The 72,089-nt window shown below is 37.8% G+C and overlaps 2 protein-coding genes across 2 annotated transcripts in view; both read right to left on the bottom strand.

The window, feature by feature from the left end:
* Positions 1 to 3,922, bottom strand: part of fzd5 (frizzled class receptor 5) — a 4,328-nt gene extending 406 nt beyond the window's left edge. Inside the window, exons 1-2 of the mRNA XM_073845282.1 lie at positions 3,135 to 3,922; positions 1 to 3,042 (exon numbers count right to left, since the gene is read on the bottom strand). The exon at positions 1 to 3,042 is cut by the window's left edge and continues 406 nt beyond it. Coding sequence (XP_073701383.1) covers positions 1,005 to 2,789 — 1,785 coding nt within the window. The 5' untranslated portion in view covers positions 2,790 to 3,042; positions 3,135 to 3,922 and the 3' untranslated portion in view covers positions 1 to 1,004. The remainder of the gene's footprint in view (positions 3,043 to 3,134) is intronic.
* Positions 3,923 to 16,327: 12,405 nt separating this feature from the next.
* plekhm3 (pleckstrin homology domain containing, family M, member 3) lies at positions 16,328 to 67,382 on the bottom strand. Its single transcript, XM_073845595.1, has 7 exons — positions 66,519 to 67,382; positions 56,170 to 57,117; positions 46,106 to 46,251; positions 45,755 to 45,948; positions 36,450 to 36,513; positions 25,816 to 25,973; positions 16,328 to 20,095 (listed from the first exon to the last, which is right to left on the bottom strand). The coding sequence occupies exons 1-7, from the start codon at positions 66,970 to 66,972 to the stop codon at positions 19,924 to 19,926; spliced, it is 2,136 nt and encodes a 711-aa protein (XP_073701696.1). The 5' UTR covers positions 66,973 to 67,382; the 3' UTR covers positions 16,328 to 19,923.
* Between the last annotated feature and the right edge of the window lie 4,707 nt (positions 67,383 to 72,089).

Below are 72,089 nucleotides of genomic sequence, written 5' to 3'. Positions count from 1 at the left end.
ACCCAACACTGGTTTTCTGATTCAAAACAAGGTGAAATGACATAAAATAACCAAAGGCTGGATGAAATAAACAGACCTAAAGACCAGTTAAAGTTGAAAACCAGTTAATATTCGGCCTAGTTCTACTCAACAAGCCTAGGCTGCTGGTTAACACCTGAACCTCATGAGAGTTGAACCATTGACCACAAGAGGGAAGTCAAGCTCACACTACAGACACTTCAAACAACTCTATAGATGGTACATACACATTCTATCTGCCCGATAGATGCTAACCAACAATCTATTATCAGTGGAGAGATAGCTCTGATAAGTCGTGGTTGAAGGACACTAAAGATTTGGTAAGCATTAACTTGTGCAGAACTGCCTGCAACAACTTCAAGTAAATCTGAACTGCTTCTTCACTAGACCTCAACTTGCTCAACTTAAGCTGAAAAAGTGATCTTGGTTACAGAGAATGCATGAAACCACCTATTTACAGTACGTCCGTTTGTAAATTAGTAGCCTGAAGATGGAATTAAAAATAATCCTACGGAGATCCTGTAAAATGCTGATAAAGTCACAAACACAGTAGAGTGACTGTTATCTGAGATATCACATAAGTTCATGAATAGCATATTTACAAGAATACACAAATAAATAGAATATCTCAACAAACCCCTCTATTTTTCTTGACTCATATCAAGTATTAACCTTCTCAGATTTTTTTTTAATCATTCATGATCTAAAAAAACACCAGATGGCTACGACGTTGCAACACTTGTAAAGTAGACATCATCTTTTCCTTACAAAGTATCAACATGTTCATTGCTTTGTAAATCAGACCAGTGAATGAGAAGGGCTCATCGACTACAATGAAACAACCAATAGTCTGTAAAAATCCTTCATAATCTATCAAATCCGGTCAAATAGACACCTGCTCATTCAGAGTCATGACCTGCACACTTCATGCGTCACTTGTTTGACAGCTGCAGGGTTTATAAGGACCAGGGCTTTCTGGCCAATGTTCAGACATGTGATGAGGGTGCTGATTTGTGATAGGTCCCAGTGGGTGCCGTTCCGGCTCGGGCTGTGAGAGCGGTACTGGCCTCGCTGTACATGGACGAGCCTGATACAGGTGGCTTCCGGGTCCTACAGGGGAGGTACCGTGCCACAAAGCGTCTCCAGGACTCTAGAGTCTTCCCAGACCAGATCCAAACACCTGAGGTAATGCCTACTACAAGACACATGAAGTACTTCAGCATGAAGACGGCATAGTCCGGGCCCATCCCGAGCCGCTGGCGCTCGGACGGGCAAGAACAGGCCAGGGCCCGCTCCCAACCGGGCCTGTAATGTTGCTCGTACACCAGGCACGCCACCACAATAGTTGCGGGCACGGTGTACAGGACAGTGAAGAGCCCAATCCGGATCATTAACTTCTCTAGCTTGTCCGTCTTAGTGCCGCCCTGTTTAATCACGCTACGGATCCGAAAGAGCGAAATGAATCCGGCCAGAAGGAAGAGCGAGCCAGTGAAGAGGTAGACGACAAGCGGTGCCAATACGAAGCCACGTAGGCTCTCCAAACTCTGGTTGCCGACATAGCAGATCCCAGCCACGGGGTCTCCATCCACCGAACTCAAAGCCAGGACAGCGATGGACTTGACGCTAGGGACGAGCCAAGCTGCAAGGTGGAAGTACTGGGAGTAACCCGCGATGGCCTCATTCCCCCATTTCATTCCTGCCGCCAGGAACCACGTGAAGGAGAGCACCACCCACCAGATGGAGCTGGCCATTCCAAAAAAATATATGAGCAGGAAAACCAGCGTGCAAAGGGCAGGACCCGTGGTGTCGTAGAGGATGTGCTGTTGGTTCCCAGAGCCCTCGCAAGCTACCCGCTCATGGCCTGCAAGCAGTCGCACGATGTACCCCAGCGACACAAACAAATAGCAAGCAGCCAGAAAGATAATCGGGCGCTCTGGATATTTGAAACGCTCCATGTCGATGAGGAATGTAGCCACGGTGGTGAACGTTGACACGAAGCACAGTACCGACCACAGGCCGACCCAAAAGGTTGTGAAGGCACGCTCATCCAGGGAAAAGTAGGGTTGGTGGCAAGGCATGGCACAGTTGGGTAGAGAGCCAGTCTGTACCCGGTTATGAAGAGGATGTGCGTCTTGTTTAATTGTCACTAGGGGGTTTCGACAATGGCACTCGCGGTCACACTTTTGCGGCGGAGCGGATTTTGCAGTGGCTCTGTGTCGTGGCGTTCCCTTGGGAGTGGGTTTGGGGAAAGGAGGTGATAGAGTCGTGGTTTCACTGCTGTTCCTGTCCATGCAAAGCCGATCGGTGTCGCCTAGCATTGGCAGCTGTTCACAGCTCATCCGCTCCGGCCACTCGAACCCATACTGGATCATTAGGGGGGAGCAACCTCGTTTAGCCCTCTCACACACGGACCTGCAAGGCGGCAGAGGTTTTTTGTAGTCCTGGAGACAGATGGGGGTGTACATACTGCACAAGAAGAAAAGCAAGTCTGGGGAGCAACGGATCCGGACAAGTGGCCAAAACTGATGCACTTCTAAGCCGACTTCATCCTGGGTGTCGTGATTGAACTGGTTGGGCATGTAGGTGTGATTGTATCCGATTCCTTTGCACATAGGTACGGTGATTGGCTCGCACACTATATCCTTAGAGGCGGCTTCGCCGAGCCGAGACAGTTGCAGCAGCAGCAACAGCAGAACGTGGAGCCAAAATCCGACCGGGTGCATCCCTGAGGTCTCCATGGTGAAATGATGCTTATCCGCAGGTTTCCTCATACTGGAAAACTATGAATTTCAATTCTTGAGTATTTTCTCAGCTCAGGTTTTTTCCCCCCTTCCTTCCTTTCTTTTTTAATTTATTGCTGCGTTTCGGAAAGAAGAAATCCCAAAAGGAAACCTTAATTGCTCCAGCAGCATGTCCACAGTCCACAAGGTTGTAAATCACAGTGAAGTTTCATTCCAGATCCCGAGCACACTTTCTTCCAACTGTGTGAGTGCATTTCATACAGACCATGATCCTAAACACGGGCTGAAAGAGTGAGAGAACAACTACTGTTAAATCAAACAATAGCTTAATAATTCTACATAAAATCATAAACTGAATTGAGCGACAGAACGTACCATGGAAAAGCACGCGTATCCGTGGACTAAATGGTCAATCATTCACCGAGTAAACCGTGGTAAGGTCGAAAGTTCATTTCCCGCAGATACTTTGTAACAAAGTAACATTTTAAGCGTCGGTTTCCTTTCTGGTCTGCTTTAAATTCCACATGGCAGGTGAATGCATCCGATGAATGCAATCCGCCGGATTCACAACAAACAAAAAAAGACGCCGAAAAATCGAGGAGGAAAATATGACAAATAAATGTGCCGTCCAAAAATAATAAATCCTTTTAAAAGTATGATAAGGGTGAATATTAAAAAAATAAAATCACCTCTCACATTAGTGCTCAGAGCAACAGGTTTCAGGTGCTCTCTCCCATTTCCTTCAGTGTGTTTCCCAGCAGTCCGTTGGAGTCCTCTCACGCACTTTAACATGTATAAACTCAAAAATTCCGAGCCAAACTCTTCCACTAATTTGTTGAGAACGTATTTTTCTGTGTGGCAGAGCGTGTGTTCCCTCTGTTGGCTGCGGAGCCAGTAATTACTCACTCCGTAGAGGTTCAGTGGAGTGAAAATACTCCACCCGAAATGACACGCCCACAACTTTCAGGCCCCAACCCCTTTTTCACCAGGGGCCACTGACAGTCATCTGTGTGGAAAAATGCCCCATCTATCTATCTATCTATCTATCTATCTATCTATCTATCTATCTATCTATCTATCTATCTATCTATCTATCTAGCCTAATAAATATTATTTCTATGGATTTGGTGTAACAGGTGTCATTCATATTATTAATCATTTAATAAGTGCTAACATGGTTCCACCCTAAATTAAATACACTGGTTAGGCATACTAGAACAATGGATTAACAGATCAACACAAGGAAATTTATGTAGTTAAAAAAAGTACTGGGAAGATGCCACATGTTACTCATCTAACTGTAATGTTTAAAATTAGTCAGAGGAGATTTAGGGGGGGAAGTGAATGGTACTGGCGAGTGTGTTGATGTGTGTGTTTGACTATGAAAAGGCCTTGAGTCTCTTGTGCAAGTGTATCCTGTATTGCGTTTGTGTTTACCCACTGGGCCCATTCAGGACAGACGGAGCTGTGCAAACACTCAGATAATGACTCCTAACGCAAGCTTAATCACTCACGCCTCGCCGAGACAAAGAAAGCAACCGAGAGGAGCACCTTGCCACACTGATAGTCTGTTTGTGAACAGCTAGTGTGCACTAGGATGCCATCTCTGGGTCAGAGTTCAGAGGTTGTTTACATATTTGTGAGGTTTGGAATCATCAACCAAATAAAACAAGTCCAAATAAGGTGATGTTTGTTTTTGTCCTGTTTTGCGGTGAAGCACTGAACCTACAGCTGTACATCTGAATGAGGGATTTCTGGTTCCTGATTCTGTGAATGATTTAAATATTTTTGGCATATAGTGTTGTTATTAACTATAACTAAATAATAAAAAAAATGGAAGGATATATATATATATATACAGAGAGAGAGAGTGAGAGAGAAAGAAATGATAAAAAAGTAATACTTTTATTTAGCAAGGATGCTTTAAATTGATCAAAAGTGATGATAAAGACATTTCTAATGTTCCAAAAGATTTCTGTTTCTGATAAATGCTGTTCTTCACAACTTTCTATTCATCACAGAAATAATAAATGTTTCTGAGCAGCAAATCAGAATATTAGAATGATTTCTAAAGGATCATGTGACTGGAGTAATGATGCTAAAAATTCATTTTTGAAATCACAGGAAAATATTACATTTTAAAATATATTCAAATAGAAAACAGTTATTTGAAATAGTACAAATATTTCAAAATGTTACCGTTTTTGCTGTACTTTAGATCAAATAAATGTATGTATGTATATATATATATATATATATATATATATATATACATATACACACACACACACACACACACACACACACACACATATATATATATATATATATATATATATATATACACACACACACACACACACACACACATATATGTATATATATATATATATATATATATATATATATATATATATATATATAACCATATATAGATAACCATTTATTCATTTTCATAAATCATGTTTTTATTTTTATAATTTTTTTATTGTTTTATTGTGTTATTAGCTGTATTCTTTATTTATTATTATAAACAACTTAACTGCAGTTTGATTGATATTACTGATTGATATCATCTGTTTTGGCAAATGAACTCTTCATATATATATATAACATTACATTTTGTTATATATTTTGTATTATATTTGTTTATTGTATTTTATATTTTAATATTATATTATATCATATTATAGAAGATATAAAAGCCATTAATTAATACTATAATATTATATAAATAATACTAAAATAACATTGTCAGTTTAACAAAAAAATGTATAAATAGCATTAAACTAGATTAAAAAAAAAAACAATTGACATTTATTTCAAAGAAAGACAGCAGTAACACTTTTCAAGCTAAATATTTTTTTAAAAAGATGTTTATTAGTTTTTAAAATGATTTAGACACCCAGGTTGTCAAAAAAGTGAATTATGTTAATGTCATGAACTAGACCTGTGTAAACTTGAGGAAAAATGTCATCACACATCCTCTAGATGTCACTTTTAGAAACAGCTGGTTGCAAAAAAAGTCATTGCAAAAAACGCTTAGAAAGCAAAGTTATTACTTCTGGGAACCAGTGTATGTACATTATAGTATATAATACTGATAAAGTACAGTCAAATTATTGTTCCAATGAGAGAAAAGTGTGACAAATTATCGCCAATTCCCTACACGTCTGCACTGGCACTATACAAACTCCTCCGTTCACTTAGTCAGACAGAAAACATGTTTAGGAATTCTTCACAGAAGGGTGGCTCTCTCTCTCCCTCTCTTTCTCTCTCTCTCTCTCTCTCTCTCTCTCTCATTGTTGATTCAGTATCCTGTAATCTCACAGCTTTCTATAAGTCCAAAGGTCTGACAGGGTGTGTGCCAGTATATGTGTGCGTTTAAAAAGTGCAAGTGACCAATCCGGCTGCTCCGTCAGGTATTTCTAATGCTCGATTAACACTTAGATGACATCAGCTCACAGAAAGACTGAGAAGACGAGAGTAAACAGAACTCTACATGCCACAGACTTGCTTAGGAATCAATCATTGAGACAGACGCGGCCACAAATGGCCGCTTACATTGTTTTCCTTGTAACGCTCGAGATGTTTGATTGTGTCTTAAATGCTATGGTAACCAAATCAATCTTTCCAGCCATTTGTGCACCTGTTTCATAGGTTACCTACGCATATTGTCACACATTAACTCCAAAACCCCACCTTAAGGAGTCACACACACTCTAACTGACTTCCTTTCTGTGTGGTGTATTAGGGCTTGTGAAATTGCTAGTATGCCTACTTGTATCTATAGTACTTAGCTAGTCTTTTGAAATAGTGATACGGAGAGGAAATATAACCTGATTAAAATCAGTCTCAGTCATGCTCTAGATAAGTCAAGTTTGGATTTACTTTAGTTGAGCAGTAGAGCGTTGTCAACGTCAAATGACGTTGAAGCGTGATGAGGTGTGGTGCACACTAGCCGTCTGTTTTATTTTGTGATGTCTCCTGGGCATGAAAACATCCCATGGTGGTTGGTTTTTCCTCTTTTTTTTCTCTTTTCCACTCCCTCCGCTTTTTCTTTACATGCCTGAACCCGTGTTTGGGCAAATGCTTTTATCTGATAATCGACTCTCCATGTCTGTGTGTGGATGGACAATTCATACACAATGACGATGTGATGCAATCTCACCAAATTGACCTTTTCTCATCTGCATTTGCTTTCCTGTCTCTGTCACGAGAAGATGATATGATATGGGATGCTTTTGTTGTATTTTGGTGAAGTACAGCAATAGCATATGGAATTGGAAACACTTTGATGATGTACCGCTGTACTAGTGTAAAACTGTTGCAGTTCAAATAAAAAACTCATATCCGCATGTAAAAATACTGTTTTCAAGATGAAAATGGATTTTACATTGATTAGTAGTTAAACAATAATTTAATATTAAGTGACTTTCCATGCAATATTGACTGCATTTTTTGCGCAGTTTCGCTAACAGAAGTAGCTCCAATCAAAGCCACAGCGGAACTGTTGTATTTCTGAGCAACACAGCAGGGTTTTGTTACTGAATGAATCCACGTGTTTTAACAAATCGAGTGAGTCAGTGATTCAGTGACCCATTCATAGAGACTTGCATCATTTCTAAATGATGATTCAGCTGGTTGAATGAATTGGTTAAATGAATGACTCACTCATTAAAATGGTTATTTGCCGCCACCTATTGGTGGTTTGGTTTCGTATTTAAAAGAATCATTGATATCAGGTTTGTTGAATACAGCAACCCATTTACAGATAGTGCAGTTTGGGGTGGATTGTATTTGTTCAATTTCTTTTATTATGAAAATAAAAATTTGCATTTAAAAAAAGCAGATTTTGGTTTGTATATGCTGTTTGTATATATTCTTTTAAATCAGAATCTGCAAAAATCTGTATCAGTAGGTTCACACTTACCAAAAAATCAGTAATTGGGATCAGCCAAGAAAATTGCAACCGGTGCATCTCTAAATGATTTTAGATGTTATAAAATAAATATGAAAAGTGTTATATATAATATAATATATGTTATATACATATATATATATATATATATATATATATATATATATATATATATATATATATATATATATTAATCAAAGAAATTATGGTTTAACAGACTTTTATACTCTTACAATACATAAATAAATAAATGCTGTTGAACATTTTATTCACCAAAGAATACTGAAAACAATTATCATGTTTTATTACAATAGGGAGTTATTTTAAAGTGCAATAATATTTTATTATACACAGTTTTTTTCTGTATTTTTCATTAAGTAAATTCAGCCTTGATGAGCATAAGACTTTTGAAAAGTAGTATTTTTATATATTTAGATGAAACCTAAAAACTTTTTTATACATTTTAAACTAATGGGACTGGGTTCAGGGTTGCCAGGTTTTCAAAACAAAACCCTCTCAATTCCTACTCAAAACTAGCCCAAAAGTAGGGGCGTTTCGAGCGGGTTTACCGCTGGTAAAAAAAAAAAAAAAAAACGCCTTCCAGGGGGTAAAATACATGTTTTGTGGTGGGGTTCCTTTGGTAAAATATGCATTCCACGGGCTAAATATTACGTTATCGGGGTCGCTTCAACCTGCGGACATGAAACCTGCAGCAACAGTATGAAAGTATCCCAATTTTGTTGGAAAACTGTGGACTTGGCAACACTGACTAGGTTTGATATTTTATTTAATACAAAGACATACTTTTTTTGTTATGCTGGTTGAAAGTCTTGTCACGTCCTGATATTGAGCATTAAGTTAAGTGGTCTAAATGTATTTATATGTATTTTTTATCATCTGTGGAAGGTGTAGGACCATAAAATCAGATTATTCGGTCAGAAAATTACGATAGGCTGTCCTGCCTGTCAGCGTATGTATTTGCATACATCCGTGCACCTTGTTTGCGCAGACATGATACATTATCAGCACGTTGCATTACGTTATTGCAGGCCAACAAAAAATGGAAGGCGTTATTATTTTCTCACCAGAGGTAATCTGATAGAGTTGCGTATAGTCCTTCACCAATGCCATCTCTCATCATGTCGCAGGTTAGTTTCTGGTCTTCCCGAGCACGTTCATGTGTTTTGGAGGAGACGTGGCTTTGCAGGGTGATAATGCAGAGAAGGTGAAACTTTGTTTTTAAAGCTAGCTTGCTATTGTTAGCCTTTCCAAAATCGCCTACTCTACCTTTAAGTGTCCATATAAAATATATATATAAAATATATGTACTCACAATGTACAGTTTTGCACATTTATCATAAAATAAAAGCATATATAAACTATAGCTTGATTGCAAAACATAAATATTTAAAGGTCCACTGAAGTGCTTTAAAACACACAGCATTATTCTATATAATTTCAACTGAAACGGGGACATATAAAGCAGCCCCACCCCTCTTTTTTTTCAAATAGCCAATAGCGTTTTGTTTATATCACAGCTTGTGCCAGAGCCGTTTAGTTTGGTAAAGCTGCATTTGACACTGTATGACAGCCACAATCTCATCTAAATCACTATAAAATATTTTGTGTAGAATTCAAATGGGTCCAATATGTTTTGTTAGACTTCATTCACCCTAACGGAAAGCATATTAAGAGTCTGAATCACTCCCTATCCCCTATATAGTGCACTATGTGCCATTCACAGGACAGAAAATACTAATTCTGTAAACAAGTGACGATTTTAGCTGTAGCCAGGGTTGCCAGGTTTTCACAACAAAACCTGCCCAACTATTACTCAAAACTAGCCCCCATTAAAAATCACATTCTGCGGGCTAAAATACACATTTTTTGGCAGGGTTCTTTGGCAGGGTTAAACTTTGCCTTCCAGGGGATAAATATCACATTATTGGGGTTGCTTCAACCCATGGACATAAAAAAAAAACAACCTGCAGCAACAGTATTAAAGTCCAATTCCACAGGAAAACCGCAGACTTGGTGAGTCTCACACAAACCAATGTTTGTTTACAGGTGCAAAGGAAGCAAAGTTTCCTTACTTTAGAAAAGGAAAACCAGTTTCCTCTTGGCTTATATTAAAATTCCTCCAACATTTTTGTTTACAAATCCTTGTTTTGTACATCTAATTTGTGACCGTTGTTTTGATCTCCATGGCGCATTCACGTTCATCACTTCTGAGTGGCGCTGCTGTAGGCGCAAGCTAGATTAAAGTGATTATTACATTTTAAATATGGATATTTTTCTTACAAAAATGCATCGATTCACTACAGGAGGCCTTTATTCATTTCCCGGAGCCATGTGAGGCACTTGCTACTATGGATGGATGCACTTTATTGGACTTGTTTTGGACTGATGAAGAGAAACACCTGCCCATGCAATTTTAAAACTTGGAAATGGCAGGATAATTTTTAATATACACTATATTGCCAAAAGTATTCGCTCACCTGCTTTGACTCGCATATGACATCCCATTCCTAATCCATAGGGTTCAATATGACGTCGGTCCACCCTTTGCAGCTATAACAGCTTCAACTCTTCTGGGAAGGCTGTCCACAAGGTTTAGGAGTGTGTTTATGGACATTTTTGACCATTCTTCCAGAAGGGCATTTGTGAGGTCACACACTGATGTTGGATGAGAAGGCCTGGCTCTCAGTCTCCACTCTAATTCATCCCAAAGGTGTTCTATCAGGTTGAGGTCAGGACTCTGTGCAGGTCAGTCAAGTTCATCCACACCAGACTCTGTCATCCAGGTCTTTATGGTCCTTGCTTTGTGCACTGGTGCACAGTCATGTTAGAAGAGGAAGGGGCCAGCTCCAAACTGTTCCCACAAAGTTTGGAGCATGGAATTGTCCAAAATGTCTTAGTATGCTGAAGCATTCAGAGTTCCTTTCACTGGAACTAAGGGGCCAAGCCCAGCTCCTGAAAAACAACCCCACACCATAATCCCCCCTCCACCAAACTTTAAACTTGGCATAATGCAGTCAGACAAGTACCGTTCTCTTGGCAACCGCCAAACCCAGACTCGTCCATCAGATTGCCAGATGGACTCTAGAGTCCAGTGGCGGCATGCTTTACACCACTGTATCCAACGCTTTGCATTGCACTTGGTGATGTAGGGGAGAGCGGGGCACAACCTAACACTTTTTGAATTTCGCGGTTTATGTAAATCCACGTGGGGTTTAGAGTACAATTTTTATCCACATTATTTTCACACTTGTCTAGTACAAATATATCGCTTTGTTTCATATTCACAGTGTATACGTTTTTCGTTATTTACCCCAAAAGAAAGGAAGTGAAACGTGACAACATGCCCCGTAGGTGGGGTGCATTGTAACATCTGAGGGGCACGTTGTAACACGACCATATGACAGCTTAAAATGTTATCTGATCGAATGAAAAAAATATACACAACAAACTAAAATATTTTGTCAATAAAATACATGTGTTAACTTTTTCAAATAAAGTAATGACGTTTTTTTTTTTTAAATAAAAATTATCTAATTTTGGAGTTTGACAATGAACATATCGCAACAATGCTTTGAACGGCCCTGATCGCAACACACAGCTGTACAGTAGTTCAAAACAATGTGGACAAATAGATGAAACACATTTAGACATTCAGAAAAACACTCTCCTCCCTCCACACACAGCTCTCATAGAACACGACACACATAAACGAGCCAAAATGCTTTACATTTCTTGAAATAATAACTTTTGAACATTAAACATTGATTGTCAGCCTTTATTCACCTGTTTCTTGTGGTTTCTTATTAAAATCCTTAGAAGTAAATAGTGTAAATTGCATAATGTCATAGAATAGCATAGTTTAATAACAGCGGGGCATATTGTTACACAGTGTTACAACGTTCCCCATCTGCGCCACTGGAATATAATACAGGTTAGTGTCTGCTGGTTTGCGAAGCATTAATAAACTATCTAAACTGATAAATAACAAATTGGAGATTAAAATAATACCGGATTTGTCTAATTTTAGATGAATACTAAAAACTGAAATGAAATTTTACTTCAGCCAGAAATGTACTTTTACTATGGTAAAATAAATATTCAGCGATATCTTCAAAAGGCTTTTGAATTTTGGCGCTCTTTTTTTCTCTGCATAGCGTTGCTATGGAAACTAGTAAATACCGTAAATTTGGTTACGCTAGCATGTGTGGAAATATTTAAACCACGTGTGTTACAATTAACCACGCGTTAGTTTGTGCCCCGCTCTACCCTATGGCTTGGATGCAGCTGCTCGGCCATGGAAACCCATTCCATGAAGCTCACTATTCTTGAGCTAATCTGAAGGCCACATGAAGTTTGGAGGTCTGTAGCGATTGTTGGCGACCTCTTCGCACTATGCCCCTCAGCATCCGCTGTCATTCCCAAACGCTTCCAAGTTCTTATAAACAGCTGACAGTTGACTGTGGAATATTTAGGAGCGAGGAAATTTCACGACTGGACTTGTTGCACAGGTGGCATCCTATCACAGTTCCACGCTGGAATTCACTGAGCTCCTGAGAGCGACCCATTCTTTCACAAATGTTTGTAAAAACAGTCTGCATGCCTAGGTGCTTGATTTTATACACCTGTGGCCATGGAAGTGATTGGAACACCTGATTCTGATTATTTGGATAGGTGAGCGAATACTTTTGGCAATATAGTGTAACTCCGATTGGATTCGTCTGAAAGAGGGAAGTCATATACACCAAGGATGCCTGGAGGGTGAGTAAATAATGGGCTAATTTTCATTTTTAGGTAAACTAACCCTTAAAGCAGAGATCTCAAACTCAATTCCTGGAGGGCCACAGCTCTGCAGAGTTTAGCTCCAACCAACTCAAACTCACACCTGCTTGGAAGTTTCTAGTAATCCTGAAGACCTTGATTAGCTGGATCAGGTGTGTTTGATTAGGGTTGGAGCTAAACTGTGCAGAGCTGTGGCCCTCCAGGAATTGAGTTTGAGACCAGTGCCTTAAAGGCTAACATATTCATACTAAACACCAAAACACTTCTTTGATTTCATAAGAACTTTAAGGACAAAATGTGCATGTAGCATAACTATGTATGAGAAGATCCCAAAAATACAAGCATAAAGAAGCAGAACTTGCGAAAAGAGCTGAAGTTGAGACTTGTTTTTCCATGGTGCTGATCGCAGGTTTCGTGTTTTTTCTGCGGCAGGTGGACGTTAGTGAACTATGGGGTTGAATCAGGCTTTCTAACCCCTTTTTTTTTGAAAACTGGACCCTAGTGCTCCATCCCATGTCACTATTGTCTCCACCCCTCCTGCCTCCATTCTGCCGTCGTCTTTTTCTCCTTAAACCGCCCTTTTGTTGTCTTTTTCTGATGGCATTTCTGGCCCCTTGTTGTCAGAGTCCTAAATGAGTCTTGACTGGCCTGTGGGCCACTGGAGAAGCACAAAGGAGAACGTTCCCCTCGCTACAGTGGAGCCATTGTGGCTTTCAACAATGCACTAATTGGCGACGACAATTAAGCACGACCAACACTCAGGTTCAATTTGCCCGCTGCTCAATACAAATCACAGGCAAATGAGTCAGACCGTGCACACGCAGCTCACACACACATTCACACGGTCCTGCTAAAACAACAGCTATGCTCATAAGCAGAGCACAACTACCAAATATACGCTCTCCCCCCCCTTCAGCCAGTTCATGTAAGGTGTGAAGGGACATAGTGCAGGAGACTCATACAAGAACGCACGAAGCTTGTCTGGGCTGATTGGAAATTTTTGCAAAAGTTAAAAAAATTCTGCTTTGATAGCCAATAAACAAGACATCTAAAGTGTTGTTTCTCTTTCTTCTAGTTACTTCACTATAATTCATCTATTGTTCATTGTGTGCAGAAAAAAATCACAGAATATCTCTAAAAACATCCTCTTGACATGAAAAAATCTCCGCCGTTCCAAAAAAAGGACGCAACAAGTCCAGATATGTGTGAAAACACCCATCTTAAAGCAATCCTCAGCATTGAGCTGTCACCCATTAAGAACGTAATGGAGTCTGGGATCAGCAGGACGCCTCGATTTTAAGCCCGGTCTCGAAAACCAGCTTTAAGAGTTAGCGAACAAGCACATTCACACAAAAACACACACAAAGGAGGGAAGACTTGGCATGTTCTGGCCCATCGGCAGTGGCTGGATCCTGGTGGATTATTCTCTGTCAGAGAAAGGCTTTAGAGCTCTCTAAGGCCAGGACAAATTACTGTTCTCTTTCAAGAGAAGAAAAAAAAGCAGGGGAGGAGGAAAAAACATGAGGGAAGTGTTGAAAAAAGTAAACCAGGGAGGAAGCGTCTGGGGTGGCCAGCCATTAGCTTAAGCGAGACATCAGTCAGACAAGAATCAGGAAAGGTTTGAGGAAAAATATTAAACAAGTCTGGTCCTTTTTTCACGGTGATGGAATGGAATATATGGAACAGGCGTAAAATATGTTACACAAAAAATAAATGAAAAATTTAAAAAATCACACAGGTGTCTACTGAGACTATATTTTGCCTTAAAAAGGTGAACATTGAACAATCTGATTCATTTGAAAAATGTTTATATGTACACTACCAGTCAAAAAGTTTTTGAACAGTAAGATTTTTTTTTTTTTTTAAAGTGTCTTCTGCTCAACAAGCTTGCATTTATTTGACCCCAAAGTACAGCAAAACAGTAAAATGTAAAAATATTTTTACTATTTCAAATAACTGTTTTCTATTTAAATATATTTGAAAATGTAATTTATTCCTGTGATTTCAAAGCTGAATTTTTAGCATCGTTACTCCAATCACATGATCCTTCAGAAATCATTGTAATATTCTGATTTGCTGCTCAAAAACATTTATTATTATTATCATGTTGATAACAGCTCAATAGAATTTTTCAGTTTTTTTTTTTTTTTGATGAATAGAAAGTTCAGAAGAACAGCATTTATTTGAAATAGCAATCTTTTGCAACATTATTAATGTCTTTATCATCACTTTGATCAATCAAAAAAAGCTTGGAGTCAGATCAAGGTCAGATCAGTCAAATTTAGCTTTGATCACAGGAATAAATGTATAAATTAAATGAATTGTATAATAAATAAACTAGAAAACAACTGTACTGTTTTTTCTGTACTTTGGATCAAATAAATGCAGGCTTGGTGAGCAGAAAAGACTTCTTTAAAAAACATTAAACATCTTACTGTTCAAAAACTTTTTCATTTTAATCAGAATAAATAAAATAAAAGATATAGCAGGGCTCAACAATAAGGCTATATTGAGGATATATGGATTTTTAACCACTAAACTATTCCTTTGTATTTGATCAATGTATTTTTTTTTAGTTATAGTTGTCATTAAAAGATATATAGTTAATTTGGTCAAATGTTTTGCTTAAAAAACATTGAAAAACGTATTAATTCTTTTAATGTTTCTGTAAACACAATTAAAAAGAACATGTATATATAAAAAATATAGAGACTTTTAACCACAAAATTATTTATTTTTATTTTATCAATGTATTTTTTTTGTTAGTTACCTTTATGTCATTAAAGGTTTACATTTTCTTTATGTTTTCTTCACTAAAATTTCTTTACTTAAAAGAAAATCAACACAACACATTCTTATCAATGCTTTTAAGACAGTCACATGCATTTTTTGCAATTTTAACAAACCCCATTAATGTTATCCAGGTAAATAACATTGACAAATCATTGAGAATGCATCTCAGAAAACCAAACATCTACAAAGCATTAAAAAATGGGTGTGTACACCTTATTTTTCTCATTAGAGCGGACACAGCCATTTGTAAATTTTATGGGTCTGGCTTTCGGGCTATTTTTAGCTGTACAAACAACTTTTGCTGTGTGATATTGCAAACTGGTGTGTCTTATATTATTTTAATGTATTATCTTAATTATGAACATACCGGTTTGTAGTAGAAACTGTTTTACCGTTTACGTCACGTTCTCATTATTTCCCAATATTTTCCCTAATGAACCGGAAGTCTCACCCATAGGCTTACTTCTGTGTGGAAGAATACAGTGGATAAGATCAATAAATGTGACATTTTCAGTGTAAACGCAGCACTTTTTAGTCAACTGGTCTGAAACTCACTCGCACTGGCCCTGGGCCAGCAGACCATCTTTACTGTAGAGCTCTGGATAGATTGAACAAATATTTAGAATGCCTTGAAGATGAAGAAAATACCTCCATGGTAACAGTTCTCAATAGAATCATGATATCACTAAACTGAATTTCAAATGTTTATACGTCGGCACCACAGTGCAAAAAATTAGAAGCTTCATGCTGTGGTCTCTAACAGGTCCAGTGGTTGTTGGGACAACTCCAGACAGAACCAGATACAAGCGTGTGGCTTTTAATTTGGGATTAGCTCATGAGTCAGTGCTTGGACCCACTCCGGTGCACCGGGACCCAAAAGAGAACACCACAACCACAGCCACGGCCATGATGCGTTTGTTCCACTGCTTCCACTTCGGATTTGGACCAAAAAAAAAAAATCTGTGACAAAAATTGAAATTACTTTGCAAAATCCTAAAACCAATTCAGATGACGACATCAGTGTTGAAGCACAAAAAGAGCAGAATGTGTTAAGCAATTTACTTTATTGGCAACAGTGGTAAAAAAAGGAAAAGAAAAGGAAAAACTGGAAGGAACCCGCACCAGTACTGAAACACAAATATTTGTAGTTGCATAAGAGGTTGTCTGTAATGAAGAGTTTGCAGAATACAAGAAAGCACAGGGAAAATCCAGAAACTGATACAGAAATTACAGTGAGGAATATAAATACAATAAATACTTCTGAAACAAAACTGATACGTAAATATACAACCGGCAAACAAAAGAAACTTCCATTACACCCTCAACAAATATGAAAATTAAAGACCGATTTGGTGTACAGAAAGAAAAGATATTCACCAAACACATCCACTGAGTTCCCTTTTTGTTCGTCCCTCCATGACCATTATTCAGTGTTAAGAATCCCTGATTTTAAAGAACAGTGCGAATAATGCAATGTAACAGAATACATCAAACTTTTAAAGCAAACTGATTGCAAACACACCATTACATTTTATAGCATCAAGTAAAACATGGTGCATTTACCTCAGCTCAAGCTTAAAATAGTAAAATGACGAGTTCTCATTGGAAAACCAATGCTAACTCAACCAATTTGTCTATATTTTACGAGGTGGCAAATCCGTATGAATTTGTACGACCTTACTTGTACGATGTTTTAGGAACTTGCAAAATACCTACAAAATTGTACGAGTGACGTCTTACGAATTCATATGAATTAGCCACCATGTAAAACATATACGAATTGCCATGAGATTGGGTTGGGGAAAACAAGAAATCGCCAGATTCCGGGGAGATTCCTCTTTTTTTAAATATTAATAAGGTAAGTAAAGGTCTTCGCTTCATAAAACGAAAACACTGAGTGATTATATTACGATATATTCTAAAGTCTGATATTCTGATTAGTTTAATAAATACTGAAACATTTTCTGAGTGACTATAGCTTGCTAATCGAAGAACATCAACAGGCCGATGCATTGGCTTTCAATTTAAGGCAGGCAAAAAGACACAGATTCAATAAATACAACCAAATGTTCTGAAAAGCCAACACCATCCATCCATCCATCTCTTTACATTGTCCTATCACATGGCAACCATACGTAAACTAAGATTCAATCTCATTTCGAAGTAAACTTCTTGGTGCAAAACATAAGCTCAATGAAATGAACACATTTTCTCAAAAAACTAAATGTAACATGGGAGCAAATGATATGTAAGTTGACCTAGTCCCAAGTCAAAGAGTTCAATAAGTAACACTGTCGGCCAGCAATGAACTAAATCGCAGCAGACTGTTCCTTGTGGTGTCAAACATTAAGCGTACAGCTCCAGCCAGAACGTCCAGTATAACCAGTAACTGTTTTTTGAATGTGCAGGTAGGTAGTCCTGATGTGTTTTATAATGTGATGTACAGTTGAGGTCAAAAGTTTACATACACCTCGCAGAATCTGTAAAATGTTCTTTATTTTACCAGAATAAGAGGGATCATACAAAATGCATGTTATTATTTAAGATATTTCACGTAAAAGACGTTTACATATAGTCCACGGGAAAAATAGTAGTTGAATTTCTAAAAATGACCCTGTTCAAAAGTTTACACACACTTGATTCTTAATACTGTGTTGATACCTGAATGACCCACAGCTGTTTTTTGTTTTGTTTAGTGAGAGTTGTTCATGAGTCCCTTGTTTGTCCTGAACAGTTAAATTGCCCGCTGTTCTTCAGAAAAAGAAGATCAAAAATGGGATAAAAAAAAAAAAAATGCTATTTAGGCAAAATAAGAAAAATGTACACGTCTTCATTCTGTTCAAAAGTTTTCACCCCCGACACTTAATGCATCGCGTTTCCTACTGGAGCATCTATGAGTGTTTAAACCTTCTGTAATGGTTCAATATGAGTTGTTCTCAGTGTGAAAAGATGGATCTCAAAATCATACAGTCATTGCTGGAAAGAGTTCAAATACACAAAAATGTTGAAAAACTAAGAATTTGTGGGACCTGAAGGATTTTTCTGAAGAACAGGGGGCAGTTTAACACAGTATTAAGAATCAAGTTTATGTAAACTTTTGAACGAGGTCATTTTTATAAATTCAACTATTATTTTTTTCTTGTGGACTACATGTAAACATCTTTTATGTGAAATATAGTATTCAGGTCAGTAAATAAAAAACAATAGCATTTTCTATGATCTCTCTTATTTTGCTAAAATAATGAACATTTTGCAGATTCTGCGAGGTGTATGTAAACTTTTGACTTCAACTGTATATCTAAAGCTTCTGTTTGCTGGTGAGGTGTCCAGGAAGAGATGCCCACTACTATTTTCTGTACGCTTATAGAAGGAAAAACTGAAGAACAAAAGAAAATGGGAAAATTAGATATTCAACAGTGATACTCAGGCTTCATCGATCATCTTAAAATGTCAGTCAGCTTGCTACGTTTACAACAGGGGTTTTCTAGTATAAAAAAAGTCATTTTTTGTGCACATATCGTCCAACTGGAGATAGACAGGTCTGGCCGAATAATGGGAAGTCAAATAAGGCAGCGAAAGCAAAAGAAGTGACGTTATTGCCAATGCTAAGTTCAAGTAGCAAGAAAACGTAGTATGAACGTAGAGGATCCAAAGCAGAGGTTGGACGGACATGAATTATGAGCTTGTCCACGGCGGGTTCGCTTTACGTTTCTTGTTAAAAAGACGTATGAATGCTAAACAAAGCCCTGGAACTCTAGACTGTAATTTCAGGGCTTGGTGGCCCAGGGTAGTTTGTAATCATAGACCAGGCGGTTAGCAAGAACAACGTGGTTCAGCTGCTTATAGGCAGTGCCACTGAGTGTTGATAAACAGTCAAACTTTTTAAACTCCATCTGGACGGGACGAGACACCAATCCTTCTTCACAGTAGGCCCCCAACTCAAACCGGTGCAGTTTGAAAGCTGAAAGCGTTGAGGAGTGAGACAACAAAGAAAAACGGATATGGCAACATGCAACTAAAAGTGCAATGAACTTAGAAATGTAGGGACAAATCATAAATGTAAAGTGCAAAATGCAAACATGTAACGGAAAAGCTATTTTTGTTCTAAAGATGTTTATCTTCATGTTCAGCCAAGATCAAGGGTCTTCGGCATTGTAGGTTAACTACAGCGTGGAGGGAAACCGAACGGAGAGGCTAGACTAGCCTCTTGCAGCGCTCATTTTCACCGAACCATTAATGGATTAGAAGCTCTATTTGTGTCCAGAAATTGGTTTGAATCATCGCTCTTGGATTGTGAGTCTGCCAGAAAGTGCATTATTTTACATCTGTCAGTGAGAGTGTGTTTATGTGCAAGTGTGTGAGCGTACTTTGCCTGTATTTGTCGGTTGGCCCTGGCTGTTATTTGGTAGATGAAAGGGAAGGGTAAATTGGTATCATTATGAAGCCTCTGCTCTTCGGGAGCTGGATTATTGTCTCTGTGCCCATCTCTCTCAGGTGAGGGAGAAGGCAAAAAAAACAAAAACGCCTCTGTTTCTCGGTTTTCACGGAGCACTTCCAACCGAGGGAGCACGGAATCTTGTTCTTGTTGGATACGGCAGCTCTTGGACTTCATTAGTGCACTGTGCTCGGCATTGCTCTCCACAAACCGTCTCAGGTGTCCAGCTCGAAGCAGTCCAGCACCTCGTCGTCAGGGCTGTCGTGAGGGCCGTGCCTCTTCCAGAATGACGCTGGCTTCTTGTGCAGTTCTCTGCGCACACATCGAGGGCACGGCTGAGCTCGCATCCGGCACTCGGCATGGAAGACGGCACCGCAGCCCTCGCACCTGCATTTAAAACAAAGAAGAGCACTGATGTTTGATCCAAACATTCATTGACACTCAAAAGAGTGCTGTGGAAAAGTCTTTGCCCCCTTCTGATTTTTCCCATCTGGTGGATTAAGTTACTCGTAATCGGTGGTTAAGTAAAACATTTCCTTACTAAATAAAGTTGAAAATGTAAAAAAAGGTTACTTTTCTTAATATAATTTTCATCAAGGATCACTTTTATGCAATCATAAGTTTTAGCAGAAGATCCTTGTACAAATAAGAAACAAATAAGTGACCCCAGACCACAAAACTAGTCTTAAGTAGCACATGTATCAATAGTATCAAGGTATCAACAGGCACAAATACATTGTGAGTTAAAATGATAGATTTTTCTTTTATGCCAAAAATCATAAGGATATTATGCAAAGATCATGTTCCATGAAGATATTTTGTAAATTTGCTACCGTAAATATATCAAAACGTAATTTTTTTGTAGTAATATGCATTGCTAAGAACTTCATTTGGATAACTTTAAAGGTGATTTTCTCAATATTTTGATTTTTTTGCACCCTCAGATTCCAGATATTCAAATAGATGTATCTCATATATTGTCCTATCCTAACAAACCATACATCAATGGAAAGCTTATTTATTCAGCTTTCAGATGTATACATTTTAATTTAAAAAGTAGATCCTTATGACTGGTTTTGTGGTCCAGGGTATGTATGTATAACCATTTAAAAGTTTAAGGGTCAACTAAATTTTTTTAATGTTTGAAAGAATTCTCTCATTCACTCATTCACCAGTTTAAAATTTGAATATATTTTAAAAAGTTATTTTTTCCTGTGAAAGATGTGATAGTTGTATGTATAAAGTTTGGGATCAGTAAGATTTTTTAACCTTTTATGCTCATCAAGGCTATATTTATTTAATCACAAATACAGAAAAAACAGTAATAATGTGTGAAATATTATTGCAATTTCTAATATTGTTTTTTTCCTATTTCAATATACTTTAACATTTTATTTCTGTGACGCAGTGCTGAATTTTCCTCAGCAATTACTCCAGTCTTCAGTGTCACATGATCCTTCAGAAATCATTCGAATATGTGACCCAGGACCACAAAACCAGTCATAAGGTTAATTTTTACAAAACTGGGATTTATACATCATATGAAAGCTCCTTAAATAAGCTTTCTATTGATGTAGGTTTGTTAGGATAGGACAATATTTGAATGAGATACATCTATTTGAAAATCTGGAATCTGAGGGTGCAAAAAAATCAAAATACTGAGAAAATCACCTTTAAAGTTGTCCAAATTAGGTTCTTAACAATGCATTTTACAAATCGAAAATTACATTTTGATATATTTATAGTAGGAATTTTACAAAAAATCTTCATGAAACATGATCTTTAATTAATTTCCCAATGATTTTTGGCATAAAAGAAAAATCAAAATTTTTGACCCATGCAATGTATTTTTGGCTATTGCTACAAATATACCCCAGCGACTTAAGACTGGTTTTGTGGTCCAGGGTCACATATGCTGATTTATTATCAATGTTAAAACTTGTGCCTGTGCTGCTTAACATTTTTTTGGAACCTGTGACACTTTTTTCTTTTTTTTATTCAGAATTCTCTTTTTTAAGTCTTTACTATCACTTTTTATCCATTTAACATATCCTTGCTAAATAAAAGTATTAATGAAAAAAAAAAATAGAAAGAAAAAGCATACTGACCCCAAACTTTTGAATAGTAGTGCATCATAACACAAAATTTCTATTTTGAACAAACACTTTTTAACTTTTTATAAAGCAGCATATTAGAATGATTTCTGAAGGATCACATGACACTAAAGACTGGAGTAATGATGCTGACAATTCAGCTTTTCCTCACAAGAATAAATTATATTTTAAAAGTATATTAAAATAGAAAACTGTTCTTTTAAATTGCAATAATAGTCACAATTACATTTCTTCAGTATTTTCGATCAAATAAACGCAACTTTGATGAGCATAAGAAACTTCTTCTTCTTCAAAAAAAAAAAAACTTACTGACATTTATATAATATGCAGGCTAAAAATGATCCCAGTCTATATAAAACTCCTTCTTTACTAGAACAATTAGGAGCTCAAGGGATCCACAGTACTCTAAAGAGCAACGACTTCTTTCGGTGCACCATCATGGGCGGTAGTAGCCCAGTGGTTAAAGTTTTTGGGCTGCCAAGCCAAGACTGAAACCCAAGATCACTGTTGGCCAAGAAGTTGTGCCATCCTAACCAGAAGTACTACTGGTGGTCTATTCCTGAAAACGCTCTACGTTTTGCACAAAGATAAACATTTTAACAACTCTTTATATGACTTCCTTTTTACACGGAACTATTAGTTTAACAGCGGACCAGAACTGAAAACGTCTTACAATTTGAAGCACGCCCAACATGAATAAAACCTAAAACATGCTAACAAGATAATACTAGCTGACAGGATGTCTATTTTAAATCGGTCTCTAAAAATAAATAATTCTTTCCAACAGTAAGGATCCAAAGCCATACAGGCTATGGGGTACTTGCTCATCAGAGAGGTGTGGTGGTGGTTAGTGGAATTTATGGATTTACGGTGGGGTGTGGAGACACCTTCTGCTCTTATGACTACATGCTTGTGCCCTATCGAGCATGTACTGTTACAGATACAACGAAGTGCACACAAACACACCCATAAAATTCTGGATAAGCTAAACAATGAAGCAGTTAGTACAACACCTGGATCCAGCTGTACTAACAAACACGCTCAAACCGCCTAGATAGACCTAAATGGATCTATCAAAGAATCAATATCTACTAACAGCAATGCAGCAATTTGATTTATATAGTTATATGTAAATAACCTCTTCATGCTTCAGTCCTTTATTTGTAACTTTATATGCATTATTTAAAAAAAAGAATACACAATATACAGTATCTCACAAAAGTGAGTACACCCCTCACATTTCAGCAACAATTTTAGTATATCTTCTCAAGGGACAATACTGTAGAAATGAAACTTGGATATATTTTAGAGTAGTCAATGTGCAGCTTGTATAGATTTACTGTCCTCTGAAAATTACTCAACATACAGCCATTATCGTCAAAATAGCTGGCAACAAAAGTGAGTACACCCTAAGTGAACTTGTCCAAAGTGTCAATATTTTGTGTTAGCACCATTGTTATCTGACACTGCCTTAATCATCCTGGGCATGGAATTGATCAGAGAAGCAAAGGCTGTTGCTGGGATCCTCTTCCACTCCTCACGGAGCTGCTGGACGTTTGACACAGATTTCTCAGTACTCCTCACCAGGGCATCGCCACACATGCTGGACACCATCTGAGCCAAACAAGTTTATCTTAGTCTCATCAGACCATAGGGCATGCTTCCAGTAATTCATGCTCTTGGACAGGTTATCTTCAGCAAACTGTTTGCAGTCTTTCTTTTGAGCCAGCTTCAGATGAGGCTTCCTTTTGGGACAACGCCTATGCAAACCGACTTGTTGCAGTGTGTGGAGTATGGTCTTAACACTGCCAAGCTGACCTTATACTTATGCAACCTTTAGAGCAATGCTGGCAGCATTCATGCATCTGTTTTTTGAAGCCAGGTTCTGCACCTGATACATAGAACCAGTGCTCAACTTCGTTGATCGACCCTTGCAAGGCCTGTTTCGAATGGAACCCATCTTAGAAAACTTCTGTATGACCCTGACCACTGTAATGTAACTCGGTTTCAGGGTGTTACTGAACCTCTAATAGCCTTGGCCATCTTTGTGGAGAGCAACAATTCTAATTCTCAAATCCTCAGAGAGTTCTTTGCCACGAGGTGCCATGTTGAACATCCAGTGGTCAGTATGAGAGAGTTGTACTTAAAGCACCTAATTTTAACTGCTCTAATACAAGACACACAACTTTCTATGGTCCTGTCAAGCAGAAAAAACAAACATGATGAATAGGACTTATGGCTTTGCATGGTTAAACAACATACTGCTATCACTTAGCGTGTACTCACTTTTGTTGCCAGCTATTTTGACAATAACGGCTGTATGTTTTCAGACAGTAAATCTATACTACTATACAAGCTGCACACTGACTACTCTAAAAATATTCAAGTTTCATTTCTATAGTATTATCCCTTGAGGAGATATACTAAAATGGTTGGTGAAATGTGAGGGGTGTACTCACTTTTGTGAGATAGTGTATATAGATTTTTTTACAAATTGTCTTCAAAAGATCTCTTTCCATGATTTACAAATGTGGCGAGGTTCTTATTTAGACCAGAAAATCACACAAAATCAAATATAAAATGTCTTCATATGAAATAAGGTAAAATTTAACTGTAGCAGCCCTAACCAATCATCATTGAGGCTTTATCAGTGTTGCCGTGTGAGAAGCTATGTTTAAACAGCAGCATTTGTTCTGGGAACTGCACTCCACTTCGCTGGAGAGTCCGAGAGATTCTAGTCACACTGATGGTATGAAGACCAGATAGCGGTTTATCAGCTGCAGGCCATAAGCGGACAACACAGCATGCTGAAAAAAGCTGAGACGCTCAAGGGATTAACTGTCCCCTTACACGGGGTGGCCTATCACTGCACCATCACACCTCAATCCACCGCCCGCTGGGTGTGACTAACATGAGACAGGGGCTGGACAATCATCAGCAATGAGCTGGGGACCATTTGACAGACAGCTGGTTCTTACAGTGTACAGAGCTGTGGGATTACCAATATAATCATCATCATCAGTGATGAAGAAAATCCTTGATGAATAAACTACACCGGTGGTTTCTCTGCTAGGACACTTGTCCTTGTGTGAAATTAATTTATGTCCACTAAAAATCACGTTGCAGAATAAAAATTTCCTGATAATTTACTACAAAATGTTCATGTCTTTCTTCAGGTGAAGAGAAATTAAGGTTTTTGAGGAAAACATTCCAGGATTTTTCTCCATATAGTGGACTTCAATGGGAGCCAATGGGTTGAAGGTCCAAACTACAGTTTCAGTGCAGCTTCAAAGGGCTCTACATGATCGCATCCTAGAAATAAGGGTCTTACCTAGTGAAACAATTGGTAATTTTCTAAAGCATAAAAATGTATATACACTTTTAACCACAAATGCTCTGCGATGCACGTCTATGACTTTACACATTATGTAATCACATTGGAAAGGTTAAGCGCAGTTAGTACTTCATCTGTGTACTTCAGTTCAAAAAGGTACGGTAGGGTGAAAAACTCCATCACTTTTTCTCTAACTTCAAAATCATCCAACATCGTTTTTTTTTACCTTGTTTTGTAAAGGCATTTGACTTTCTTTGCACGTTTGCTTTGTCAACACTGGGTTGGTACTTCCGCCTATGTCACACATGACCTTTGTGATGTGACTACGTAATTGCGTTTATTGTTTTAAGAAAATGACTGAACATTTTGCTAGATAAGACCATTATTCCTCAGCTGGGATCGTGTTAAAGGCCCTTTGAAGCTGCACTGAAACTGCTATTTGGAGCTTCAACCTGTTGATCCCCATTGAAGTCCACTATGTGGAAAAAAAAATCCTTGAATGTTTTCCTCAAAAACCTTTCTTTTTGACTGGAGAAAGAGAGACATGAACATCTTAGATGACACGGGGGTGAGTAAATTATCAGTACATTTTTATTCTGGAAGTTAACTAATCCTTTAAAGACCATGATACATTGTTAAACATTGGCTACTGGGCTCACCTTTTAGTGGCATTCTCCTGGAAGGGATAGATGACTTGGCCAGTGTGGCAAAGCTCACAGATTAAGCCCTTCTCCCGGCACAGGCTACAGCTATATACATGAGAGCTGGCAAACTTGATCACCTTAGAGAGGAAGGGAGCAAGCTTTCCATCTATGACCTACAAGAAAGAGAAAGACATTAAAAAAAGTCAGGTTAAAGGGGTCACTAAATGCAAAATTCACTTGTTTTTTTTTAATCCCTATAAATAATAACCCCTTTCTCAGATCAAGCCATTCTCAGATTCTTGGCTGTGTGACGTCACACAGGCCCAGGTCCCTCCTACGATTGATTGATTGATTGACATGGCCGTTTTAGCACAGACCCACCCAGAGTGAGCTGTAAACCATTATTTTGATGTAGGAGTAGACTCCAAAGCGACTGAGATGTTTTGTTATTGGATGTAATAATAAAAATAGCATTCATTATTTACTCCCGACATCGGAGCCACTGTTTTTGAAGGGAATGTACCCCCTGTTCTACCTAAATACATGTATGTTCGCACGAACATTTGTGATCCAGCTTCACCTAGAGAAGTATAAGGGTTTTTTACGAATGTTTTGAAATCGTCCTTCTTAATAATGTGCCAGTTAGTAAGTTGCATTTCTAAATGAGGCTAAAGTTTACAATCTCTCAAAGAACCACTCGTCACCCCACAGAAAAGATGAATGGGTGAGCAGAGCTCATTAACATTTAAAGGTATATGCACCAAAACAGCTTGCTGTGAACAGAGCTGTTTTTGAAAGAAAGAAAAAAATATATATATAGCAGAAAGCTAATGCAAAAACAACAAAACATTAATAAACAAAAATGCAAAGGAAGAGAGGATGTGTAGAACTTTGTGAATGATGATCAGTTGAAGTCTGTGGAACTTTCTGGGAACATTTTGCAGGTGCAGATTCTTTGCAGGCCAACCTATAAGCTTTAAACATGCTGAGAAATGGGACGGAAAAACATGGAGGAGGAACCTAGGGAGGTGTAAAACGTGACCTAAGCGATTCAGCTATCAAATGTGGCTTCACCAAATGTATTCAACAGCTATGAGAAAGGAACGGGTTCAAAATATCCATGCAAAAATAAAAAATAAATTCCATTATCAAATGGACAGTAATCCTCCTGTTAACAGTTAGTGGTTTATCTCTGAATTTCAGCGACTGGACAAACACTTAAGAACATGCTACAATAGGAGCCAAGTACAAAAAAGACATCACATCAGGAATCCACATGAAAACTAATGAATGCTTAGAGAGTGGGGGGTTGGCTACGGCTCGAGGGTGGGGTAATTCCTTTTGGGAGACTGTTTGCAAAAAATAATATGTGAATGCCATTTATCGGCCAGAGTAGTTAAAAATCGGCCTGGTCTTTGAAAGCGGGGCGCTGAAGAAGCCGTATTGTGGGCAGCTGAATGAGACAGGGGAAGGGGCCTAGACCTCCAGCGCATATTCACCAAGGGGGCAGAGACAAGTGGCTACACCTGGCAGCACTGCAGCACACCAATTAAAGGGCCTGCCAGCATTCTTCAGCCCTTCCACAAGGAGCCAGCCAAAGAATGGAGGAGGAGAAGAGGGGACAGTGGAGCAGAGACGAGAGCTTGGGAGGGTGGGACGCGAGGGCTCGGGGGAAAAGAAAGAATAAAGGAAGGACCACCGCGGTCTCCCACGAACGACGCGCACGCGCACACACATACGCAGCGTGAACGGGGAGAATGGGTTGAAAAGGGGAAGGTTTGTGTGGGAACAGGAAACCTACACTCTACAGAATTCGACAAAGTTTCATGTTTAGTTACTTAAACTTGATTTGTAGGGTTATATCGGAGGAGGGCTGTACATCAAAAAGTGGACATTTTTTGCATTTGTGCATTAATACCTAATTTTAGTATATGGGAATTAACTGGGTACCATGTACTGTACTGGGCGGTATATAAAATTGACTAAAAATACAATAAAATAAAAATAAATAAATAAAAAAATTCGGAATCTACTAATTTTGTTAAAGCAGAAGTTTCCTCTAACTGAAAATAACTAACAAACTAATTAATAAATAAAAAATAGTAATATAAAAAATTCCCATAGCAAACATTTAACAGATGTATATTTATAATATATAGTATATAAATATTTTAAATTAATTAATTATATACACATATATACATAATGCCCTACCATGATAACAAATATTTATAATATAGTATATAAATATTTTTAGATGATATTAAAATAAGACTTTTAAATTATATTAACGGTCAAAAGTTTGAAAAATAGAGATTTTTTTATGCAATAACACCCAGTCCTGCCATGCTCACAAATAATATTTATAATATAGTATATAAATATTTTTAGATTATATTAAATATGATTTTTTTAAATTATATTAAATAGTCAAAAGGTTGAAAAATAGAGATTTTTATGTCATAAAATCCAGCTCTGCCATGCTCACAAATAATATTTTTAATACAGTATGTGAATATTTTTAGATATTAAACATGATTTTTTGAATTATATTAAATAGTCAAAAGGTTGAACAATATAGATTTTTGTCATAACATCCAGCTCTACCATGTTCATAAATAATATTTTTAATACAGTATGTACATATTTTTAGATTATATTAAATATGATTTTTTAATTTTATTAAATAGTCAAAAGGTTGAAAAATATAAATTTTTGTCATAACATCCAGCTCTACCATGTTCACAAATAATGTTTTTAATATAGAATATAAATATTTTTAGATTTTAAATTTTAATAAACTTAGATTTTTAAATTATAATAAATAGACAAAAGGTTGAAAAATAAAGAGATTGTTTATGCAATTTATTTGCTCACAAATAATAATAATAACAACAGTGCCTTTAAAAGGAAGCTTCTCTAGATGATTTAAATATAAAATATAAAAACAAAAAAATAACTAATTAAGTAAATTAATATAGAAAAAGCATTATATCCCTTTTCAACATTTCATTATTCATTATTTGAAAAAAAATCTTCACATTCCACCAAAGCACTACGCAGGGCAGAAAGACCCACACTGCTATAAAGCAGTCACTGTCATTGCCCACTAAACATAGAGGTGATGCTGTTGGCAGGCTTTCTCAGTAGAGGCACCAGGAGAGCCCTTAACCATCTATCCATCAAGTAGCTTTCAGTTCAGATACCCCTGTTTTTCTCTGACCGGGCTGACAGAAGCCTAAAGGCAATACCCTGCCTTTTTCCCATGTGGAGGAGTAATATAGCAAGCCATTAAGGAAACGCTGCAAGCCACCAATCAAAGCGATGGGGTGAGCACTCTTGCCGTCCTTTGGTAAAGATGATATATACTCCCCTTGATCAATGTTGGCAGAGGGAGTAATTAAACATTTCAATAATTTAGCAGGCACGCTGAGCAAAACAGCGAGTACGCTTGCACCAGGCTTGATGGGGAGTGACTGTGAAGCACTAGAGGGCTGTTAAAGAGAGTTACTGACAAAGTAGAGAAAGTGTGAATTTATGCATGAACAGCTAGACAGGTTCAACTGATTTAAAACGAGTTACAGTAATTAAACTCCAGGGAGGTCAGTTAAATAGCAGGATACATAACACCTACAATACGACTATACATTAATAGTATTACTAAATATTATATATATCAGACAATAGAGTAAAGACATTTGTCGTGACAAATTTCAAATTTTTCAAATTCATCAGTGAATTCTGAAAAAAGTACCATGGTTTTAATTAATATATTAAGCAGCACAAATGTTTTTTAACATTAATAATGATATATGTTTCTTGAACAATGATTTTTGAAAGATTATGTGACACTGAAGACTGGAGTAACAGCTGCTGAAAATCCAGCTTTGCCATTGCGGGAGGTTGTGATCAGTAAGACTTTAATGTTTTTATGCTCATCAACGCTGTATTTATTTGATCAAAAATAAAATAAAAGAGTAAAAAAACATAATATTGTGAAATATTATTGTAAATGTCTTTTTTTGAAAGAAACTGATATTTTATTTCAGCAAGGATGTGTTAAAATAAATGCTATTCTTTTTATTTTTTATTCATCAAAAAAATCCTGAAAAAGGTAACACAGGATCAAAAAAATGTTTCCAACACTGATAATAATCAGCATATTAGAATGATTTCTGAAGGATCATGTGACACTGGAGTAATGATGCTGAAAATTCAGCTTTGCATCACACGAATAAATTATATTTTAAAGTATATATAAAGTATATAAAAAAGAAAAGCGTTATTTTATTTTGTAATAATATTTTACAATATTACAGTTATTTCTGTATTTTTTATCAAATAAACAGCCAATATAAATGATTCCAAACTTTTGAATGACAGTGTATATTAAAATATAAAACTGTAATGATATTTCTACATATACATTTTGATCAAATAAATGCAGCTTTGTTGAGCATAAGATGCTTAATTAAAAAACTTCTGAACAATAATGTACATTAAATATTTCTATTTAAATTATCTAAAAATACTTAACAATAATAACATTTAAACCTGGAAATACATGTAACAACATTATAATAATGTAAAACAAATATTAGTCATTAAACAAGTAAATCTGAAACAATCATGTGAAAACTTTATATGTGACCCTGGACCACAAAATCAGTCATAAGGGTCCATTTTCAAAAAAATTATAAAAAAATACTGAGAAAATCGCCTTTAAATTTGTTCAAATGAAGATCTTAGAAATGCACATTACTAATCAAAAAAGTTTTGATATATTTATGGTAGGAAATTTACAAAATATCTCCATGGAACATGATATTTACTTAATATCCTAATGATTTTTGGCATAAAAGAAAAATCTATAATTTTGACCCATGCAATGTATTTTTGCCTACTGCTACAAATACACCTGTGCTACTTAAGACTGGTTTTGTGGTCCGGGGTCACATATAGGTAATCAGTTCATCTACGGAAGCATTAAAGATGCACTTTAAGTCATCTCAAAACTGGAGAACATGTTCATTTCTTCTTTTTGTGCAGCTAAAATGCTTATTAAAACAAAAAGGTGACACCTCAAATACTACAACTTTCTGAAACTCATTTTCATTTTATACAGTGTATTATAAAAGTGATAAACACATGCATCAAAGTCAAGTAGCTCACTAAAACCAGCATCTTTGTGGCTATTGCGGGGGGCATGGGTGACGTCTGCCAAATCAACTCCCTCCCCAAATCCCCCACCTTTTGCTCCTGTCTTGCATGTGCTTTGTCGTTAGCAGCTTAATCCCCTAAAACCACAGTTTAGCGCCTACTTCTTCATCCCCTCCTCAGCCCTGGCCCTAATGTCCTCGCCCGCTCCATTAAACGGCAGAGAAAGGGCCCAGATTAGACAGATAAAAAGAGTGTGAGCTCTGTTTGGATAACACCCTCCCTGCCAGGGCCTCGCAAAACAGGATTACAACCAGTGTGTGTGGAAGTGAAAAAAAAAGCCGGCTTGCCAGGGTATCGAGTGAAGTGGGCACGAGAGAAACTGAGTGAAGTTTCATCATATATGTGGACCATGTGACACATTGGTCACAGTAGACCAGGTGCCTATACTGATGTTTTCTCTTGGTGGCAACTTCTGACGACCTGAATGTTGTCACTTGAGCTTAGTGAAGTGCATATTGTTGGCAAGACCAACACATACAATTAGCATTTATACTGCACTTGTACTTGGTGCACTTGGTAAACTCTTCCTACTCTTCTAGTGGAGATATCAAACAAAAGGCAGTGGCCAAACAAAGCTGGCTTCTGGGCAATTCTTACACAAACAAACATGGTCAACAGGTTCATTTCTTTTAAAAGGAAGACTGCCAAAAACTGCTAATTGTTTGAACTAAATGGAGAGAACATTTGGTTTTAGTCTATAGTGTTTGGAGTCTTGCTGGAGATAGTTCAGCTTTCAGTGACCTCGACACGGAGGGCGAGCATTCCAGAGCTGCTGAGGAACCGGCATTAAGTAGCAACACTAAAAGAAAATGGCTCCTTAATAAGGTAAGCCAATTAAGAAGCTGAAAGAGAAAGTAATGTGACGTGAATGGGAAATGCCTCAAATTTGGGCCTTACACAGGCAGTGGGGGAGAGAGCATAAAGGCCTTGTGGCGAATGCCATGAATTAGAAGTACAAGAGAAGAGGGACAAAGTACTGACAGTACAGAGAGCATTTAAGAACCACAGAGAACTGTGCCGTTTCACTTCAAAGATGCAAGTAAGAGACAAAGATAATTGGTTCAAAAACAGAATACAACTTTATGCATTTTTAAACAGTATTTTTTGACACTCGGACTTTGTAACACTGTGCTCTGTTTTAAGACACACAGACCCAAAACTGAGGAAGACTGTTCATCAGAGCCCTGGGAAAAAGAGATATAAAGCATCCTTATTACAGTTGGTTAGAGGTTCAAAAGGGTTAGATGTTTAAAGAGACTGCTTTGTTTTGTGGCAAAAATAAATGTGACCCTGGACTAGGGATGTTAACCGATGACCGTTTGACCGGTGGTTGACCGTATCAACGTTAACCGGTCAAAGTTGTCGGTAGTCGGTTAAAAAAAAAAAGTGCCGGTGCATCTTTTACGCATTCTGAAGGTGCCTGTTTTATCCATCGGTTTTATCATGTTGCAGTCTATTAGGCAACATTCCGCATTAGATGGGCTTAGATTTGGAAATACATTACATCTACATTTCAGTGGTAACCGATAAGGTGATGATGATCATCATCTTTCTTTATTATGGTTAGCACTACCTCAACTAAAGCGGCGTCTCTTCGGAGCTGTCATTTTCTTAAATGAGCCGTGGCAATGTTTCAAATGAGCTTCTAACCAAAACAAACGTCTTTATTTTCAAAGCGATCACCTTGTACCCAAACCATTTGAAACTAAGGAGCCATTTGTCCTACGATTACATACAACAAGCTCTTCGGCGCCGCGTTTGCGGGACTCATGTTTCGCGCTGTAGTGGATTTTAAAAAAGTGACGTGAGTGGCAGTGTGTGTGTGTGTGTGTGTGTGTGTGTGTGCGGGAGGCAGAGCGGCAGAGAGATGCGACAGAGTTGCGAAATTGCAGGCGCGGCTCGAAATGGCTGTTATTTCAAATAGCGTACCATATTAAACTAATCGGTTAACCGGTTTCAACCGGCTAATGAGGCTCGGTGGTCGGTCAAGAAATATTTTAGTTTTCGCCATCCCTACCCTGGACCACAAAACCAGTCATATGGGTATTTTTTTTTACCTGAAAGCTGAATGAATAAGCTTTCCATTGATGTATGGTTTGTTAGGATATGACAATATTTGGTCGATGAACTATTTGAAAATCTGAAGGTTTAAAAAAGTTCAAATAGTGAGAAAATCGCATTTAAAATTGTTCTGATATATTATAAGTTTTGATATATTTATGATAGGGAATTTACAAAATATATTTCAGGAACATGATCTTTACTTAATATCCTAATGATTTTTTGTGTAAAAGAAAAGTCGATAATTTGACCCATACAATGTATTTTTGGCTACTGATACAAATATACCCGTGCTACTTAAGACTGGTTTTGTGATCAACTGAATTAATTAAAGAAATACATTTACTATATATTTTTCTAAATAAATAAAATCTAAAACACAAGCTGTAACTGATATGCAGAATGTAAAAGAAAGGTCAGAGAGGTAGTGTCAGGCAATGGGATGTTAGGGAAGAATAGAATGGAATGGAAGCAGAGGCAGGACTGTCACGCTTTGTTTTTCTGCCTGTTGCTCCTGAATGGCAGTAATTAGTTGGCTGGGTGGGGGGAACATGGGGTGGAGAGGGACTCCAGCCTCCCACCAGGAAACAGAAGGGAGAGGGGATGTGGGACAGGAGAATAGATGTTCTGAGAGCAACAGAAAAATAAGGGCAAGGGTCATTCCTAAGAAACAGAAGAGGGACAAAAATTCAGGCATGATAACAGGGTGCTATAGATTCTAGAAAACGGGGAGGGAGGGGGGTTCTTATATAAAAAAGGACAATTATCTGCCAATGGGCTTGCTTGTACTTATTTTAAAGCATAAAGTCACTTAATTTCACCCTAAAAATTCTGTCATTAGTTACTCACCCTCATGTTTTTCCAAACCTGTAAGACCTTCGTTCATCTCCAGAAAACAAATTAAGATATTTTTGATTAAATCTGAAAGCTTTCTGACCCTCCATAGACAGCAACACAACTCAAAGATTTTATGACCCAGAAAGGTAGTAAGGACATCGTTAAAATAGTCCATGTAACATCAGTGGTTCAAACTTAATTTTATGAAGCTATGAGAATGCTTTTTGTGTGCAAAGAAAACAAAAATAATTACTTTATTCAACAATTTTTCTCTTCTGTGTCAGTCGTCACATGATCATGAGAGTACCGTGATGTATGTATATGCATTCCTCTGCTTGTAAACAAGGCGCAGTGCATCCAGGTTCTATGTCAGAACACCAGATGCATGGTACTCTTGTGAATGCACATCGAAGACTGACAGGGAAGAGAAGAAATTGTTAAATAAAGTTGTTATTGTTGTTTTCTTTATTCTTGTAGCTTCATAAAATTAAGGTTGAACCACTGACGTCACATGGACTATTTCAACAATGTTCTTACTACCTTTCTGGGCCTTGAACATGGCAGTTACATTGCTGTATATGCAGGGTCAGAAAGCTCTCAGATTTTCTCAAAAATATCTGTATTTGTGTTCTGAAGATGAACGGAAATCTTATGGTTTGAAACGACATGAGGGTGAGCGATTAATGATGGAATTATCCTTAATTTGTGGAAGGGAAAAATTAAGACTTTTTAAGACCTGCAGAAACCCTGTTAACCATATTACAGATGGATTTACAACGCTAAGTGAAAAGCAGAAGGTTAATGTGTCATTGACACTGAGGCTGCACATAGATCTGCAGAGACTCTCTGAATGTCGGGGTTGCGAGAGGAAGGGTGTGAAAAACACAGTTCACTCTCACAGCCTCTCGACTCCCACTGCCAGATGACACTGAGCAGACACTCCGCATGGTGATGATGTGTGCTACAGGTGTGTGTCTGTGTGTGTGAACGCGATGAAGTCTTTTATCAGAATCAGGTGGGATGAGGAGGAATGTGAACATACAGTGGCCCAGAAAAGGATGTTAACACATCAGCCACACAAAAATGTAAGAATGTCATGGCTGTGTTTATTTTGTTTTGAATGATACAAGGACACACAACTGTGATATTTCTGTGATGATAAAGCTGAATTTTCAGCAGTCATTACTTGTGCGTCACATAACCCATCATAAATAATCCTAATAACGCTGATTTGGCACTCCAGAAACATTTCTTATTATTGAAAACGGTGCTAATTAAAACTTACTTAGTTTACTTACAGAATAAAAATTTCCTGATAATTCACTCACCTTTCTTCACCCACAAATAAATTAAGTTTTTTGAGGAAAACATTCCAGGATTTTTCTCCATATAGTGGACTTCAATGGTGGCCAATGGGTTGAAGCTCCAAATTGCAGTTTCAATGCAGATTCAAAGGGCTCTACACGATCCCAGCCGAAGAATAAGGGTCTTATCTAGCGAAACAATTCATTTTCTTAAAAAAAATATACATTTATATACTTTTTAACCACATATGCTCGTCTTGCACTCTGCGATGTGTGTGTATGACTTCACACGTTATGCAATCACATTGGAAGGTTACACACGGTTAGTTTTTCGTCTGTGTACTCTGGTTCAAAAAGGTAGGGTAAGCACATTTTTGGATACAAAGTACATACATTTTTATTTTATTTTTTAGAAAATGGCCAATCGTTTTGCTAAAAAAAAAAGCCCTTATACCTCATTTGGGATCGTGTAGAGCCCTTTGAAGCTGCATTGAAACTGCAATTTGGACCTTCTACTTATTGATCCACTTTGAATTCCACTATATGGAGAAAAAAACCTAGAATGGTTTCCTCAAAACAAATCTAATTTCTTTGCGACTGAAGAAAGAAAATATGAAGATAGTGGATCACATGGGGGTAAGTAAATTATCAAGACATTTTTATTCTGGAAGTGAACTTATTCTTTAATATGTTTGAGGAAACCATAATACCGTCATGGGTTATTTGAAAAAAAAAAAAAAAAGTAAAAAAAAAAGTTACTGTTTTCACCTCTTTACTGATCAATTTATTGCATTGTTTATAATATTCTTAATTACAGTGATGGATAAATGTGGTTTCTATGCCAGGACACCTGTGTGGTGTGAAATTAATGAAAAGTGACTTCATACATAAGCCAAAAAAAAAAAGGCCTGACATAAATTACTTGTGACTGCCATTTGGATTGATATTTTGTATCTAGTCCAATGACATTTAATTTTTATATTTTTTGGAGCAACTGTAATGTGTTGACAGAGTTCAAAATCCTTCAACAATCTACATCCTACACATTTATTTATGAGATCTTTGTTAATTTGAGCACTCTCAACACATTTTAGAGTATTGTACTACAGCAGAATTTCTAGATTCCCCACATAGTATGAAATAACCATGAAAAAGATGATGTGTGAGCCTACTTACATGTGTAGGTGTATAAAGAAACTTAGATGGACAGAAAAGAGATTGAACTACCTGCTGCAGGTCTGCCAATGAGTAGAGGTGCACATGCTGTAGCAGGTATTCTCTCGGAAAGATCCTGCAGAAACAGCAAGAAAATCACATTAGCATGAAAAGCATAAGAATATTATCTCAAATCATAACCGAGTCCGCACATATCTGTAGAAAAATAACTGCTTTAGCCTGCACACATATACATAGAGATCCATTTCAGGTGGAACGCTAGTATCCCGTCATCCCGCCTCTGTAACCATGACAACATGGGTCCAAATTGCTTGGAAATAGGGGTTAATTCAATTGAATTGGAAAAAGGCTGTAAAATAGGCATTTAAAAGCACTACCCCTTATTATGGGTGAAGTGGGGCGGCTCTGTCTCTCTCTATCCATCTGGCTAGCTATTATGGCCCTCTTCACCTCTCTCCTCCCATGAGCCTACACTCGCTCTTTCCCTCTCTCTTTCACCCACGCCTGCTCACATTACAAACTCAAGGGCCCACAGAATTATCCAGAAAAGAGGGGATGGGGAAAGCAACAGGCATACTGTAGGATATGCGGTTACAAGAAGGAAATTAAATGAAAAACTGGGAGTTATCGATCTCATCTTTTACCATACCACTAGTTAGTCCAAGCAAACAGATCAGACGAATCCTACTAATGAAATGATCCTCTTTGGAGATGCAAAAAAAAATCAATTCATTCAGACACAATGCTATTGGACACGCTATAAGCTGACTACTTGAACAGTATTCAGTCTTTTTTTAAACAAAAAAAGCTGGAAAATTGGATCGATTAAGTAGTCTGGCAGTGGAAACCAGTGCATCTTTACTCCTGCCCACTAATAGTTCATCCACTACGCTTCCTCAGTGGTCCATCATTAGCAGTCCGTCAGACAGATGTTGGCAATTTGAGACAGGCGTATAGGCCACAAACACAGAGACAGGAGAGAGGGAATTTATGGCATTATGACATGGGAGGAAAGTATGCTGGGTAGTTTTGAGCTATAACGGGGCATTTAGAAGTATTATGTTATATATACAAAGTCACATATGATTTAAAATAGTTTGTGTTGATGCATGTGGCCCACATGAATGTGTGCCTCGTTGGATATCACCTCGGTTTTTAGCTTTGGGGATTGTGGTGGAGCTCCATTTTTCCTCATTCACTGCCATAATCTCTTAAATCATTGCTGGCTGAAGAGAAGCATGGCAGTACTCCAAACAGGCCCATTCACAGCTCGTCCCTCAGGCCTCATTAGGCCAAGCCATCATTACGGCACTAATCTAAGTCTAAACTGAGGCATGGAGGCAGGGGGTGGGATGTTTACTAAGCTGGGGATGAAATCTCTTTTCATTTGATTATGGAAAGCTTAAGGGTCAATAGACAAGAGTTGCAGCAGGTGTCATTAGTACAAATAGAGCTGATGACAGCTGCTTTGTTGCGTGTTTGACGTGAGGCATGTCAAAAATGACACTTTATCAAGAGCTGTCACGCGCTGTTTGAGGTTTAGGAAATATGCGTTAAAGGATTAGTTCACTTCTAGAAAAAAAATGTCCTGATAATTTGCGCACCCCCATGTTATCAAAGATGTGCATGTCTTTCATTTCTTTTCAACTAAAGATAGAATGTATTTGAGGAAAATATTCCAGGATTTTTCTCCATGCAGTGGACTTCAATGGTGGCCAACAGGTTGAAGGTCCAAATTGTAGTTTCAATGCAGGTTCAAAGGGCTCCAAACGATCCCAACCAAGGAATAAGGGTCTTATCTAGCGAAACAATCAGTCATTTTCTAAAAGAAATACAAATGTATATACTTTAACCACAAATGCTTATCTTGCACTAGCTCGGCCTCAGACATTACATAACCTCGTTGGAAAGGTCACATGCGGTTAGTTCTTTGTCTGTATACTCCAGTTAAAAAAGATAGGGTAGGGCGAAAACTTCATCTCATTTTCTCCTCCAACTTTAAAATTGTCTGACATTGTTTAAACTTTTTTTGTAAAGAGCGTTTGACTTTCTTTGCACGTTTGCTTTGTGAACACAGTCGGTTGGTACTTCCACCTACGTCACGTGTGACCTTTCCAACATGACTATGCAATGTGTATGGTCGAGCTAGTGCAAGACAACCATTTGTGGTTAAAAAAAGTATATTATTTTTTTATTTTTTTTTTAGAAAATGACCAATCATTTCGCTAGATAAGACCCTTATTCCCCTGGGATTGTGTGAAACCCTTTGAAGCTGCAATTGGAACCTTCAACTCATAAGCTCCCACTGAAGTCCACTATATGGAGAAAAATCCTGGAATATTTACCTCAAAAACCTTAATTTCTTTTCGACTGAAGAAAGAAAGACATGAACATCTTGGATAACATGGAGGGTAAGTAAATTATCATCAAAATTTTATCTGGAAGGAAACTAATCCTTTAAAATCCAAAGATTGAGTAAATGTAAATGTGTTGTCTTTCTTGACCATGTTGAACTGTTCTCAAGAGGGGTCAGATAATTCTTTAACCTCATTAATTAAAAAAAAAGATTTCATTAAAAAAAAAAAAGCTGCCAAATGCAAGCATCACTATTAAATCTATAGCACAAAGTTTACCGTTTGACAGCATAGTTTGACTGCTTAAATTATTTTGAACAAGTCTTTTTTTTTAGTGTGACAAGAGTAGTTTAGATTCCTGAACTAAATACTCTCATAATCTATTTTTTAGTTGATTAAAAACAATTAGAGTGAACATTGTTGTTAGATTTCAGAACCAATGGTTCTTATGACTTGGTTCTTTAGTGAAACTACACATACAGCTGAACACCTCTAAAAGACTTTGAAGTCATTAAAAAGTCTACGCAAACCAACCCAGGCTCATTGGAATTACATGCCTCTACATGCATTTCTGCAACACCATAATTACATCCCTTACTGCACGTTTCGTGGCAGTTTCAAAGTGAAATGTCCAGAGAGTGGTGCCAAAACACACGTTCAATACGGGACCATGGCACATTTTTACATTACATTGGTACAGGCACATATTGATGCGTTTTTATTATGCTGCTTGAAGTACATATTGCGGCTATTCAGAATTTAAATATCCAGGTAGTGTCATTAAAGGTCAATACTCTATTGTGTTGGAAATATCCCTTACACTAAACGCAACCCTAAACCTACCCGACAGTGTTCTGTTAACAAATGCAAAAGTAATATAAAAATGCATTTGTTGCAGCCATGCCGTTTTAACTTTATGCGGATTTGAGCCGTTTTGTTGAACTGTAGTTTCACTGGGTTTGTACCAGAGCTCTTCGTCACTTAACTGCAACTCTGTTATCGCGTGAGCTACCGAGCAAACCTACTGAATTAGAAAACACATGCATATGAAGCTGTATATGTGACGACAACGTTCAGAAGTATCAGTTTTCAAATTGCATAGAATGTTTAAATTGTTTTGAAGCCACAATATAATATCCTGCAAGTAAATGAGTGAAAATTCTTTATTAATCAAAATGCTGTGTGTAAATCATACTTTGCGTGAAAAGGAATAGAAGTTGTCCGAGTTTTACTGCCTCTAGTGTTCATTTCAGCTGGAAACTGCATTGATTCGTACATAAACTGTAGGTACGTTTTTTCAGTTTTGCAGAAATATATATAGAGGCACATATTTCCAATAAGCCTATGTTGACGTTAAACACGCTGTTATCAAAATCTGCTATATATGTATCTATTATCAAAATTATCTCATAATTCGCCAATGAAATTGAATTTTTCTCCCAAATATTTTTTCATTAAGGAGTCAAGAATGGATAAGAGAAATCTGAATCCAAATTTTTTAAAATAAATTCTTTATTTTAATAAGAATTTTCCACTGTTTACAGATCACACTTGACAGCTTTGCGGTCTTAGAGAGGTATGAATGCCTAATAAAGGGTCTGGAAACCACAGAGCTCAAAGCTTTACATAGCCACAAATCTGATATAACAAGTGAGGTATTACTGAACATCTTAGAAAGGCTGACAAAGAAAAGATATTGCACTGACAAGATTCCACGGCCTAATGCGCTATCTTCTGTATGACAAGATGAAATCCTAACTTAATCCCTGTGGATGTGTTACGCTGATTTGCCAGCCTTTGTCAAGCTTGTTCAAGTCAGGACAGTGTGTGAAAAGAAACCTGGGTTTTTCTGGGTGTTCATTTACTTCTGGTTATGGTGACAGTCTATCTTTCAGCTTTCTATCTCCTCAAGCATAAATTCATCTCTGCTCATGGCAGAGCTCCATGTCTATATCTTTTGTCCTTTCTCAGGGTAAATACATATAAGTGTTTACAGTGGTGGTAATCAGGCGATATGGGGCTTGTTGTCAAACAAAAGAGCACCAAATCCGGCCACAGTAATCAGAGGGTGGAAGCATATAAGCAAGGGACTGTATGTTGATTTTGTTCTTCTCTCTCAACCGCCTGTGGATAGGTTTCTTTTATGGTAGAGAAACTGATATACTGCAGTCTGTGATTGGTCAAAAACAGACAAAGAACAGTTTGGAAGTACCACACTTAAGTAAACAGACATGGACATGAGGAAAAACTAATGTAAGGTGCAGACAAAGGTAGTAAGCATGTGCGTGGATGCCCCTTTGGATCAGTGAGGTGCATTAGATCAGGCTCAACGGTGTGGACTGTGACAGCTCTCCCCCTTCTCTCTGTGGCTTAGTGTAAACACTCGTGGGCCTCTTCACGACCACTGATGAGCGTCTCGGCTCTGCAATGAATGGCTAAGGTAATATTTTAGCGCCACCGCCCTCATCAATCCTACACTGTTTGGAAAAGCGAAGCATTAGCCTGATGCCTGCTAATAGCCTGGCCATAAACACTAGTCCTCCAGCGCTGCCTCCTGCTAGGGTCACCGCTGCTGCACCCCGTAAACATAGCGGCCAGATAAAGTCACCGCTCAGTAGGCAGCTGGGACCGCTCCAAGGAGATGAACCTAGGAGAGGATATTCAGTTCAAACTGAGGTTCCCTTTGCTAGAGCCCTCACGTCTGCACTTCAAACGGCCATCCCGCTTCTACGTCACCATGAAGTTCAAAGGAACCAATACATAGGAAAGGGTACTGGCCCATTCAATAATTCAGTGATTCAAACAACAAACACTGTTCTGAACATGTAGCTAAGAGTGCATTAGCAACACCATTAAGTCAACATCTGAAGTTTTTTTTATCTGAATGTTTTTTTGGCATGCCATACTTTATTTCAATAGAAAAAGATGGGAATTTGTTTACAGCAAAAAAGCTCATTGTCAATCCAAGGATGTTTCATGGGCACTAGAAGACATAAACTGCAGTTTCCTCTTAGTTTACACAAAAATGAAACTGTAACAGCATGAGGGTGAATAAATGATTACAAACATATTATTTACTTTCTCTTATGTAAGATGGCCACAAACAGTTTGATCATATATATACACACACTACAAAAGTTTGGAATAATAATGTTTTTTTTTTTTTTTATATAAGTTCATGAGTCCCTTATTTGTCCTGAACAGTTAAACTGCCCACTGTTCTTCAGAAATGTTCTTACAAATTCTTTGGTTTTTCAGCACGATGCTTTAGGAGCCAGGGGGTAAAAACTTTTGAACTGAATGAAGATGTGTAATTTTTTCTTATTTTGCCTAAATATCATATTGTTTTATTCAGTACTACCCTTCAGAAGCTACAAACGAAACTTACATGTTTCCCAGAAGACAAAATAAGTTAAATTTACCCTGATCTTCAAATTCAAAATGTTTTCACCCCCTGCTCTTAAGGCATTGTTTTTCTCTCTGGAGCATCAGTGAGTGATTGATACATCTGTAATAATTGCGTATGAGTCCCTCAGATGCCCCCAGTGTGAAAAGATGGATCTCAAAATCATACAGACATTGTTGGAATGTGTTCAAATACACAAAAATGTTGAAAAACCAAAGAATTTACGGGACCTGAAGGATTTTTTGAAGAACAGTGGGCAGTTTAAGTGTTCAGGACAAACAAGGGACTCATGAACAACTATCACTAAACAAAAAACACAGCTGTGGATCATTCAGGTAACAAAACAGTATTGAGAATCAATGTATGTAAAGTATGTAAACTTTTGAACGGGGTCATTTTTATAAACTATTATTTTCTCTAGTGGACTATGTGTAAATGTCTTTTATGTGAAATATCTTATTCAGGTAAGTACTAAATAAAAATACCATGCATTTTGTATGATCCCTCTTATTTTGGCAAAATAATTAACATTTTGCAGATTCTGCAAGGTGTATGTAAACTTTTGAATTTAACTGTATGACTTTAATACAGGTTTAAAACATGAGGGTTAGGAAATGATCACAAAATTTATTTATTTATTTTTTGTGTGAATGATCCGTTTAAGACTTTTCGCTTTTTAAACTTCCAGTTAACCCTAAATCAAGTAAACAGTTGTCTGTCAATATAAAAGGAGATGAGCCATTCTGGGCGGAAAAGCTTTCCATTATGTGATATTTTATCAGAGCTGTACAAGCTTTCTTCTCTCATGGTGTGAATGTTTAAGGCCTCTTAGCGCAATCTTGTGGTCTCCACACTGACCCTGGTAGGATCATGAAGCATTCATCACATAGACAAGCCTTTTAGTGCCGAAACCTTCACATAAACACAGCTTCTTCACATTCACGCTGAACCTGGCCTTTAGGAATCCACTAAAGATCTGCTTAAGGACCTTATTCCGAGCAACCAAATGCATTCCTTGAGATAGCGTTTTAAAATTCATACTTTTTTAGTGCTACATGCCTAATGCATACGTATATATTACAAAAAAGCTGTGCATACTGGCAGGGCAACAAACCAAATGCAAACAGCAGCAGCCATCCACTATTTTATGTGCCTTCAAGACTTCACAAATATTTATGTTGTTCTACATGATATTAATTTCTAGTGCCATCTTACAAATCTGCAAAGCAGAAAGAGGAAAAGCTCAGTGTGTGTCCCTGCTGGCCTAAATCAATCACTGTAATCAGAATCACCAGACTACTACTAAAAATAGGAAATATTTATACACTCATGAACTGATATCAATTAAACATTTCCAAACTTGCCTCTTACTGACTTCATAACTCCATCAACTGTTTTGATGTAACTAACAACAATATAATCTCTTAAGTGGGCTCTTAAGAAGAAAAAAGCACACATGTAAAGGTAGAAATAAAAAAAAAAACTGTTACTTCTACAGTCTTCCGAGTTTTGCTCTTGCTTCACGGTTCTTTTTTAATATATAAATTTGTCACAGTAACAAGCCATAGTAGATTAGAAACATTTCTATATGATTCAGGAAACCTCTTTTTAAATAGGTAAGAAAAAAAATCACTTTCATATTGGTCCAATTTGAGATCAGTTTCACTAACCCTTCTTTTTGTAATTTTATGATAAGACAATATAGAGCAGCCAGGAAGAAAAGTGAGAGAAAGTGAGGAGGGTGGGATTGGGAAAGGACCTTGGGATTCAAACTCGGGATGCCACTTTATTGTTGTCGCACTCCCAAACAAACTAAAAAAAATAGTTTGAGAGAAAATTAAAAACAATACTAGAGTTGTGGTCAACCAATATTGACAAGGCAAAACAATAAATAAATCATTAACAATTGATATAGCACATTCATTCATTTAGCACATTTCATACACAATGATATAGATAGATCTGTAGATTTATTAAAAGTTATTTAAATATAGTAAAAACAAATAGGAAAGTGTTTGTTTCTTTGAATAAATAAATTTAATATTAGCAATTTTGAATACATGACATTTACTATCAATAAATCATGTGATATCACATAGTTCACTAGCCACATCACCAACTTGAACATTGTTATTGGTTGACCACTATACTGCAGTAACTGACAATAATCTGGTTTGCTACACATATAGGCTGGTTAGCAAAATGTTGTTGGATCAAACTAGAGGTGTAATGACTCACTTTACTGATTTCACCATACGATTTTCTCACAATTAAAATACAAATAAAAGAAATCTATTTATACAAGGCTTTGCCTGTGCTCTTTCCATTTAAAATGAGAGGCAACCACTGCATTTTAATCATGCTTCATACATGCAGCATCGTCAGTTTTTAATCTAAATTATGCATCGTTTACACAGCAGGAGAATACGGTTGTCAGTCCTGTATTTGAGTCCTTAATACAGTTATGTTCACACACAGTACGGTTATTTACGGGCATGACAACCGCATTCTATATAACTTACCGTAAATTTTCAGGACTCACACCCGCATTCTCAGAATACGTGCTGTGTGAACGGAACAGGGCTGGACAACTAGTTGTCCGTCACATCTTTTAATGCGAAAAAGAGCTGTTCTGCAACACAAAAGCGCGTCTACGGTGTGTTGCGTGTTTTCATGTGTGGTTACAGTAACTTACAGTGATGGAGTTTTCTATCCAGTCTCTACCGGAGCCGCTCCCATCAGTTTTGTGCACCCAAATATAAAAGCTGCTGTCAGTAAATGAAGGTTTGATGGATGAACTCGCAGCTTGATTGGACTTTTGTTGCGTCAGAACGTGAAAAGACTTTGTTTTATTGACATCCCCATCTTTGATATTACTTAGGTCACTAATACTATGGTTACTGGTAAGGAATACAGGCTTGACTCCCATTGCACATTCATACAGACAGTATTCGAAACGCTACTGTAGGTTGTGTGAACGGCGTATTTCGAGACTCACACCTGTAAATAAATGTGGTAGTCAATCCCAAAAACTGACAGTGTGAATGTAGCCTTAGATTGTATAATTTCAAAATTTGAAGCAAACACAGAATGGTCTAACTTCAGTTTTGTGAAACTATACTACATAAAACATTTGCACGAAACAAACAGCAGATGGGCTGACGGAAAACGCAAATTCACTCTCTGCCAGCAGTTGGTGCTAAAAAAAACAGCAGCAATATAGCCTTTCATTGGTTACTGCTGCAAACAAAGCAGCGCTGTGCTTATGAACACTACTTTAATATGCATTATACAGAAGCAAGATGGAAAGAAAATATCATCTAAACTTTTCTAAAATCCCTTCAGAGAAACATTTACATAAACTCCTACCCCCAACTGTATCGCAATTCGTTTAACATCTCAACTGACTTGAAACGTCACATATTTGCATCGATTTTCAACTGGCTTAGGGTGCATCGTTACTTCCCTAGTTCAAACCCAGCAAAAGCTGAACCACATACAGTGTTCATTATGAAAATGCACCATTTTGTCATGTTTTATCTGTTTTCCTTTTACTTTCCCTGTCTTCCCTCTTCCTACTCTTTGGCATTGCTCACCTGCGGCGGAGGTCTTCTGCCACTGTGGCCCGGCAGCTGAAGAGGTAAGCCCTGAGAGACTGGAGCTGCTGTCTCAGTTTGAGAACGGCCGCCAATGTCTCGCAATGCTCATAGAGACACGGGTTCAACTGCTGGACATCTAACAGGGGCTCCTCATAAACAAACTCCAAAAACTCCTTTGCTTGTTTTGACACCTGAGCCACAAAAACAGTGTTGTTAATGATCACTTTCAGCTTTTGTTGGACATGTGCTTTGTTTTGTTGGTTGGTGCAAAAGCTGATTCTAAACTCACCAAGGAAAGCTTTAACAATATTGAAGCTATGGATTGGGTATATAAGTCTGTACACAAACCTTGTGTTTGTTAGTGTCCCAGTTGTGCAGTAGACGAGCAGGTATGAGGAAGAGGTTGTCCTGGTGACAACTTGGACAGTAGTACCAGCCGCTGTAAGAGCAAACTTTGGCCTTGCACCGTGACAGACCCACAGGTCTCTGACATCCTGAATGGAAAAACAAAGCAACAATAAAAAGGATGAACATCAAACAACACACAAATCAAACCTGGAACAGGAAAGATCAACTCTGGGTTAATGGCGACGTTAATGAACACCTAATCTACTGATGAGGGCATGACCCTGGTAAAATTTGACAATCATTAGCAGAAGGTGATCCATGTGTTTGGGTTGTCTACTGATATGTCAAGGTTTACGACACAACCCTGGCTAAACACAGATAAACATTACTGATGATCCAGAGGTTTCAAAAGATTTATACAGCACAAAAGGCAGCGATTGAGTCACTGATAAAAAAATAAAAAAAAATAAAAAGGTGTTTTTACCCGTTCAGACACAACAGAAAGAACCTAAATGCTTCTTAGTACTGAACAAGCAAAAATCCTGAGCACATTTAATACAAGATATCTCCTGAAAGTGCATTGCTTTGTCTTTTAACCGTTGTTCAAGTTGCCTTCAAACAGTTGAGGCGGCCCTCCAGCAAAGGGCTTATCCCAAAGGAACCAAAACAGGTGATTGTGAACATGGCAGGTGTCCCTTATCCTAACCATCTGGGAGAACCAGAGCCGGGACAGTGTGGATGTTCAAAGAATATAAAAAGAGAGAATGAAAGGAACAGGCTCAGACGGATATAGACTTGTACAATCTTTTCGGTGGAGCGTGGCAACAGCTATACACTTCATAGGGAGAAGAAGAAATGTGGACAAGATGGGAGGTAGGATAGAGAGGACAAAAACAAGTCAGAAAACAGTCTCAGAAAGAGGGACGCAGAGTGTTATCGCTACAAATATCTGTAGAGGGAGACACTGATTACAGTGTTTACAGGCATTGCTGTAGGTCTATTTTTGATGCATTGTTCGCTGGATGAAAAGGGCCATGCCGAAAACAGCGATGATGTACGTGCATCCCTGAATGGAAGTAAAATTACATAATTTACAATCAGATTCAAAACAGTCAGTTCTGTCATCATTTAGCCTCATGTATTCTATTTCTGTAATGTAAATGTAATGTAAAGAGTTAGTTCACCCAAAAATGAAAATTCTGTCATTAATTACTCACCCTCATGTTGTTCCAAATCTGTAAGACCTTTGTTCATCTTTGGAACACAAATTAAGATATTTTTGATGAAACCCAAGAGCTCCAACCCTCACTAGACAGCAAGGGTACTTCCACGTTCACGGCCCAGAAAGGTACCAAGAACATCAATAAAATAGTCCATATGAAATCAGTGGTTCAATTGTTATTTTATGTCATTCGTAATTTTACGTCAGCCTAGCGCCATGTGTTCTATGTCAGAAGCATGTGTTGTTTACATGCGAGGAAGGCAAGCGCATGCATCGTGAAACTCACAAAAATGGTACTAGGCTAATGCAGAGGGGAGGAATTTGTGTTCTGAAGATGAACGAAGGTCTTAAGGATGAGTAATTAATGATAGAATTTTCCTTTTTGAGTGAAGTATCCCTTTAAATGAATCATTTTGAAGAACATCTCAATCTAAATAACCTTTTTTCACTATAAAGAACCTTTGCGTTTGAAACGTTCCATGGATGTTCAAGGTTCTTCATGGAATCATTGATGCAAATTAAAAAAAATAAAAAACTGTTTTAAAAAGAGTTTAACAGAATGTTCACACCGCTCTTTCCATACAAACTACTGTGAATGGGTTCCAGAAAATTCATTAAATGTATTTCAAATGTATTGATACAATAAGAATATGTAAACTATCTTTCAAAAGTTCGTGGTTTAATGTTTTTTTTTTAAGAATATATAACTATATATATGAATTGATAATGACATTAAAGTTATAGTTCACCCAAAAATTAAAAATTCTGTCATTAATTACTCGTTCATCTTCGGAACAACAAATTAAGATTTTCTTTTTTTAAGATTTTTGATAAAATCCAAGAGCTTTCTGACCCTCCATATACAGCAACGCAACGGACACATTCAAGACACAGAAAGGTAGTAAGGACATTATTAAAATACTCCATGTGACATGGGACATAGAAGAGAAGAAATTGTTGAATTGGGTGAACTATCTCTTTAACATTATGCATGCCCTAAGAAATTTTAAAGGAGAACTGTATCATTTATAGCTGTGTCGGATGCATAATTAAATACATTTTTAAAAAACTGGGCAAATGTTATTTTGCGAACAAGACTCTTGCACAATACGTCGCCAAGGAATACTGCCATTTTGGACCAAGAAAAGAAAATTCACTCTATTCCATTTCCAAACCAATACGTAATGGGTTGTTCTAGCTGAGGTTAGGCGCTAACATCATGCGCTGCACTGTGCTGCCAATGTAAACTTGAGGTTTTAAGGGGCAGGGACCCCAGACTATAAAAAGTCAGAGGTGGTGTCCCCCATGCCACAGCTGATGGGTGCCTGATATTTGGGCTGAACCACAGACCATGCAGCAGGGTGTCGTGTGTCAGAGCTGCCTTGTAATCAGCATACATGCAGAGCGTAAACCCACAAATACCGCCCTTTTCCAAAAATAGTACATCGTTGTATAGCGCTCATGCTACAGAGACTGTTATTAAGAGAGAGCTAGTTGAGGCTGTGCTTTTCAGCAAAAGAAAAACAAAAATTGCGCAAAAATTAAAGGAGACGCACAGACTCAAAAACTTGATGGCAATGTTTGTATGCATTCAATTGGCTTCCAAAGCATAGTTTCTGTATAACATCATGGAAGAATCAGCAGCTAACAGCTCACATATGTCACATGCTTTGGAATTAAAAAGAGAATATATGAACAATGTTCAAATTCGAGTTAGTAAATGACCTACAGTCCTCATCTTCATCATAATACAATGCGTAAAAATGATTTTAAAGGAATAAATAAAACGCTGTGCAATCCAAGAGCTTTCTGACTCTGCACGAACCGCAATGTCACTATCACGTTCAAGGCCCAGAAAGGTATTAAGGACATCATTAAAGTAGTCCATGTGACATCAGTGGTTCAACGGTATGTTATGAACCTACAAGAATATTGCACAAATAAAATAATAATGACTGTATTCAAAAATTTCTTCTCTTCCCTGTCAGTCTTCGACACGCGACCATGCATGTGTGTGGTGCTACTGACGCAGAAGCCGGCGTTCTGACGTAGAACCCAGAAGTGCTGCACCTTGTTTGCAAGTAGAGAAATGGACATGCATGCATCTCGGTACTCTTGTGAACACATCGATTGACACGGAAGAGAAGAAATTGTTGAACAAAGTCGTTATAGTGATTTTGATGTGAACAAAAAGTATTTTCATAGCTTCATAACATTACAGTTGAACCACTGTCAAATTAAAGCTGCATGATTAATCGTTAAAAGTTCTTATTTCTAAATGACAAAAATTTATCTGTATCTATCAAACATTATACAAAGTCATATCCGAAAAATCTAATCTGTGTTCGTGCTGCTGGTATGAAACAGCTTTACAAACTTTGGCCTTTTCAACCACACAGTATTATTTCTGTCTTACAGTCATTCATATTATCATAGAAGTACTAGGATAAAAGTTTATAGTACGGATATAAATACTCATGTCTGCGGTAGCGATCAAAATGGAGCAAATCATCTTTTAAAAGTAATTTTCGCTTCAAATTGGCACCTCAAATAACATTTGTCATTACAATGTTATTAACGTTGTTTCGCAACTAGGTGGCAACAAGTGACTGTTAAAAAAAATTGTCTCATTGAATCATTAACTCAAGAGATTTGCTCAAAAACATTGATTCATTCAGTCTAAGTCATTGATTTGTTCATTCTAACAATAAAGAATTAAATAATTCCATTTAAATAAATTAAATTTTTTTTAGAATGAGGCAATTATTATTTTGTCACAGTCTCTAGTAGGCTAAATTACATCTTATTTAGCTTAGTTCAGAATCGTGGGTGAATTTCTATTTGAAACAAAAAAAAAAAACGTGACTTTCAATTCATCCAGAATTGTGCAGCTCTGTCACATGAACTATTATCAATGTCCTTACTACCTTTCTGGGCCTTGAACATGTCAGTTGCATATGCAGGATTTCATCAAAAGTATCTTATTTTGTGTTCTGAAGATGAACAAATGTCTTAACAGGTTTGGAAAGACATGAGGGTAAGTATTAATGAAAGAACATTTTTCATTTTTAGGTGAACTATCCCTAAACTCAAATTTTAAATGCACGCAAATGCATGTTTTACCAAACATGGTACCAAAACAATTATGTACAGAATAGTCACATTAGACCAAGATCATCTGAATGAGCTTCCTAGCAAACTTATGATACATTTCCATCAAGCCTGTTGGGTTAGAGAGCTTCTGGACAGTGGCCAGAGAGCATGTCACTTCTGGGAAGCAGTTGGCCGCTTGGAAACCACAGGCTCTGTGTATTGTGGACATCGCAGCCTGTGCCAGTAAAGCACAGCCCCACGCATGAGTTCCCACATACGTTCAAACACTCAAGGTGCAAGTTTGCACATCACAGCCAGATAGACAGCACAGAAAATATCCCAAAGCTGAGGGTACATCGATGTCTGTAGACATCAAACCACTCTGTGCCAACTGAAGCTTCCGATTTTAGCAGGTTGGAGCTGCGGCTTTGCAGTTAACACACATGACACTCATTCAATACGGTTCTCAACATTTCCCAATCTTATAGCCAAGCATACGTGGAGGGGAACGGCATGTCCCTTGCACAAAAAGTGGGGCCAACCTGGGACTGTGGGAAAGAGAGAAAGCTGTGCCAAACAAGAGGCGTTTGATGTGTTCTCTCCATGACTGTCTGCAAGATTCCCTTCTTTCATTTTTAGCACCCTGTTGCCCTAAAACGGCAACTATTTGCAGAAAAAAGAAAGGTGAAGCAGGGCGCTCTGTGGTGCCAAATGCACAATGGTTTTCTAGCAGAATAGACGTTACAGCTCCGGAGGAGGTGTTCAGTCCTTCAGTACGAGAAGGTCTCTCTGTTTTCTTGCTGCAAAGGCTACGACTCGCGCCACTTTCAAGCAGCCCGCGGAGTTCCACGGGACAAGAACGCAAGGGTGGGGCTTTGTAACTCCATAAGCGTGAAAGACGACAAGGCCCCAGCTTTGATGTCCCCTATTCAAGCTGACATCCACTTCAAAAAAAAAAAGACGGCATAAGGTTGTGCGTGCGTAAGTGTGCTCACACATGTTTGCTTGAGACAGATGCACTGCCCATCTTTTTGATGTAAACAGCAGTCCCTTGGACCCCATTCTCTCCACCTGACCCTACACTCCCTCTTTTCCCACCTACAGCTGGATCTTCCCCATTTGATCTGCTGTCCTTGTATGCTCTACAGGGTACTTTAGTGGAAGTGTGTGGAAAAAAAGCCCAAGCTGGGTTCAAGCAAACTATGTGATTTGGCTTGAGAAAAAGGGTGTATGTGTGTGTGCACTTGAGAGAGGAGGAAAGAGGATGGACTCTTCTTCTGCTTCAAACGGATGGCATGCATGACCCTCTTAAACAAAGGTCTGTTATTCTGTCGGCCTAATGATTTGAATAAAGTTTGCTCATTAAGTGTTGATCAGCAGTATTTTGATGGGAGATGATCTTCAAATAAATTCAAATAAATTAACCAAACCAACCCAACCCAATCAAAATATAACAAAAGAACGAATATTAAAGTAATATAATAAAAAAATAATGAAACATGTGGTACACTCTTACTTCTTGGGACAAGGAAGAACCAAAATCTTCAAACAGAAACGACAGACGGTATAAGTTTGAAATATGTTAAAGTTACATTAAGGCAGGGAGTAATGTTTCTTCTTTTCTATTGCACTTTAGGGGTTCTCCTCTTTAGCATCTCAAGGTCAACTTCCAGAACAAAATTTACAGATTACAGATTTACACACCCCCTTGTCATCCAATATGTGTATGTCTCTCTTTCTTCAGTCGTAAAGAAATTGTTTTTTGAGGAAAACATTTCAGGATTTCTCTCTATATATTGGACTTCTATGTTGCCTGTGAGTTTGAACTTCCAAAATGTAGTTTAAATGCAGCTTCAAATGATCCCAGCCGAGGAAGAAAGGTCTTATCTAGCGAAACAATTGGTTATTTTCTTAAAATATTGACAATTTATATACTGTTTAACATCAAACACTCATCTTGACTAGCTCTGCAAGTACTCAGTGTATTCCAGTTCAAGACAGTTAGGGTATGTCGAAAAACTCCCATCTCATTTTGAAGTTGGAGGAGAAAATGAGATGGGAGTTTTTCGACATACCCTAACTGTCTTGAACCGGAGTGCACGCAGAGCTAGACAAGACAAACATTTAAGGTTAAAAGTTTTTTTTTTTTTTTTTTTTAGAAAATAACCAATCGTTTAGAGCCCTTTGAAACTGCATTTTGGAAGTTCAAACTCATGGGCACCATAGAAGTCTACTATATGAAGAGAAATCCTGAAATGTTTTCCTCAAAAAACAATTTCTTTATGACATGAACATCTTGGATGACAAGGGGGTGAGTAAATGATCTGTACATTTTTGTTCTAGAAGTGAACTTCTCCTTTAAGTAATGTGAATGCATCACAGCTCCTTTCAGTAACCCCCACATAGTACTAAGCCATTCTAGATGTATATGACTTTTTTATTTTAGACGAATACATTTGGAGTTTTTGCTCTTCCAAGCTTTATTATGGCAGTGAATGGCTGGTGAGATTTGGAAGTCCAATAAAGTGCATCCATCCATCATAAAAATTATTCCACACAGCTCTGGGAGGATATACATGCCTTCTGAAGCGAATCAATGTGTGTGTGTAAGAAAAATGTCAATATTTAAAAGTGAATAAACCGTAATTCCGGGCAAAATGTTGTATGCGCTTTCACAAGAGAGTGGCATTCCGTTCATCATAAGCTCTAGTGAGAAAATGCTAGTCTCTTGACAACCAAGTTTTGTTTACAGCAAAGGAAAACCAGTGTCCTCGTGGCTTTTATCGAAATCCTCTTTTCATACAAATCCTCGTTTTGTACTTCTGGTTCATAACCAATGTTTTGTTTTGCTCTCTCCACTACATTTCCATGTTTGTCACTTCCATGTTTATCACCCGACTGCCAACATCATCCACTGGAACGGCACTCTCTCATGAATGCATGTACGAGATGTAGCGGAAAAGTTTTAAATATGGATATTTTTCTTACACAAACACATTAATTCACTTCAGAAGGCCTTTATTAATCCCCCGGAGCTGGGTGGAGTACTTTTTATGATGGATGGATGCACTTTATTGGACTTCAAAGTCTCAACAGCCATTCACTGCCATTATAAAGCTTGGAAGAGCCAGGATATTTTTTTTATATGACTCCGAGGGTATTCATCTGAAAGAAGAAAGTCATATACACCTAGGATGGCTTGTGGGTGAGTAAAACAATTTTATGTTGGGGGTAAACATCCACCCCTATATTCTGATTGGCCCATAATTAGAAAAGATAGGCCCATCTGACTGACAAGTAAAATGACCAATCACGGTTTGTTTTGTTTTTATGTGACATGTTGGATGTGGGTTAGGGTCTGAGAGAGATGCATCTGCAAGTGATAACACTAATATACTATCTTTTTTAAAAGAAAGAATGGAAAAGAAGACAAATTGGACTATTGAATGTATAGTTCCACCTTAAAAACCTCTTTTAAGGTTATATTTACATCTTTAAAATTTGATGGAAAAAAATAAAGTCATAAAAGTTCTTGGGTGATAAAAACGAGAGCGAAAGAGAGTGAGAGAGAGAGGGGGGCTGCGAGAGCAGGGATGTACCCAGCTGTTCTGTTCTTTTTAGGCCGACACTTCCCATTCAAAAAAATCTCTTTCGTGGCCCCGAATCAAACAATTAGCTTCCGCAAAGATCGCAGCATCCAGGGAGCCTTTGATTCTAAAAGGGGATTTTTTCCGCTTTATATGGGCCAATTATCGTCAGGTGCCTGCTGTCCTTGTTCGGTGAGGCTTTCAAATATCCTGCATTAAAAAGCTGGTTGTTACAACCGGGCAGGAAAGCGTTTCATTCATATCCACTTAGAGGGTGGAAATTTCACACCAGAGAAAGAAAGTGATAGACTACAAACTGCCACAACTATAAGGACTCAGATATCTACCTGCCCTTTGAAGGCCACCACAGCAAAGCTAAAGACATCAACAAAATCAAACAGTATTTGGAATGGAGAGATGACGTTTGTGTGGCAAATTACAGACCTATGTTGAGGGTTGGCTTTGTATAATGGTTGCTTGTTTGTTCGAGTGATCACATAATCTGGCATGTGTTGAAAAATGTGACGTTTGGTTTGAAACAATTCTTTAGTAAATGGAACATTTACTTTTTTAGGGGTTGAGTTAACTTGTTGAATCTTTTGACTCATGGAAAAATGCTAAAATTTATACAGACATGGCCTTTTTGAAAGACAAAGATCAAAGCTAAGGAGTCGATATAAGCTGGCAGCCTTAAACCTATGATGTCAAATCCAGATCAGAGAGAAAAAGTGACCACATACTAAATTTAAGAGCAACTGACATAATTATTAAGATTTTAGCCCTGTTTACACTTGGTTTGAACAAAGTGTCTTGAGATTTCATTAAGGAGGAGGATTTTATTCTCATGACTAAACAGAGCACTTATTATAGGCGCCAAATGTGATATTTAGGGGTTAAAGCGTGTAGCACTGAAACCCTATTGTAATTGTTAGAATGGCCAAGGATCAGCAAATCCACGTAAAACTAATCGTGCAGACCAAACCGTAAGTCATAGAGACTTGAAACTTGGAGAGATGGTAGTACTCACACCGCCGACAACACCACCAAATCTCGCCCCAATCGGCCTGACGGAGGTGCTACAGCGATCAAAAGTATGAAAACGCTCATAACTCTTAAACCGCCAGTCGCAGACTTAAGTGTCTAATGTCGTTAGAATCCTTGGCTCACACCACCTCATGCCTCAGAATCAATCACGAGCCTGCAAAATTTTCGGGTTTTTGGATTTTTTTTTTAAATCTATTTTTGCAAACTAATCCTAGGTTTTTTGCCCGTTCGGAACCCAACCAGTGCAGAAAGATTCACTGGAGAGTAAAAAAAGGACTATATTTCTTGCTTAAAATGAAACCAAAACTGGATAAAAACTGAATTGTTCAATAAAAGAACATTTAATAAGTTAAATCAATAATAATTAAATAATAAACATTTTTAAATTGCATTTTTTAAAATGTTCACATTTTGATTATTGCTGATGCCTCCAGTTATTATGTGTCTGATTTTATATTTACAAATGTTTAAATTACAACCTATTTTTGGGTTCATTTTAAACCAGCCATTGAGTAATTTTTAAACAATAGTTAAGTTAAATAAAACTACCTAGAAGGTAAAACATTTAACCCAACCACTGAGTCAAAACAACCCAGTTGATGGGTTTGTCCATATTCAACCCAGCATTTTTTAGTGTAGCAAACAAAAAATACAATATTTGATATTAATTAATATTCAAGAAATATGACAATAATCAACTGATAATATAGAAATAATTGTAAAAATATGAAAAGTCTTAATATGTGATTGAAAAAAACTGAAAAATAAATGCCATTTTAATTTGTCTATTGTTTTTACAATGTTATCACTGCACGTTCACTTTTTATTCATCTAAAATGATGTACATTTCTAAGTAGATTCATTGATTTTTTTTTATTGATTTATCACCTAGTGTCACATTTGGCCTCAAGAAGATAAAATTATGATCAATACTAATTAATTAAATATGCAGGCATATTTGTGCCACAATGAATAGAAAATGAATGGGCAACCAGCAAAGGTAATTGACTTTTGGTGAACTTCTCCCTGAAAATGTTACTGACGAGGAACCAAATCCAAAAAAGCAAAACAATTACAATTTAGGAAATGTGGAAAGTGCATTGTAAAAAGGTGGTCACCTGCACACCGGAAGCTCTGAGCGGTGAGACCCTTTTCTACAGCCAGACAGGTAAGGATACTGAGAAAGCTGGTGGTGACGGACTGTCGTTTAGCTCTCTGAGCCTCCCTGTGCCGTCGCTCCCTGGCTGGCTTACTCCGTATCAGCACCTCGCTGGAGACCTGATTATTCTCCCACTGTGGCCGCTGTGCCGTCACTGCTGTGCGCAAGGCCTCCACCCAGTCCTGAGCCTTGGACTCGCTCTCTGCCCGCAAGCGGAGCACATCATCAGAGAAGACCGCCTGGAAGCGGGAGCTGGTGTCTACATCTTCATCATCCCGCTGCACAGCCAGACAGGAGGCCAACGGGTACCTCAACACCGGCTCCGACACTGGGCCTCTTCCCTCGGTCGGGAAGGCCTGCAGCTCAGTGCGGCTAAGTACAAACGTGAAGGCCCTCCAGTTGTTGAGGTCGGTGAGTTGGTGCAGAAGGCCAGCCTTAAGAACATCAGCACAGTGCTGGGTAAACAGTGGTAGGGCCGTGGGACGTACCAGGGGTCGAGGGGCTGGCACCGTCGCCGCATCTGGATCGGGTTCGTGAGGGGTAGGGGAGTTGGCACGGGCCGGCTCCACTTTGCGATTGGCTGGACGGGCGGCCAAGACGCGTTCCCAGAGGAGTCTACGCCACTCCAGTGCCTCCCACTGGCAGGGCGCGCGTAACTGCACGCGGGTGCTGTTAAAGAAGACAGCCTGGAGAACACGTCCATCCTGAGGCTGGGGCGCACTCACACCTTGGCAGTGGGACAGCGAGAGGGCTGCACATAGCTGCTGGTTGCCGCTGCTGTCCAGGCTGTAGAGACGCAGCTCACAGGGTGTAAGCTCAACATGACAGGTGGTCCAGCGCCCCCATGGACCCTCTCTCTGCTCCAGCGTTCCCTGCTTCACCAGGCTAGGGCTGCTCTCCTTATGAGCTAGAAAATAGAAGTCAGAAAGAACACCTTTAATGCCAATAACAAACTAAAAGTGTCTAAATAACTGTAAATATGATTATAGGGCTTTTTGCTACACCATGTCAAGTCAATGGCAAAAACTGAAATGGCACAAGAAAATTTACAAAAAAACAATCAAGTACTTTCTGGCAACTTCTACAATACAAACAAGACTTTTATTTTAGCTTTGAGTCCTTATTTTGTAACAGTATGTATAAAGGTGAGTAGTCCAGGATCAGACTCTACTCGACTATTAACTAAAACTGTGCTCTCTGAGAATTACATTTCTCAGAGGTCTTTAGCAAAGATACGAATGTTTCTAAAGAAGCAGATTGTTTTGAGGATTACATTTCTCAGAGGACTTTAAATAAAACTTTAATGCAGTTTACTAACCCAACAAAACATGCAAAAATGTCAAAATAAATGACATTTAATAACCTTTATAATAAATAACCTTTAAAAAAAATCTTCAGCAAAAAGCTATTTTAGACAATTTACCAAAAGGGCAAAATTGCCCTAAAACACAAGAAGAAATATAGAAAACAACAACTACAAAAAAAATTATGGAAAGGATTATAAAACTCCTTCAAGATGGAAATCCATCATGGAGTGTGGTAAAAAAAAAAAAAAAGTTGGATCTTCCCAGTCAGCTGTTTCTAAAATTTAGTTTAAGTATAAACAAAATGGAAAGATTTTAAAATGAAAACATACAGGCAGACCAAGGAAGACAAAGCATCAAGATAGAAAACTAGAAAAATTACATTTACATATAGAAATGCCAAATGAAAACCAGCATTAACACATACACAAAAGAAAACAAAATTAGAGTGGACTAAAGAGAAAAAGTCATGAAGTGTGGATGATTGGATGAAGTGATGCTGGAACTTTTGTCTTGTGCAGTTCTAATAAAGTGTATAAAGATGATTGCCTGAAGAAAACAATCAAATTTTCCAACTCATTTAGAATGTGGGGTTGTATGTCAGGTAAAATACCAGGGGAAATGGTTATCCTTACCTCAACAGTCATTCACAGGTTTACACTGAAACTTTGGACACTTTTTTCATTCCATCAATAGAAAAGAAGTTTGGTGATGGTGTTAGTAAGATAACACACTTTGCCACAGAGCAAAGAGTTCTAAAGCTTTGCTTCAGGAAAGGCACATCAACTCAATGACATGGCCAGCAAACAGTCCGAATCTCAATTAGATTAAAAATGTATGGTGGACATTGAAAAACTGGTCCATGACGAGGCTCCATCTTGCAAAGCTGATCTGTCAACAGCTATTCAAGAAAGTTGGAACCAGCTTGATGAAGAATATTGTTTTTCATTAGTGAAGTCCATGCCCTAAAGAATTCAGCCATAATAAGGGGGCATTGATACTGTTTCGTATGCAATGGCATTAGCCAATCATAACAGTGGCCGATTCCTGAGAAGCCTTAAAGTACACTCCCTTTAAAACAGGTAGTTTTAGACAAAGGGTTTTTGTTTATAATTACTGTTTCCTTTTATTTGCCCATCACACTGTCACTAGTACCTCCTATTGCAGAACTTGCTGCCCCCATGTATGGGGACCTTTCGTCGCCTTAGAATTATAAGGTTCTATCTGCGTTCCGAGTGGTTTTGAGATATTGAGCTTCAAAGTTTTTGCATTCTATATAGCAAAAATTATATTGGGAACAAGTCTATTTCCTACATGAGAATGACAGAGACCCTAAATGTATTCTAAATGCACAATATCAAAATCCTCTCAAATTTTTAAATGGCGAATTTGGGAACAGGTCAAATGTAGATAGAACCTTCTAATTCTAAAAAGTCGTTTTCTGCTGGCAATTATAAGGTTCTATCTCGCAAAACAATTAATTAAAGCAACAATTTTCAAGAAATAAAAGTAGTTTACCTGTAATTTGTTTTAAAACATAAATTATTGTTGTAACATTGTGTCAACATGTATAAGAAAGGTCAATTTAATGCTCTTAATGCTTCCTTTATCACATAATATTTTAGGACAAATATTTTTTTCATGTTTAAGTTTGGCATAAAAGGCAGTGCTGAATATTTTGTCCAGAGCAGTTGTTAATTTTATAATTATAACAATTAGTAATTCAATTAAAGACATTATTGCAGAAACAGATAAAAAACAAGCAGCTACTCTAATCCATCTGACCAGCACTTTATTCCACAAAAAGCCATATTCAACCATATTCGCAAAAACGATCGTTTTCATCATCTTTAATAACAACAGTCTGATCGCTATTGACCACATTCACCATCAAACGACAGTGACACTTCATTATGTACTTTACATTATGCAGTTGCTCTGCGGTAAAGCCATATAAGCCAGTTGCAGATAATATTATTTGTTTTATGCCGGTAATATATATAATGCCGGTAACGGTAATTGAGTAAAAAAAAAAAAAAAAAAAAAAAATCATCACGCTATCATTATGTTTTAGATGTGCCACTTTGAGGAATATATGTGAATTGCACTTATTGATTCTCCAGACTTGTAATTGTTGTTTTACGTTTAATCTTTCCTGCTGTTATGAAGCAGTCCTGCGACATGACAAAGAAAGTTAATCCTGATTGGTCCTCTTGTTTGCATTCGAAGTGCTGATTGGCTCACAGATAGAGCCAAGTCATAGTTCGACTTTGTAGATGGAACCTTTTTCTTTTCTAAATAAAAAGTCCTAAAATGAACAACTTAAAAAAAAAACATTACATAATGTAAATAAGTTGTCACAGAATAAGAATATGTGAATAACTCAATTTTGACAAAAATGTCAGATAGAACCTTATAATTCCAAGGCGACGCTTTGTGAAAGATGTTCACATCATCTATGATGGATGCTATTGTGTTACGTGATAGCAGTCTATCTGACCACCTCAAAGCAGGAAGAAACATTGTGTGTCAGGCTGCTGTGCAAACAAAACGGCAAAGAATGACCCCTAATCTTTGGCACTCCTTTTCAGTCCTTCCTTTCTCTGTTCATTTCTTTCACATACTCCCTCATTTATCTCCTTTCCTCTCTTAGTCCACAACACCCCTCATCCTTACATTCTCTTGGCTGGAAACTGCCCGTTTTCCTCTCAGCCCTCGGGAACCTGCTGGGTGCCACGGGCATCTGGCCTGGCCAGACCCACAGAGACAGAAAGAGGCCAAGAGAAGGGGGAATTAATAGCAAATGCCCCTGTACTGTTTTCTTTAAGTCTTATCTGTAATGTACCAGTCAAAACTGCACCTTCCATAACATCTGTAACTTATAACGGACATAACCCTCCCTCTTGTGCTGATAAGCTGTGAGCTCTGAGGGTTGGGTTCATTTGGGTAGCCAGAAAAAGCTACGACAGATGATGTGCTTCGGCACTCTGGAGAATCGTTGTGGATGTTTGGGGGCTCCTTGCACTCTGAGGTCTTCTGAGGTCTTGCATAGCTTGCAGCTATGGAAAGAGTCACTACTAATTTCACGGCAGAGAGGACGTGAGGCGTGCTGACATGACCCAATTAGAGAGCTGGTGCAAGGCCAGTCTGCCTGCAGAGCCTGAACCTTTCTAAGACCTTTTCATCTGCAAGTGACTAAAAGACCCATTTGAGACAGACATGGCACATCAAACCAGTATTAGTGGTGCTACCACTCATGGATGGGCATGAGGGAAACAGTCATCAAAGATGACTCAAAATCTGAGCAGAAAAAAAAGCAGACAGATACAAATAGCAGGCAGAGAGAATGGAGCTGAGTGAGAGCCAAAGTAATCTGGATAATTTTGAAGGCCAAACTAGTCAAGTTTAATGGGACTTATATATACACAGTCAAGCCCAAAATTATTCATACCCCTGGCAAATTCTGACTTACAGGTACTTTTATTCAACCAGCAAGTTCAAAACATTTAGATATGGTCTTACAGCCGCAGGTCCTCAGTGAGCTCTTTGTCTTAGCCATAACTGTCCACAAACCAACAGCAGAGAGCTTCTGTTTTTCACCTGTTGAGTTGATTAAAACAGCTGTTCCCAATGAATCAGGGTAATTAGGATGCTTTAGAACAGCTTGGACTATTTGGAATGGTATAGAACTTTGGATTTTGAATCCAACTTTTTAACTTTGAATCCAAAAATCGTACATATTGTGCCTTTAAGCACAATATTAGAATGATTTCTGAATAATCATGTGACAAAGACTGGAGTAATGGCTGCTGAAAATACAGCTTTGCCATCAGCTGTCAAACTAACAAAATAGCTTTTAGAAAAGTATACCTACACAGTTATGAGTTAATTTGCTTCAGTTTGACAAAACAGATCAAGACAATCAAGCGACCTTGATTGACTCTTTAATCCTTTATCCATAAACCCCGTAATTTTCTTCAGCAAGATGCAGTACAATTGCAGCATAAATCCAATTTAAGACCTGTTTAACTGTATTCCACTAACAATAAAATTGTACTGCTTGAGGTTCAATAAACATGCAAATGAGTAAGCACGACTTTTAGACCTGCAGTAATCAAACACAGAAAGCAGCACTCATGGAAAAACATAACATGACGTCATGATGAAAAGCTGAGTATAATCTCTACCCACTTTACACGTCAATTAAAGACAACTAGCAAGTTTTGTTGCACTGAATTTTAGAGACCACAGTGAAATAAATATAAATCTGACAACCTCTGACTTTGGTATGGTAATAATAAATAAAATAAAATGTAAATTATTCCTGTGATAGCATTACTTGAGTCTTCACTGTTACACGATGCATCAGAATTCATTCTAAGATGCTGATGTGTTCAAAAAACATTTATTATTATCAATTTAAAAGAGAAAAGAACAGCATATATTTGAAATTAAGATCTTTTGTAACATTATGAATGTATTGACCAACCCTTTTTTAATCAATTTAATGCATCCTTGCTAAGTATCTTACTGACCCCAAACTTTTGAACGCTAGTGTAATTGTCTATTACAAAACAGAATTAAACCAAAAGGTAAAATGTGTTTAAAGGATAGTTTACCCAAAAATGAAAATTCTATCATTAATTACTTACCCTCATGTTGTTCCAAACCTGTAAGACCTTTGTTCATCTTTGGAACACAAATTAAGATATTTTTGATGAAATCCCAGAGACAACAAGGGCCCTACAACATTCAAGGCCCAGAAAAGGTAACAAGAACATCGACAAAATAGTCCATGTGACATCAGTGGTTCAACTGTAATTTTATGAAGCTACAAGAAAACGTTTTGTCGACAAAAAAAGACTTTCAACAAAAAAAAGAAGAAGAAAATTCAACAATTCTATTCCCCTAAACACCATCTTTTGCCAACAGCACCATAACATATGTGCGTGCAATGCTCTTGGTACCTTTCTGGGCCTTGAATGTACAGTCATGGCCAAAAGCCATAAATATTGGAAATTGGAAAAGTTGCTGCTGAAGTTTTTATAATAGCAATTTGCATATACTCCAGAATGTTATGAAGAGTGATCAGATGAATTGCATAGTCCTTCTTTGCCATGAAAATTAACTTAATCCCGAAAAAAACTTTCCACTGCATTTCATTGCTGTCATTAAAGGACCTGCTGAGATCATTTCAGTAATCGACTTGTTAACTCAGGTGAGAATGTTGACGAGCACAAGGCTGGAGATCATTATGTCAGGCTGATTGGGTTAGAATGGCAGACTTGACATGTTAAAAGGAGGGTGATGCTTGAAATCATTGTTCTTCCATTGTTAACCATGGTGACCTGCAAAGAAACGCGTGCAGCCATCATTGCGTTGCATAAAAATGGCTTCACAGGCAAGGATATTGTGGCTACTAAGATTGCACCTAAATCAACAATTTATAGGATCATCAAGAACTTCAAGGAAAGAGGTTCAATTCTTGTTAAGAAGGTTTCAGGGCGTCCAAGAAAGTCCAGCAAGTGCCAGGATCGTCTCCTAAAGAGGATTCAGCTGCGGGATCGGAGTGCCACCAGTGCAGAGCTTGTTCAGGAATGGCAGCAGGCAGGTGTGAGCGCATCTGCACGCACAGTGAGGCCAAGACTTTTGGAAGATGGCCTGGTGTCAAGAAGGGCAGCAAAGAAGCCACTTCTCTCCAAAAAAACATCAGGGACGGATTGATCTTCTGCAAAAAGTATGGCGAATGGACTGCTGAGGACTGGGGCAAAGTCATATTCTCAGATGAAGCCTCTTTCCGATTGTTTGGGGCATCTGGAAAAAGTCTTGTCCGGAGAAGAAAAGGTGAGCGCTACCATCAGTCCTGTGTCATGCCAACAGTAAAGCATCCTGAGACCATTCATGTGTGGGGTTGCTTCTCATCCAAGGGAGTGGGCTCACTCACAATTTTGCCCAAAAACACAGCCATGAATAAAGAATGGTACCAAAACACCCTCCAACAGCAACTTCTTCCAACAATCCAACAACAGTTTGGTGAAGAACAATGCATTTTCCAGCACGATGGAGCAACATGCCATAAGGCAAAAGTGATAACTAAGTGGTTCAGGGACCAAAACGTTGAAATTTTGGGTCCATGGCTTGGAAACTCCCCAGATCTTAATCCCATTGAGAACATGTGGTCAATCCTCAAGAGGCGGGTGGACAAACAAAAACCCACTAATTCTGACAAACTCCAAGAAGTGATTATGAAAGAATGGGTTGCTATCAGTCAGGATTTGGCCCAGAAGTTGATTGAGAGCATGTCCAGTCGAATTGCAGAGGTCCAGAAAAAGAAGGGCCAACACTGCAAATACTGACTCTTTGCATAAATGTCATGTAATTGTCGATAAAAGCCTTTGAAACGTATGAAGTGCTTGTAATTATATTTCAGTACATCACAGAAACAACTGAAACAAAGATCTAAAAGCAGTTTAGCAGCAAACTTTGTGAAAACTAATATTTGTGTCATTCTCAAAACTTTTGGCCACGACTGTAGTAGTACCCTTGCTGTCTATGTAGGGTCAGAAAGCTCTCGTATTTTATCAAAAAGATCTTAATTTGTGTTCCGAAGATGAACAAAGGTCTTAAGTGGTTGGAATGTCATGAGGGTGAGTAATTAATTACAGAATTTCCATTTTTGAGTGAACTATCTCTTTAAAAAGGTGTCATATATATTTTTAACAACACTCCATTCAAAGCAAGTTAAATCTAAGGCCAGTCTCTGAGTTAGAAATCAAGATGTCGAAGAATCTTGAAGCCAAAACAAAGCAGACTATATTGAAATTGACGCTTGTAATGAACTTACAGAGCCAAGTCAAGCATAACGCAAACACTGAGACCTGTGCAGTGAGGGGTGTAGAGGTTTCTCCAGTCTTAATCGGTACATCTATCAGCATTAGAAACTGGGTGGGTTGCCAATATCTTAATGTCACCCAGGATTCAATCTCAGTCACTCAAGAAACAGTGGGCATTCGAGCATGGAACTTACTTCTATTTCCAGTTGCTCCCTTTGGCACATTTTGCTGTAATTAACAATTTGCCCCATTAAGTTGTAACACAGAGGCAAGGACAGCCAAGCGGATTGGTATCACCTGCTATTTTGCAAAACCTAGCACTGATTTACTGGATGTAGAAATAAATCAGCCTTCTCAAAGTGAGTTAATACAGAATTAAACCAGACTACACTGGATATAAAAAGCTTTAAAACAATGTGACAGTTTGTCTTGGTGAATACGTACTGTATTAAAAAATAGCAGGTATGTTAATCGTAATATTGCACTAGGTCTCTGCTGTTCTTGTTCGGAGATGACCTTGTCTAAATAAAAAGCCTTTCAGACGAAAACACACAAAAACGAACAAACAGGCCAAACCATAAGTAAGCCAAAACTCATTGAACCCCCTCGACATAAAAGGAGGTGACTCCTGCAAAGAGTGCAGGTGAGCGGTGTTGACAGAGACGCAGACACAACAAATCACAGGTGTGAGGAGATAAAAGCTAAAACATCACGTGACATTTTAATCAAGTGTACAAAGTGGTGAAATAGTTTTCTCATTTCAGCAAGTGAATAGTCTTTAAAGGGAGGTTTTTTCATGTTCAGTTTTTGTCCTAATCATTAAGTCCTACTTAATGCAACTGTAAAGTGTGAGAGTTGATTTCCAGAATTAAAAATACCATTCATTCGTTTTAAACAATAACTTGTAAGACTTGTAATGTTTTTTTAAGTCTTTTATGCTCATCAAGGCTTAATTTTTTGGATCAAAAATACAGAAAAAATTGAAATATTGCGAAATGTTGTTACAATATAAAATAATAGATTCTGTTTTAATATACTTTAAAATGTAATTTATTCCTGTGATGCAAAGCTGAATTGTCAACAGCCATTACTCCATTCTTAAGTGTCACATGATCCTTATTTATTTATTATTAGAATTAATTCTGTCTGCAACAGTTGGGCCGCCAACATTTTTTTGGAACCTGTAATACTTTTTTCAGGATTCTTTGAGGAACAAAAAGTTAAAAAGAACAGCATTTATTCGAAATATAAATAGTTTATAACAATATTAGCCTTTGCTATCACTTTTTATTACTTTAACACATTCTTGCTGAATAAAATATTAATATCATTTAAAAAAAAGAAAGAATGAAAATTTACTGACCCCTTTTGAACGGTAGTGTATGTTGTTAGAAGCTGTTCTAAATGCTGTTCTTTTTAATGTTTTATTCATCATAGAATCCTGAAAAAAGTATCACAGGTTACAAAAAAATATTAAGCAGCACAACTGTTTCCAAAATTGATAATAATTCAGCATATTAGAATGATTTCTGAAGGATCATGTGACAATGAAGACTGAAGAATTTAGCTTTGATCACAGGAATAAATGTATATTAAAATAGAAAAATGTTATTTTACGTTGTAATATTTTAAACATTTCATTTTTTTCTGTATTTTTGATCAAATAAATGCAGCCTTGATAATCATAAGAAACTTCTTTAAAAAACATTACAAATCCCAAACGTCTGAACTGCAGTGTATATTTTTTATTTTTTTATTTGACTATGTCAATTGCAATATTTAACTGGATCATAGTTCTTTCCCTCATTAAAACTCTAAAATACATTTGCTTTAAAGTTTTTAATGTTGAGCTTCAACTCATATCTGGTTGATTTGGTTTATGGTTTACAATTTTTTAACCAACAATTTTGTTTTAATCCCTGTTGGAAAAATTCTTCAGGCAAAAAAGGGCAGCTGTTGCACTCTATAAAATAAAATTCTGACTGGCAGTGATTGTGTGGCATCACTAAGCATTTTCACTTTCAATGTAGACATAATCCTGTAAGCGAAACATCTGGTTTTGAATGAGATATGATTTAACTTGCTTGACCTCTGCATCTCACAACAATTGAACATAAATGTATAAATGATGAATATAGACAATAAACAGTTTAATTTGAATTAATTCTTACCATCTCTGTGGTCATTCAGTGCCATATTCTTAAGCGTATTTTTGTCAATGGCAGGAATGCCATTATCGGTGTAAGTGCGGTTGTTGACGTCTGAACGGGAGCGGTTGTGGCCACGCTTGAAGCCGCTGCTGGATGCGTTGGTGGTGGAGTTTGTCTCTTTGGCATGAGCCGCCAAATCGTTGGTGGATCGTGCTCGGTTCCTTTTCCCATGTCGCAGGCCCAGCACAGTGAAAGACGTCTGCTCCGCCCAAGCCATATTGCTGGGTGATATCTCAGATTGCTTCCCTGTCAGCAGCCCCCACACCCCACTGGAGTTCAACTTGTCCAAAGTGGTGGCCTCTTTAAGCTTGGTGGGACGTACCTGGCCATCTCCTTGATTGTCATCGAGGCAGTGCAAGTAGTCCTCAGTGGCCTCGAGGGCTGGGCTTATGTCCTCAACTTCTAGACCCTCCATCACCTTGATAGTTTCAGCGTCACAAAGGAAGCAGAGGGGCGGAGCAAATGGACCGATTCCTCACGTGTGAGAGGGTCAACACGGCAGGATCGAAAGGCCTGAAGGCACCGCAGACGGAACATCTGCTGTCTGAACCCAAAAGGAAGCGAAGCAAAACAGATGGTCCACAAAGGCCTTTCCAGGACTGTCACTTTATGAGCCAATGTTGTTAATCAAGAACCTAATGAGAACTGACCGCTGTGCCAGCTATCAGTATCAGCACTGGCTAAGGTGAGTGAAAACAGTGCTGTCTCGAACAGGTGTTGCCTCATTCAGATGAGCGCCTCAATTAAATCACTGCAGTCTGTAAGGCAGTAATTCAGCGAGTGATAAATGCAATGTGGCATCAGGACATCCTTCCCCAGGGCCCGACATCCTGAATTTAGAAAAACAAGAGAGAAAAGCACATGATAGCTAGTATGATGAGCCCCAAATAGAAAATAAAAACAAGCAATTTTTTAAGACATGGTAGCTTTTCCAAACCCTAGTGAGCCTCCTTGCTGTCTGCCACCCATAATAGGCAGTTGCCCTCTATACTGGTCCCATTTGCATTTTCTATGTAAACATGCACTAGATCAGGGGTCCCCAAACTTTTTTCTGAGCGGGCCACATAATTTTCTTTTCTTTAAAGGGGGGCCGGGTCGGTTTATAAAAGAAAATTCCATGGGCTGGACTGACTACTATTATTATTATTTTATTATGATTTTACCTGTATTTATTATACCTTTTAATGCTAGAATAGTTTATTATTTTTTTATGCACCAGACAGACAAATGATCATTTCTTTTCAAAAGATATACAGGTGCTTCTCAGTAAATTAGAATGTCATGGAAAAGTTCATTTATTTCAGTAATTCAACTCAAATTGTAAAACTTGCCTATTAAATACATTTAATGCACACAGAGTGAAGTAGTTTAAGTCTTTGGTTCTTTTAATTGTGATGATTTGGCTCACATTTAACAAAAACCCACCAATTCGCTATCTCAACAAATTAGAATATGGTGAATATGCCAATCAACTCAAAACAACTGCAAAGGTTTCCTGAGCCGTCAAAATGGTCTCTCAGTCTGGTTCACTAGGCTACACAATCATGGGGAAGACTGCTGATCTGACAGTTGTCCAGAAGACAATCATTGACACCCTTCACAAAGAGGGTAAGCCACAAACACCGATTGCCAAAGAAGCTGGCTGTTCACAGAGTGCTGTATCCAAGCATGTTAACAAAAAGTTGAGTTGAAGAAAAAAGTGCGGAAGAAAAAGATGCACAACCAACCGAGAGAACCGCAGCCTTGAGAGGCTTGTCAAGCAAAATCGATTCAAGAATTTGTGAACTTCATAAGCAATGGACTGAGGCTGGGGTCAAGGCATCAAGAGCCACCACACACAGACGTGTCAAGGAACGATCGCGATGACACATTATGGCAATGTACCATTCTGTTGGTGAATTTAACAAATAATTAGGCTATGTTAATAACTAAGGGAAATTTTAGGTTGAAAGCCAACCTTTATTATCAAATACCGACATGATATAAGTAAAACATATTTAAAATTACATTTTCAAAATATATCTCTGGCATTGATCAGAGGGCCGGTCCAAATATGGGGGCGGGCCGCATTCAGCCCCCGGGCCTTAGTTTGGGGACCCCTGCACTAGATGGACAACTTTCCCTGTTGCACCACATATTGCCTTTTTATCTTGTAAAAAGAAGAAGAAGTATCAAAGCCTGTGTTCTTTTCCATTCCACTGCATCTCACTCAAAAACGTGAAACCCTATTGTAATTGTTAAAATGGCCAAGCAATCTCCACGTAAAACTGATCATGCAGATCAAACCGTAAGTCATAGAGACCTGAAACTTGGAGGGTTGGTAGTGCTCAAACTGCCGACAACGTCACCAAAAGCTGTCCCAATAGGCCTGAATCTATAGAGATATCTTCGCTAAACTCAGAACACTTATCTAAGAGCTCAATCTGAGGTCACAGGACAAAAATCGTGGAGCTATAAGACAGAAATTGTGCACGGTCTGAGGCCTAAAGTACCACAAGTGTCTATAAGGAAATTTGCGCATCTCAAAAAGACATGGCCAAAATTGGCAGATGAATTTGAGCACCTATTAGACAAGGCTAACGGAAGACAATAGGAACGAAAGTCGGTGGTCCTATTTGACACACTGGCCCCAAAGGTCTGAGAAATTTAAAAGAAATCAGCCACTGGGGGGCCATATCACATTTTTCAAGAGCGTAAATGATTGTACATTGTGCGTTTTTTCACACATACACACAATATTCTTATCATATGACAGAACACCTCATTCTGGACAACTTTGCCTGTTGTTTGCCTGTAAATTGTTTATTAAATGATACAGATGATTGAAAAAGATGAAAAACTACTTTTGCGAACTAGTCCTAGGTTTTTCGCTCAATCTGGAAAAAAAACACTGCAGTGCAATTCTCTGGACTCTCTAGGTCAATAATTATCAAAAAAATGTATAAAATTACCTTATGGGAAGCTATAACGGGGTCATCTAGAAAAGAGACCTGTTCAAATTTACCCCAAATACTATAAAGCCTAAAGGAAAACGTCCTTTTGGTATGACTTCTGAAACAATGCCATAAAATGCTGTATAGGTAAGCAGCTAGCTATCTGCTGGAACACAGCTATGGAGACAGCAGCTGAATTTCATTTACTTTGACCTGTGTTTATAATATGGCACCATCAATTTTCACACAATTTCAGCAGCCTACCTTACGTTCCTGAGCATCGGGTATGCAGACAAACCAACATCATCACTGGAAATTTCCAGCTTGGGGTGGGGTTCCCTTCCTCGCTAAACATGAGCACGGCTTCTTTCTGTTTTCGTTTCACATGATCTCAGAGCCTCTTCTCATCTTACTCATGTCTACCTCCTCCCACACTAACATTGATTTCCCCTGTACTTCAGCTCAGGGTCTTTCACTTTCTTTAAACCATCAATTATTAAAAGACCATTACATCATCTCAGATCAGAGAATCACCAGACCCATGGGAAAAAATAGAGAAACAAAGAAGAGAGACCAACAGACAGCTCATTTCTGTTGGTTTTCCACTGAGTCAGTAAAACTGCGTTCAAAAAGACACTCAAATATCCAATAATTAATATCAATAGTTCTCAATTATATATTTTCTCTCATCATTTACCAAAATGCCATTAGAAATCTGTATAACTTCTGTGAAACACATAAGATATCTTGAGAAAGGACTTATTGTTTTTTGTCTATAGAGTGTTTTCACAACACGTCACTCATCAATCAGCCATATTGGCGGCACTGAACGTAAACAGTGCCACTGACCTGAACGAAACTCAAACATTTTGCTGATTATAGCTGCTGACAATGGTCAATTACTGTCATGTTTTGGGCTGTACTAATCGGTCAAACCGTGAAAACCATAAAACCTACTATAGACTGCCAAAAGTAATAACAAATCAAAGAGAAGAGTACAAGAATCTTGACAACATTTATGTTGGTTCTTATTATTTCCAGTCAGGAAGGTGAAATTAGGCTAATATCTTAATTAATACTGCTCGTATGTATCTTTACCACCTATTAACTTTAGTTTGTCAAAATATTGCACCCTCTCCTGCTTACTAAGTCCTTCTTCTCTATATAACTTTGCAGCTTCCACACATTTTTTTTCTGAGGTTTAGCCAGCATCAATCAGCCGAACAACGTATTCAGTAGTACATTATTAACTGTACAATCCATACTGTTGTTTACAAGTATCTCTAGTATGACCACACATTCAGGTAACTGACCAAAACCGTCATGTAAGTGCAAACTCTTTATAAAATGGAAGTCAGCAGGCACCAAATTACAACAAATTTTAATTTTTGGATGAACTATCCCTGACACAGTCAAAGCAAAACTTTTTTGGACAGTTTTAAAAAACTTCTAGGTCATCATCCAGCATTGAGAACCAAACCTGCTACAGTAAAAACTTGAGCTAGTGATGTTCACACCTCTGCCTAGACAAATTATTCAGACAGGAGATGTGGAGGCCCTTCTCTACCATTCTATTTTTAGCCATCTCACAGCAAATATCAATCTCCACACTGAGGCAGTGACAAAGCAAAGTTACAGCCAGCAGGTAGTGTGTGAGAATCCTAAAGTGAAAGCAGTAGAGTAAACATGCACACTTTTAAAATGACATTTTATACAATATTTTCAGGTTCTTGCTACAGTGAATAAGGGTTATATGGTGATAAGCAAAAACGCATGTGTCATCATATGAGAAGACAAAATTATATTATAATAGATCTGACCGAGAGGAAACACATGACCAATCACCCTGCCAGTAACTTAGACTGCGTATCTTTTGACCTTTTACACTAAAAGTACTCTGGTATCAGATGCTAAGGACACAACCTTTAAAGAATACAATCATTTGTAAATCTCCAAGGAAAATTAAACTTGATACATTTTTGTCTTGTTTTTCTACAATAATATTTTTTTTTTTGTAAATTTGCTTTATAGCTGAATTGAATTAATTTAAAAACTGATACATTTTGAAACATGAACACTGTTATTTTCCAGTTTACTAGTGTAAATCTGCTTTGCAACAATCTGTATTATATAAAGAGCTATACAAATGTAACTTGACAAACAGACAGAGCGATGAGCCCTTATTTCAGCCATCTAATGCTGACTGTTCACACCAAGAAAAACTATAAATAACGTTTAAATCGACAAGAATCCTGAATAATATTACTTAAGTTGATGCGGACTGGCAGTTCACCCAAGTGCTGCTGACAAACACAAACAAGCTGGAAGATATACGAGATCACACGTAAAAAAATAAGACGAGGAACAAACTCTAATCTCTAGGTTTGTACCTCTTCTGACAGAGATTGTGTTTTTATTTACAAGTCGCTGCTTCTATGAATTCAGCCGATGACTTCATCATGATGCTAGTTAGCACTCAGCTACATCATTTGCCAATGACATCTGTGTCATCTGACTGTGTTTAACTCACAGCGAATATAATACGTTTATGTATCATTGGTAATCAGACAATCGCTATAATAAAAAGTCTAAGCATGAA

This window comes from Garra rufa, chromosome 8 (assembly GCF_049309525.1).
Source record: "Garra rufa chromosome 8, GarRuf1.0, whole genome shotgun sequence".
NCBI lineage: Eukaryota > Metazoa > Chordata > Actinopteri > Cypriniformes > Cyprinidae > Garra > Garra rufa.
This window is presented reverse-complemented; position numbering and strand designations above follow the sequence as displayed.

Coding starts and splice junctions, on each gene's coding strand:
- plekhm3 (XM_073845595.1), bottom strand. CDS start 66,972: ATGGAGGGTCTAGAAGTTGAGGACATAAGCCCAGCCCTCGAGGCCACT. Junction 46,252..56,169: donor TCAGAGCTTCCGGTGTGCAG/GTGACCACCTTT, acceptor TTTTCCATTCAG/GATGTCAGAGACCTGTGGGT. Junction 36,514..45,754: donor GCAGAAGACCTCCGCCGCAG/GTGAGCAATGCC, acceptor CTGTTTCTGCAG/GATCTTTCCGAGAGAATACC.